The sequence below is a fragment of the Dipodomys ordii genome, unplaced genomic scaffold (assembly GCF_000151885.1).
Source record: "Dipodomys ordii isolate 6190 unplaced genomic scaffold, Dord_2.0 Scaffold33, whole genome shotgun sequence".
NCBI lineage: Eukaryota > Metazoa > Chordata > Mammalia > Rodentia > Heteromyidae > Dipodomys > Dipodomys ordii.
Window position 1 is genome coordinate 2,917,229 of NW_012267249.1, and position 70,281 is coordinate 2,987,509.

Below are 70,281 nucleotides of genomic sequence, written 5' to 3' on the forward strand. Positions count from 1 at the left end.
ACCGCGGCCGACCCTCACCGCTCTCCTGGTCGGGCCGAGCTTCAGGTATCATCCCCTTCCCGACCCTAGCGCCTGGCCTCCCGGTCCTGACCCCACTCCCTCTGCTCTGACCTCCTCCTTCACCGCTTCTATCTAGCTCCCTCCGCGTCCCCAGCCCCTGCGCCTCTCTCCCAGGTACTTGTTCCCTCCACTTGGCAAAGTCTGCGGCCACCGTGTGCGGCTCCCTTTTCCTCTTCCCGACTGTCTCCCTGGGCCGCAGACCCAAAGATGATCTTTTGGGCCTCACACTCTCTGCCACCGTCTTCCCAGCTCTGTAGCTAGGATGGAATCCTGCCTGGACTCCCCTGAGAGTTGCCCCTATCCAGAGACACGCTAAACTCCAGCTCACGACTCTCTTCTGGTTGGAGATGTTTAGGGGTCCTGTTTAGGGGCAGTGTGCTGTTTCCAAATTTACAAGTGTCTTTATTAGTCTTGCCTTTTTACCTCCAACTTTTCGGCAAGCAGAAGCAGTGGGCTGCCTTGCCTGTGTTGCCCAGCTCTGCCCTGCAGGCTGGACCCAGTTTGCCTGCCTTTGCTGGCCGGCTATACCAGGCCTGGCTCTGGACATGGGGAAAAAGAAAGAGGAGAGGGGTATGTCTGGAAACATTGACACTGCCAGCCCCTCCTTTCCCTCACCAGGCTTCTACAACTTTCAAAAACACTGACCCCTCTTGGATGTAAAGAGCGAATTTTGGCAGCTAAGAGCTCAGTCTTGAGGGACAGCCTGGCCAGGCCAGGAACATGAGAGGCCCCGTCGATATCAGTTAAAAGGCTGGGCCTGGTGCTGGGACACTGGGAGATGCCTTGGAGAAACAATGCGTGACTACTACTCCCTTCTTGTCACCATCAGAGGTTGGGGTCCTCTGATATTAGGCTCCCTGGGAGACCACCTTGACTGTCCACCTGACCATCCCCCAGTTCTGACTGGCTGACCCTCTGCCAGGCTGCGTTTCCACCTGTTCATGAGTTAGCCTGTCCATGTGCACCTAACTGTTCTTTCTACCGGCCTGTTTCATTCTTTCATGGGCCTGTCTGATAAGCTGTGTGCCTCTGTGTCCATCTGTCTATCCACCTGTCCATCTAATGGCTAGTCTTCTACCTGTCTTTTGCTGCCTGCTTTTAGTCTGTTTCTCTTTCTGTTGCCTGCTTATTTGCCTCTACCCCAACCAGGCTCATAGAACTTCAGAGGTGAAGGGAGAAAGATAGTACCTGGAAGGGCAGAGGAAGAGAACTCTCTTGGCCATTGAGTGCCTAGGGGTGGCAGCCTTGACTTTGTTCAGACAGACAGCAGACTTGGACATGTACAGGATATGAAGTCTGGCTTTGGGTCCAGGACAACAGTGAGCAGTAGTCCATCTACCAGAGCCCCTTGGAGGCCTGAGATGACCATCTGAATAGTGAAATTCAGTGTTAGGGGTCTAAGGGAGAGGCAAGGGCTGCTCAATGAGAATGGCTGTAAGAGGGCTGGAGGCCCAGCACTTGCTTTGTGTGCTTGAGGCCTTGGCTTCCAGACCCAGCACTGTGCCAAACAAAGAAAAAGAATGATTACATGGCAGCCCCCCTGCTGCCCATGGAGGCTGAGACTTTGACAGGGCATACCTGTGCCCTCCATGAGCTGGGAGGTGATTTTTTTCCCCCCAAGGCATGTCTGGGTCCAGGGAAGGGAAGTCAATCCAGCTGGCTTCCTTATTCCCCAGATCTGGTCTCCTAGTCCCTTAACAGTTAACTGGAGGTGAAGGACCCAATTCCTAACCCCAACCAGCTCCAGTTGCCACCTTCTATGGGATGGCCTCCTCTTCCCCTCTAGGAGCTAAATCTGCTGACACCTTTGCCCCACATCCTGCTCTCTCCGGATGCCAGGAATGCCCTGGCCAGGGGCACGGTTGTCCTGACCACTTGTCACCAGGAACCCAGGGCTAAAGTATTTCTTGGAGCTTTGTGGGAGGAAATGTGGTGTGAAAATGTCCAGATATTTGGGAATCTCAGGAAACTGCTCATCCATCTCAGAGGTCAAGGGAGCCAATGAGCTAAGAGCCCCACCAATTGAGTGCTCTGTGATCATGTGTTGCTAGCTGGGCCTCTCTGAGCCTTGCATCTATAGGTGGCCAAAGTGGGCAGGCCTCCATTGTGAGGTGGCTGGGACCAAGGGGGATGGATCTTATTATTGGAGCTGTTATTGTTGTACCTGTTCTTTTCTTTTCTTTTTTGTCAGTCGTGGGACCTGAACTCTGGGGCTGGGCACTGTCTCTCAGCTCTTCATCTCACAGCTAGCACTCTACCACTTGAGCCACAGCACCACTTCTGACTTTTTCTGCTTATGGGGTGCTGAGGAATGGAACCCAGGGTCTCAGGCATGCAAGGCAAGCGTTCTACCACTGAGCCACCTTCCCAGCCCCTGGACCTGTTCTTTTTTTCTTTTTTGTCAGTCGTGGGACCTGAACTCTGGGGCTGGACACTGTCTCTCAGCTCTTCATCTCACAGCTAGCACTGTACCACTTGAGCCACAGCACCACTTCTGACTTTTTCTGCTTATGTGGTGCTGAGGAATGGAACCCAGGGCCTCATGCATGCTAGGCAAGCGCTCTACCACTGAGCCACCTTCCCAGCCCTGGACCTGTTCTTGAGGAGCTCCAGATGTGGGGCTTCTCAGCCATTCACTACAGCGGCAAGAAGTGCTTCTTGCACTCCATACATCTCCCTCAAAGGCAAATCCAATGAGGGACATCCAGTGTTAGGACCCCCTTCCCAGAGATGTAGCTTGTGCCAGGAGGGCCCCTAAAGAAGGATCTTTAAGAGAAAATCTAGGAGAGTGGTGGGACACTTCTCTCACACCTGTCAGTAGTACCTATGGGCCCTTCACAGAATCGGCATCTTTTCCAGGCACCTAGGACTGCGGGGAGGGGGGGTGGGGGGGGAGGGGGAGGAAGTGGGCAGAGATAATCCCCAAGTCATCCTCTCCTGCCAGCAGCTGCGCCTCTAGGAAATGAGTAGTGCCAACTCCTGGCTTCTCCTTTTGAACTGTAGATCAAGGGGCCCCTCGGTCTCTTCCTGTCTCTTTAGGCCCTTGGTCCTCCTTCCAAGTCCTTTTCTACCCTACCCCACCCCCACCCCTGTGCCCCAGGCCCTGGTGTTTGGCATCCTTCAACCCTTCCCAGATCCTGCCTCTCTGAGTTGTGCTAAGTACCCATCACTACCCATTCTGCTTCCTGAGTCCTTTCAGGGAAGGCTCACCCCCTTGTTGCCCCTTCTTGAAGGCCACACTAGCCTCCCTGGAGGCCCAGGGCTGGAAGAGGGTAGTACAGAGTGAAGCCCTTTGGCTCTCTCTGCTCCCCAAACCACTGTGATATGGCTTGCCTGCTGCTCCCAGCCCCCCACCCCCTTCACTGCCCAGCAGACTTTCTCTATGTGAAGGTTTAAGGCTCTGTAAACATCCTCTCTCAGCCTTGTCCCTGGGGTCAGAAGCTGTGGGAATGAGGAGGAGAGGAGGTGGCAGCCATTCCTGGGGCCTTCAGACTCCTAATCCCAGACCCGTTTCCCCGAGCCTCCTACCCTGATGACCAACTGGGTTGGAAATCATTCAGGCAAAAGGAACCTGGAATGTTCAGTGGTCTCCACCTGGTTGGTCCTCACCATTTGACAGTTCCAGTTGGAGAAAACTAAGGCCCTGGAGACCAAAGTCACGTGGTAAATTGGTGCACGTGGAAAGGACCAGACTGCAAGACTTCTGACTGTCCAGGATCATTCTCTTTGCTCCTTGTGGCCACCCAGCGTGGCCCTGAGAGTTTGATTTGGAATTCCTGACTGCATGCAGCTGTGTGCCAGGCACCATGCTAGTGCTCTTAGACGCTCTCACGTTCTGCAGCAGCCTCCCCAGCCTCCTCTCTGTCTTACAGATAAGGAAACGGAGTCTGACTTAAAACTGTTCTGAGACTGTCAGGGCTGAAGGTCAAATTCAGCCACAGCCGGTACTCCAACCCCAGGCCCCTAGAGCAGCATCCTAGTGTCATTCATCCCCAGCACCCATGAACTTACTTTTTTTGTTTTTTGGTTTTTTTAGTATTTTTTGTTGTTGTTGTTATGGGGCTTGAACTCAGGGCCTGGGCACTATCCCTGAGCTCTTTTCTCAAGACTAGTGCTCTACCACTTTGAGCCACAGTGCCACTTCCGATTTTCTGGTAGTTAAATTGGAGTTAATAGTCTCATGGATTTTACTGCCCCGGCTGGCTTTGAACTATGATCTTCAGATCTCAGCCTCCTGAGTAGCTGGGATTACAGGTGTGACCCACTGACACCCAGCTTGTACTCACCCTTTCTTTGCTTTTCCTGGTGCATGCCCTCCTAAACATCCTTTGAACACACCATGGCCTCATGTACCTACAGTATCCATCCAAGGAGAAGAAACTAATGCACGGCTTCTCCCCCTTTTCCATTTGCTTCCTGGCAATCTTGGCCTAGGGCTCCAGGGCAGACCCGAGCACAGATCCAAGCTGGCTCCCGTCCTCCAGTTTTTTCCCTTACCTATCCATGGGTACAGGCTGACCTGAGACTGTGTGTGTAGAGGACGGTTGCAGGGAGGGAGACCTCCTTGCAGCATTACAACTATGGAAGAGCAGGATGGCTGGCCTTCTACAAGCTTGCACCCCTTTCTTTTCAGCTTTTTGTGGTCTTCCTTGTAGTAATGGCTATATAGAAGGGGGTCCAATTCCTCAAAGCTCACACATAGCCAGGTAGTAACCAAGACCTCTGCCTCCCAGACCAGGCCTTCCCTTCTGCAGCCTTCTTCATCCTAACCATCGGGGAAGACTGAAGTTTGTGTTGGGCTTGGGCAGCTGTCTGAGTGTGACCCACATTCCTTGTCTGCTGTTTTTGAGCCCCCGACCTTTCATTTGTTCTTTGTAAAGAGTGGAAGCGTAGAGAAACCATCTCGTTTCTAAATCGCCTGCCTCCCTCTCCTTCTGCTCGCTCAGCACCCCTTTTCTTCTTCCTTCTTGTGGGTCCCCTTTGGGGTCAGGTTAGACCTCTCATCGTCTGCCTACCCCTCCCCAGTTCTATAGTGAATTCCTTCTACTCATTGAGGAAGCCCTGCTGGAAGTCTGACTTCAATCCCAGGCGAAATATTGGAGCCAGGAGTGCTTCAGGAGGTGATTATCTTGGGCAGATGGCAGCACTTTGAGCGGGTGATTAATTTAAGGTTCTCTGAGCCATCAAAGTTGCTCGAGCTGCCTGGGAACAGGCTGGGGAGGCACCACAGCCTGGGCCTGGCCCGAAGAAGTGGGCAGTGGCCTGAGATTTTTCTCACCCCTCACCCTTTGGCCCATCCACCCCCTCCCCAGCCTCCTCTTTGCATCTAGTGGCTGGGGCTCAGCAGGGAATTCTGTCTGAGTGTCATTCCCAGGAGCAGTACCCCTGTGCTGGAATTGAGGGCCTAGGGTGATTAAGGGGGCTTTGTATATCCTCAGAGCTGTCCTATAGGAAGTGGGGACCACAGGTACATGACTCCCCACCTCCACTGAGCCTCTTGCATTCTCTCACTTTACCCTCACAGCCATTGTGTCTGTGAGTCCATCATCATCCTCATTTCATCCCAGAGGAGAGGGAGGCTGGGGGAGCGGATGGCACCCAGGGCCTTGGGATGTGTATGGACTAGGGTCTTCCTTCACTCTACAGTTGTAGTCAATGAACAGCAATGGGGGGCCAGGCTTGAGGGGCCGGAGTCCTTTCGAGGAGGCTGGCCAGCCTGTAGGCCCACCGGGCTCCATTGTCTCCCACATCCATGGCTCCCAATGTCTGTGTGGACTTAAGTGTGCTGTGTGCCACAGGGAGCAGCTATCTGGCTCTAGGGTTGTGGTGCTCAGAGCGGTAGCTGGGGTCCGTGGGAGGGGAGGGAAATGCCCCTCTCTTCCAAGCAGGTCTCTGGAATGAGGGCAGAGTCCAAATGTGTTTTTACTCTTCCTGAAGGTAGCATCCCCCATTCCATCCTTATCCTGAGCCTCAGCATCCTCCTCTGTAAAATGGGTTGAAGACACTCAGTGTAGCCTACACAGAGAAGAATGGAGGAGGGAGAGGAGCTTCCGTCTTAGGACTTGGGATTTGAAGGGGGGTGGTGCTTATGTTCTAGAAGAGAAGGGAGCCTAGGAGCCCGCTTGCCCAAAGGGAAGTTGCAGGCTGGAGGAGGGTACTGATCGGGGCTCAAGTCTCCATAGAGACTCTCAGGACTCCTGGTTCTCTGGGTAACTGTCGCCAGGGCAAGATCTTTGTGCCCTGGGGACTGGCACCTGGAAGGTGTTGGTAGGAGAGGCAGCCCCAGACAAGAGACTGGGAATCTGTGGGCAGTGCCCAAGGGAGGAAAGAAAAGGAGCAGGGAGATCAGGGATTCCACTCCCTTCTCTCCCACCTAGAGTCTGAGGAACAGTAGGTAGAGCAGGGAGCTGGAGGGAAATCTTGGGGTCCACTCTTCTGGTTTCTCAAACACCTAAGCCAAGTGAATAGGACTGGGGGAAGCTTGCTAAAGGTTAATGGAGCAGAGGAGCTGGAGGTCAAACCGCAGGAGGAACTGCCCGATAAATAGGAGGGAGTCTCTGAAGTACTCTTTTTTTCTTTTGCTATTCCTGGGGCTTGAACTGTCCCCGAGCTTTGGTTGCTCAACACTAGCACTCTACCACTTGTGCTACAGTGCCACTTCTGGCTTTTCCTGTTTATGTGGTACTGAGGAATCTAACACAGCTCCCAGCCCTGAGGTACTCTTTTTAAGACTGTATAACCCCCATCCAGAAAGACTAGACAAAGTTTAATTGTCCTCATCAAGCCCAAGATTGGAATTCTTCTACAGCATGGGAAAAATTGAGGACAACGTTGGAAAGGGGATCAGATGGGGACCTGCTGGGAATTGGGGTCACAGGCTGCATCTTCACCCTTTTGGGGAGCCTCAGGCTTGTCCTGGTCACCGTCTTTGGGTTTATTTTTTGCTGGGCTCTGGCTGTCGGCGGAGGGGAGGGGTGAAGAGTGAGCAGAGGATTAGGTAGCCATGGTGGGAGAAGGATCAGCCTTGTCAGCACAATCTGGATACCTCTGCTCCTGCCTCAAGACTAGCACCCTCCCCGGAGGGACCAGCCCTGGTACAATGGGAAGCTGGTCCCCGGGAACTGCCTCCCCTGCCGATAGGACCAACAGGTCAGATCCAGAACAGGCCTTGCTACCTTTGCCCATCTTGTTACCCAACAGCAGAGCTGGAGCCCACAGAGCTCCAACAGCTCCACAACTTTGTTGTATAGATGGGGAAACTGAGGCCAGGAGAAGGGACCTAATTGCCTGAGGATACAGCTCAGTGGAAGGGAATTGTTGGAAAGGAGTGCGGGAAGAAGGCTGTCTCCCAGGAGCTCCCAACCTCCGGGAAGGGGGAAGCCTCCCCTTCCAGCCTTGGGATTGGTGGCAGCTTGGTGGGAGACACTGGGATGGGGAACAGAGGGTGGAGTCATGGTCCAGCAGGGGACCGAGGTACAACCTGGGGTAGGAGAAGGCTGAGTGCGAACATCAGCCCCTCCCATGCCTTTTATGTTGTGTTTTGTTTTGTTTTTTTTTCCCAGTGATGGAGGTGGAGCCCAGGGTTTTACACGTGCTAGGCAAATGTGTTACCACCAAGCCACACCCTCAGCCTCTCCCCTGGGTTTCTTGTTTTAAAAGTGAGACAAGGTAGCTCAGGATGACCTCCATCTCTCCATCTCAATCCTCCTGGCTTCGCCGCCTCAAGTGCTGCAACTACAGGCATGCGCCACCACGCCACTGCTTTTTATCTTGACACATAGGCTTCCTCCTTGCCCCTTGAGTGCCTTCAGTCCCTCTGCTTCTTCACTCTGCCTTTGAGTATTGGAGTCTTGTTTGGGGTCCTCCTCCCTGTATAGCTTCATGGGTGATCTCCTGTGACGTCAAGGGATACCTCCTTGAGAATGGCCTTTCCCTCTTTCCCCACTTTCATCCCTGACCTCCCTGCGAGGTACCACCTCCCCTGCGCATCTCACTCACAGCTTTTCCCACCACACCCCCCACCCTACTCCCACTGACCAAATCATAAAGCCCTCCTCCCAGGTACTCTCTGCTTCTTTCCCCGGAAATGACCTGCAGAACCCCCAACTGTTCTGTTTATTGCTCCCTGGGCTTTTTTTTTCCCCCCTGCTTTATTTCCCTCCCCTATTCTGTCTACCATGGCCTCTGACTAACTCGTATACATCCTTCAAAGCCCGGTTCTTCAAAGGACCATTGCTTCTTTGACCCACCCTGGGAGTCAGCTGGGGGAGTCATTCAATATCCTCAGAGCTCAGTTTCTCTCACCCTCAGGTACTCTTGGTTCTTCCCAATTGGGTGATGAGATCAGAGTGTGTAGGCTGAGAGCCCTGAGCAGGGCATGGGGTTAGAAATGAGTGAATGTAGATGGGCGAGGAAATAAAGGTGGTCTCGGGGCCTGGTCATGAGGAGGAGAAAGGTTTTGCCAACTGGAGACAAGAAGAGAAAGCACTCAGTCTTGTCTTCAATAAGCCTTGGTGGTTTTTTTCCTTGTGCATGTCCCAGATGGCTGGAACAGCTAGAGTGAAGGCTTGGAGGTGGGGCTCTTGAGTTCTGCTGTCTGCAGTCTGAGATGCCCAGGACCCGAGGGCCAGGCCTTGATCACTGAGCTATAGAGACGGCCTTATCCTAAGGACCGTGTGGAGCTAGAGGCCCAGGAGAGGAACCACTGATCTGTTCCTGAGTCAGCACTGGCAAACCCCAGGCCAGCTGATTCTTCTCATCCCTGTTACATGGCTGACCCTGCTATTGTTCTAGTTCTATAGACAAGAGAAGGGAAATCAGGCACACCAAATTGCACAGCTTATTTGTGGCAGAGGCAGGATTTGAAACTATGATGTTGACTTCCAAGCCCAGATTTTCAAATGGTTTGTTTAACACATCAGCAGACCCAAGGTGGTTTTCCGTGGCCTAAGGCAAAACCCAAGGAAATAAGGACAACTTGGTGACTTTTTCATGAAGCTAAATTTATTCCATTTAAAGGACTGAGATTATGTCCTTTCTTTTATAAAAACGATGGACTGAGAATTTTTTTAAATGCCCTTACTTGGCAAAATAAAAACTTGACAACCTTATGAAGTTCCCAAAGTGTTTTGGGCAGCATCCTACCTCCTCCAGCTGATCGGTGGGGCCAGCAAAGGAGGAGTCTGGGGAGCAGATGGAGAGAGGAATTAGGGGAACAGAGGAGCCTCAGGCCCTGCTCTCCAGGACCAGCCCAGGGCTCTTGCCCAAAATTGGACTGGGCCAGCCAAACTCAGTAGCAGTGTGCTCAGAGTTGCCAGGTTGGATTTGGCTCTTGCCTTTGTTTTCTAGAGACTGTGTGATACCAGGCAGGTGACTGAACCTCTCTGAGGCACCAGCTTCCTTCCACATAGTATATGACAATACCATCTCCAGCTTCCACCTCACAGAGCTCACAAAGTAATCTGCATTTCAAAAATATTTTTATCTTCCCATCCCAGACATTCACTTTCCTTGGGGGGCTGGGCTCCTGTCCTCCCTCACCTGCACTGAGTTGAGCCCTGTGGAAAAGACAGTGAGGAGGCAGGTGGGTCCTATAATAGCAGGTTGGCCTGACTGGCAGTTCTTTCCCTCAGGATCCCCGGATGGCAGCTCAGAGATGTACCAGCTGAGGCCCAGGGAACCATGGGAAAATAATGTCCTCACACGAGCCAGGCACAGAGTCCTCAACATAGCGCTTGGCATAAGATCTTTGGTCTGACTGGTAGCACGTATGTTAAGTGCTTTTCACAGGGAACTGAGTCCCGCAGCAACCCTAAGAGGTAGGGGTTGGTGTTGTCTAGAAGAATACACAGTGATGATGGCCTCAGGCTAAGCACACACCCTTTCCACCCAGGCATAGGTGGCAGCAGGTGCTCAGGGCCTGAGCTCTCTGGGCTCAGTGCACACAGCAAAGTGCCAGCAGAGCCTGCATGTGCAGGGTCCCTGGGCTGTGCTCAGCGACTGCAGGGCTACAGTGGACCTGGGCGCCCACAGTGCACTGCAGGCCAGGCCTTGCTGGACAGTGGCCAGCAGTCATCTCTTGCCCTAAGGCTCAGCTTCCCCAGTGCTCTGGCTCCCAGTAACAATAAAGATACTAATAGTGGGTGTTTATTGAGCATGCATGGCCTGCCGGGTGCTGCTCCGAGAACTTTTCTCTGTGTCATGTGGTCCCCTCCACAGTTCTGTGATGCAGGCCCATGATTTGGATGAGGAGGCTGAGGCACAAAGAGGTTAGATAAGCAACCCGCCTGGATTCAAACCCCAGAGATCTGGCTCTAGAGGCAAGGATCTTTTTTAAGTCCAAGATCCTGCTCTTACCCACTCCACATGGGGACTCGCTGCCTCTCCTTTGGAACGCGTCCCCTGCAGTCCCTCAGGGGAGGTGGGTGCTGGGGACAGAGCAGTGAATCAGACCCTCCCCCAGTCCCCGGGGGGCAGGGCTCCCAGGATAACAGTTATTAAGCAGTGATAAGTGCCATTGTTCCTGGGCTGTACAACTGTGCAGGAGCACAGATTGGCCAAGACCAGCCATCAATGAAGGTTTCTCAGAGGAAGAGGCTTACATTGAGATACTCAAGGCAAGTGAGAGTGAGAGCCAGCGAGGAAAAGAGGAGCAAGAAACAAGGTTCCCCCAGGAGAGGGACTAGCACAGGTGGAGATTCAGAAGGCCCAGGGTGGCATTCTCAAGGGACAGCAAGAAAAGAGTGGGAGCCCTGAAGAGGCAAGAGGTGACCAAAGAAGAGGTTGGGTCTGCTTCGGGGCAGGCTGGGGAGAGCACCAGGCTGATGAGTAGCAACTTCCTGGAGAAGGTGACAGGAACCGCAGGTGGCCATGACAAGTAGGTTCCTGTTTAAAACCTCCTTTCTGGGACTGGCTAGGATAAAAGGGAGAATTCTGACAGGGACCCCTTGAGTGTGCCAGTTCACATGGCCTCCTCATTTTCTGCCTCCTTGCAGGGCCCAAGACTCCTGAGTGCCTGCTCCACAGCTACCCACGAACCCTGCCCAGGTCCTGCCTGCCCCAAGCTGGCCTAGAGCCCTAGGACTTTGCCTGTAGGGAAAATTACACAGTATATGCAAACCTTGGCCTGGGGCAGCATATGCTGAGCTGGGGGTGCTGTGGAAGCAAGGAGGGTGAGGGAAGCCCCAAGTGTGTCTGATCAGGTCCTGAGAATATGAGGTGTATGGTTTTGGGGGGGTATCTCTAGAACAGTGCCTTAGAAGACGACTGGCTGAGATGATGGTGGGGAGTCTGGAGAGGGGAACCCAGGCAGCTCTGCTCTTCTAACAGGACCCAGCTCTTGCATTTTCCTGATGGGAAAACTGAGGCTCCAAACTGGGCAGGGACTACACTCAGATCAGATGGAGTCCAGGCTCAGTCCAAGAGGCTTACTTGTCCACACAGTGATAGAAAACAACCACCTTTCTGTGGAGTCTCACTGAGACTGGCCTGGGCTCAAATGCCTTCTGGGTGGTCCCCAGCAGGTTCCTTAACCTCCTGGAGCCTTAGACTCTGAGTCTGAAATGCTATCTTTTACTGGGAAGGAGGTCCCGTCTCTCACTTGCTGCTCTACAAATCACTTTAAAGTATACCTGGCCCCTTGTAAGCATTCATCTTTCATGCTTAACAAGTCCTACTGAGTTCTCCAGTCAGCCCTGGAGGAGATAGTATTGCATTGAGGCTCAGAGAAGAATGACTTGCCCAAGGTCATTGGGCTGAGATGGGGCTAGAGCCCAAGGCTCTGTCTGCCCAGGACCTCTGATAGACACAGCACATAGAGCCAATCAGCTGGCATCCCAAGAAAGACCCATGAAGTAGGTAGGCAGAGCCGTGGGTGAATGGTAGACTTGGCTGGCCCCCACTGGCTGGTACTCAGCTTGTACGAATCCTGTGTCCCATGCTTGGGGCCTGGTACAGCTGCTACCCTTGGTTTGCCTTGCCAAGACAGGGATTGCCTGTGGCATGAAGGCATTTGCTAGACTTTCCCATGATTGGGTCTCGCCATCTAATGCCCAGTACATGACAGGCATGAGATGGGCCTGGTCTGGGGAGAGGTATTTGTATTCTCTTGTTCTAGGGGCTGCAGCCCTCCCTCTGTCTTGGCCAGGGCCGTGGGAGAGGTTTGTCCCTGCCCCATGCCCAGTGGCCCAAGCTCAGATGCTGGCACACATCCAAATTTCTGCTTGGGGCCTTCTCTTCCCTTCTCATACTCCCCATCCTCCCACCATTTGGGCAGATCTAGGACTTGTGGGGCAAATGGCTGGGCATTTAGGACTGAAAGAGTTTCAGTGCTGGCCAGCCTTTGAGGCTGAAGGACTTGGGAACTGCCTGGGGTTGTGTTTAGGGCAGACAATTGTAGGGCCTATGTTGGGGCAGACAATTGGTTAGGATACAGAGTTGGAGTGTTTGGGGCTAATCCTGGGCCACCCTTTCCTGGAGAAATTTGGCTACAAGTCAGGGAGGCAAATGTGTGGGCCATGCCCCCCCCCTTGCTGGGCAGTAAACACAGCTGTCGCCCGGGAGATAGGCCCAAACATCCCGGCCCCCCACTGTTATTTATACCAGGACTCTCTCTCTCTCTCCTTCTCTGGCCTGGGCTGGCTCTTCAATCCACCCTGAGCTGGGTGATCTGAGTTGAGGGTCCAGCTCCACTGTCAAACCTATGGTGACTGGGCATTACCACCTTGGAGGAACTGTCACATTGGAGACCCTGGGTAGCTCCTGGAAGCTAAAGTCCAGAAGGGAGACAAGAGTGTCAGGGATCATACCCTGGGTTTGCTGTAGTTCGCTGCATGATCGTGGTCACAGCAGCCTGGTAACCTTGGCTTCCCCACGTTTGTCCAGACAAGGGAATGGTTTGTCCAGACTACAGCATTTTGACCTGTTTTAAGCAGAAGATATGGTTGTCAAAAATGAAACCTGACATAGAACCATGGACACGTTACAGAATGGATCAAAACAGTGCTCTTCTCCCGTCTAGAGTGGGGGTCCAGAATTCTGGCCACTCAGCCTATTTGTCCTTGCATACCTGGAGCCTATAGGTGGTCCTCAGTTCTTGCTCTTGAACACATTCCAAGTAATTCTGGATTTCAGAGCCACTGGTATGTGAACCCAAGGAGAGATTTACAATGTAGAAGGAACCTGGCCCAGCTCCACAGGAACCTGCCCATGCTCCCCGTCAGTGAGATAGGCTCAATGTGGGAAGAGAATGGGGGTATACTGTGGGCTGAAGATCAGAGGGCATCAGGGCCTGGCTGTCCTCTCTCTGCCAGATTCCAGCATAGGACTCCAAGGAGCGCCCAAACTTAAATTCAAACATGGTCTTCCAGATCATTATGAAGGTGTATGTGTCAGGATGGATAGAATGTGTTTTATTTCATAGCAGGTTAACTTGATTTAAACCTTACAGTATATAGATTTCCATTTGTACTTTCTCCTCCCCGCCAGCATTAGGTGAATGCTTGCATCGGCCCTCTCTCTCCCTTTTACAGATCCCTCAGGCTTCACAGGACCCAGCAGAAATCACAGGTCACTGAGGCTCAAGTGCTTGGCAACCTGGGTCTTCCTGTTCGCTTCCTGGGCATTCCTGGTCAGTCTGAGCATCCACTTGGGCCAGTCAGACTGGCCCTGCTGTAGAGGAAGGGTCTCCAGGAAGAGGTAGCATGGGAGCAGGCAGAGGAAGGAACAGCCCCCAGCACAGACTGTCAGAAAAGAAAGTGACAAAGGCCAGGGGCTAGAGCAAGTCTTTCCAAAACAGAACAGGGTTCTTGTTGTGGAAGAGGGTTTCAAGGAGAGGAGAGAGCACAAAAGTCTTCATGGTGCAATGGGTGCCAGAGGCTTATGCCCATAATCTAAGGTACTCAGGAGGTTGAGATCTGAGGATCACAATTCCAAGCCAGCCCAGGCAGGAAAGTCTGTGAAGTTCTTCCAGTTAACCATCAAAAGCTGGAAGTGGAGCTGTGGTTCAAGTGGTAGAGTGTTGGCCTTGAGCAAAAAAGCTAAAGGACAGTGTCTAGGCCCCCGAATTCAAGCCTGTAATAGTACCAGCACACACATACACTCACAAAAAGTCTCTAAGGTGGAAATGGACCAGCCACAGGGAAGTAGAGTGTGTCTGATGTTTGGTTTGTGGACAGCCTCTGTCCCTGTCTAAGGAGCTTGGTTTTCATTGCTGAACTGAAGCTGTAATAGGATTGTCAGTGAGGGAGGGGCACTAGACTGGAGTGGGGCTGAGGGCTGGACTACTGGTGGCCAGTGAGGAGGCCAGCTGGGGCAGGAGAATGGGGCTGAGTTCTAGAGAGGTCAGGATTCCTAAACTGGAAAGCTGGGTGGGGGTGGGGGTGGCTAGGAAAAAGGAGTGATCTTTACTCTGCCTTCTGGGACCATGCTGAAGTTCTCCTCTGTCTCTCTACTTGTCTCCTCCTCCAACTACCTTGGGGAGGGGCACCTCATGTTAACCCCTATCCCTAAGGTCAACCCCTTCACACAGGGGAATGACACACTGCTCCTGCTCTTTTTTTTTTTTTTTTTTGGCCAATCCTGGGGCTTGAACTCAGGGTCCAAGCACTGTCCCTGAGCTTCTTTTACTCAAGGCTAGCCCTCTACCACTTGAGCCACAGTGCTACTTCTGGCTTTTTTTGTGTGTATGTGGTACTGATTAATTGAACCCAGGGCTTCATGCATGCGAGACAAGCACTCTACCACTGAGCCACCTTCCAGCCCCCGGTCGTGCTCTTTCATACATTTACTCACTCAGTAAGCACTCAGAACCTCCATCCTTGCCAGTTTGTTTCAGGATGGAGAAAGAACACTGAGCAACCAAAAGTCTCTGTATCCACAGAGCTTGCGTTATGGTGGGAAGAAGGACCTGAAACTCTCTTGTGTCCAGCCCCTGGCTCTGTCTGTGCCTGGGACCTTGGGTGCCTGGAAGCAGGGACCCTGCTCATTACTACTTACTGGCACCTGCCTCTCAGGACATAGAGCAAACAACTAAGACAGGACCATGCTTTCTATACCAGGGACCTGGTTCAAGGGGTCAGGACCCAGTTCTTTGCACTCATTGTTGTGGAACTTTGAGCTCCTTACAAGGACCTTTCCGGTCTCAGTTTCTTTTATCCATCAATCAGGGCCTGCTTTAGGAGGGGAATGCAAAACATGAACCCCATTAGTGGGCAGCTCACTTGGCTATGGTAATAGGTAGTGGAATGACAAGGATTCAGCATCATTAACAGCACAATTAATAGTTACTATTGTGTTGGGCAGCCAGCCAACTTCATGTATTTTCGGTTTCTTCCTCTCATGCCTGCTCTGCTTGGTGGGTGTATGGAAAAGTGTTGTGTGTGTGTGTGTGTGTGTGTCTTTTTCTCCCCATTTTCCAGATGAGGATACTGAGTCCCAGTACAGTGAAATGACTTCATTTCTTAAGGTCACACGGGAAACGATCTGACACTGGGAGCCCTCAAGGATGGTGCTCTGAGGTGCTGCCTGGCACCTGCCCCTCCTGGGCTCTCGGCCCGGGAGTGGAAACCCAGCCCTGGCACCCCTCCCCCACTTCGTCCCCTCGGGAACTGGCACCACCCGGAGCCTGGCACTGGGTCCTGGGACTCTAGCCTGGGTAGTGCCAGGGACTGGATCCGGTCAGGACTCAACTCAGGAGCCTTGGAGCTGTGGGGTATTGGGGTGCCCAGCGCGCCCCCCTCCATCCGGCCTTGTAGGGTGGACGGTCCGGGTGTTTCGTCCTCCCTCTTCGTCCCAGGTCTCGGGGACGCCACGGCACCTTCACACTTTCCGCTTGGCCCGCTGCTCGCCTTTCAGGCCGCCGTGTTTTCAATTGTTAATTTGGAAACGGAAAAAGAAGCCGGTGGGGCGGGGAGGAAACCCGAGACCTCGCCGTCCTCGCCCCTCGCGCGCCTGGGCCTGGCGTCCCCGAAGCCCCGCCCGCGCCCCGCCCACAGCAGTGGCCACGCCCCCTCTGCCGCTCTCACGCCCACGCCCTGACCGCGGGGGGCCGGAAGCTGGACTCCACCTCTGCAGTAGAGAAAGGGTCTCCTGTAACCGACAGGGTTAGAGGACCACTGGAGGGGGGGGGAGGAGTCCCCAGGAGCCCCTCCCTCTTCCCCCGCCTGCTGTCAGCCTCCTTGTCCCGGGGTGAACCCAAGCTTGTCAGCAGACCCCTGCCTCCACAGAGCCTTGATCCCGGAGAGCATTGATCGCGTCAGACAGACTAAGAAACTGAGTCTCGAGAGGAATAGTTGACTGGGCCGAGGTCCCACAGCACAGTGTTGCGTCAAGCCTTGCTCTGACGGTGATCCGTTCAGGGTGTATCTTCCTCAGAAAAAGAGGGAGCATCAGGACCAGATACTGTAGGATTTGTCCCCTTCTCGTGATCTGCACGGGTTCTGTGGTTAATGGGCTATTGCAAGTTCTGTTTTGGTCTAGCCTACCTCCTTTTTTCCGTATCATTCTTCAACTGGGAGAGTTCTGTAGACAGAAGAAAGTCCCATCTAGACTTCCCATGCAAATGAAATGTAAAAGGCCCTCTCCAGAGACTCCACAACATTGAAGTACACCCCCATCCCCGGACTAACAGCTTCAGAAGTTACCCAGGATGTCACTTCCCATTCGGGAAGCCTGAGTGAGACCCCATTCTCAGCGGAACCAGCGAGAAGTAGGTCCCTCCGAGCCCCTTCCTCCACCCTTCTGCAGAGAAGTACACCAAGACTGCTTCCCAACTCTTCGGTAGATTGGCAACAGAGCTGGGGTAGAGGACCTGTCGCCCTAGATTCCCAGCTCTTTTCTATTCCCTAATACTTACTTCTCTCTCAGAGCAACCAGGCAGGCTTCTGCCTTTTAGAGGACTTGGTCTGCTGGGACTGCAAGCTGGGCAACTTGAAGGGCTGTTTCCTAACCCAAGGCTGCAGCCAGCCTTTCTCAGCTTGCAGGGCTCCATTGGGTTTAGTCTGGCTGGTTCTGGGTTTGAGATTCTCACCAGGTGCCTGGCTGTCAGCAGCTGTAACCAGCTACCCTAGGTGTGACCTGTACGTTTGCATGCTGCTTTGCTTATTGGTAGCAAAGGCATTGCAACTCTCCTCCCCCACCCCCCTATGCCCGCAAACCTCCCATTGGGTGGGGTTCTCAATGGCTGAGTGTGCAGAACTCCTTGGCTGGGCTCAGTCTTGGCGCCTGAGCTCCCTTGGGGGCTCTGCCCTCCCCAAAGCTCCTGTTCCACCCTGTCAGCTCTTGGGGCTCTCTGTTCTGGGAGTACTGAAAACCAAGTGGCAGGACTAAGCTCTCCCTCCTTCCCCTCTCCCCCTGGCACAAGTCTGCTGATTCAGAGAACAGAAACCTCCTTAGAGGTGACTCTGACCCCCACCAGGCTCAAGTAGCTAGGGAACTAGGAAATACTCAGAGCCAGTGCCACCCTGGCACATGCAGGAAGGGCAGGAATAGGGCCCTTCTTGGTCCCAGGATAAGATTTTTGGAAGTAAGGGTAGACGCCATAAAAGAGGAGAAATCAAAAGAATAGCTATTATCAACTGCATGAGCCAGGCCCCTCTCTGGGACTCAGTTTTCCTATCTATAAGCCAGAGGATTAATGGATCTCTGAAGGATCTTTCAGTGCTAAAATATAGCCAGTATCTGATCACATCTTGCCACCTCCACTTCCCCTTGAAGCAAGTTGCAGACATATCTTGCAAGGATTATACCATTAGCTTCCCAACTAGAGTTGTGGAAAATTGCCCCCTTCCCCGCCCCCCCCAAGTTGGTCCTCTCCTCTGCAGCCTGGGGATCTTTTGCGCACATAAATGAGATCCTGCTGTTCCTGCTCACAGTTCCTCATCTTGTCTTACCTGGAGTACAAGCCCAAATCCACTGCCGTCAGCAGAGGTCCACTTCTATCTGCACTGTCTCTGCCCTCCTTTCCTCCCAGGCTTTCCTTGTCCACTCTGCTTGGGAACTATTCCTTCCTAGTAGTGGAGTTTGAACTGAGGGTCTCATGTGATACACTGCTGAGCCATGCCTAAAGCCAAGGGACAACTCCTTTCTTGAGTGTTCTGAAACACACTAGGTACCCTCTCAGTTTTTCTTTTTTCTTTCTTTCTGGTCCTGGGGCTTGAACTCAGGGCTTGGGCACTGTCCCTAAACTTCTTTTGCTCAAGGCTAGAGCTCTACCACTTAAACCACAGTGCCACTTTGGCTTTTCCTGTTTTATGTGGTACTGAGGAATCGAACCCAGGGCTTCGTGCATGCTAGGCAAGCACTCTACCACTGAGCCACCTTCCTAGCCCTTTCTTCCAGCTTTCTTGCATAGTTTATTGGAGATAAGAGTCTCACTGACTTTCCTGCCCCAGCTGGCTTCAAATCATGATCTTCAGATCCCAGCCTCCTGATAAAGATGACAGACGTGTGTCCAGCTCACTCAGTTCTTTTGTTCTGGCTTTTCCTTCTCAAAGCTGCTTCCTTGGCCCACTTGTTCCTGCACCAGTATTCCATGTCTCCCTTTCCCAGTTACTTTTTTTTCCTATCAGCATCTGACAACTTGAACCTTTACTCCTTTATTATTGATACCACCCCCTAAGAATGTAAGCAAGCTTCCTGAAGGCAGGGTCTCCTGTATCTTTATTCCTGGCCCACAGTGAGTGCTCAGTAAATGGGTAATGATGATTGAATAAATGAATGAATGAGCACGCCAGGGCCATGGGCTGTGTGGAGTCTTCAGAATCTTTCCTATATCAGGAAAGTTTGAGGTATGGAAGCAAGAGGGGGGCAGTACGGCATTCTGAAGAAGGGGTGATACCAAGTGTGGGGTATGTTCTCTCTCAATAAACACCCAGCATCCATGTGTGCCAGACACAGGGTGTGCAACGTGAAGGGACATGACCTCTGGGTCTTTGGAAGACAGTAACCGAAATTACTCCATCTGGAGGTGAGTAAGTGGAGTTTTGGGAAACTAACAGCAGAAGGTGAAGCCTAACAGAGAAGGCAAAGATAGGGCCAGGAACAAAAGGTAAGGAAGGAAAATAAAAGCTCTGTCGGTTGTGGTGGGGGCAGAATTATGCTAATGGAGTATCCAGTGCCAGCTAGTCACTTGGGAGCAGAGAATAAAGTGGCCTGGTGGGTAGGGTCTTCCTTGTAACCATGCTAAGGAGCTTGGATCTGAGTTTGCAAGTTGATGATTTCATGCTTTATGAAAAAAACAAAGCTCTTCATTCAAACAAAATCTTAGGCCAAACCCAGCATATAGAATTAGGCCACCTGACTGTAGGTGGAGTTGCTTTACGGAACCAGTAGAAGGTTTCCGCTGACCATCGTCTTTCAGTTTCATAAATCACGGCTGCCTATATTCTAGTCCTTAGTTCCCCTTCATTTTGATCATCTTTGTCTTAGGAGGATCACAGCTCCCCACTAGAGAAGTCAGTGCTGCCTGGCCAGCCCCCAAGGAATGGACATCTGTGCTTCTTCCTTCTTCTGTCCCTAGCTTGTGTAGACATTTCCCTCAGCTCACTTAGCTGGCGCGGTAGGTAATGTGGCTGGCCTGGCAGAAGGAAGCAGAGAGGACAATTCAGAGGGTTTGGGGATGATTCAGGTGGGAGAGGATAAGGCTACTTACCATATTAGTCTGTTTTCTGTTACCTGAGATCAAGTATTTTATAAAGTGGAGTTCTTTCTTTTTTTTTTTGTGGCAGAGGAGAGGAACAAACTCAGGGCCTTGCACTTGCTATGCAAGTGCTCTTCCACTTAGCTAAATCCTCATCCCCCCTCGTGTGTGTGTGTGTGTGTGTGTGTGTGTGTGTGTGTGTGTGTGTGTGTGTTTTAAGTTCATAGTTCTAGAGGCTCATAGGCCTGTTACCAGCATTGACTCAGCTTTGGTGAAGGCCTCAATCCTGGCAGCCTGTGAGGGTGAGGATTACTTGGTGAGACCTGAAGCCAAAGACTGGAGCTAAAGCCTTCTGAGATCACACCTGAAATGACCCCCTACTCCCCCAGGCTGTACCTCTTAAAGATCCTGTCACTTCCTAATGGCCCTTCACTAAGGACCAAGCTCCCAACCCACAGAATCTTGGAGGATAAATCACATTCAAACCATAGTACTCATCAAATGTCATGTCTAGAAAACTCTGCCTCTCATGTCCTGTGGGTATCAGGCCATTTGAACTAACTCTAGAAAGACTGGCATGTGGAGGTGTAGAGGAAAGTAGAATGTCACAGAGGTTTTGTATCAAGAGATAAGCACATTTGGGGTTCACAGAATAGAGACCAGGAGATGATCTCCTGCCAACTTATTTTGTATGGCTCCTAGTTCCATCCCAAGAAAGAATCTGATTGGCTCAGCAGAACCTGAAGGCGGATCCTTCTTGCCTCAAACTCCCACCCTGGATTGACCAGTAGCAGATAGAAGAGGGGTATGGAGCCATTCACAGGCTACTACTCTGGGCTGTACAGCTTGTATACCACAAAGGAGCTCCAGTGGCACTAAAATCTAGCCTTTGCTCAGAGGTGGGACAGTCCACAGCAAGGAATGCTGTTTCTTTTTTTGTTGTTTTATTTTTGAGCCAGTACTGGGGCTTGACCTCAGGGCCTAAGTGCTAACTCTTAGCTTGTTCTCTCAAGGCCAGTGCTCTGCCACTTGACCCACAGCTCCACTTCCATATTTTTTGGTGGTTAATTGGAGTTAAGAGTCTCATAGACTTAACTGCCTGAGCTGGCTTCAATCTGCAATCCTCAAATCTGAATCTCCTGAGTAGTTATGATTACAGGCACTCAACCATTGGCCCAGGGTTAAGGGATGCCGTTTCTAGTAGGGCCAGCTAGAGGGGTCAAGCTTTTGCAACTTGTCCAGCTAAAGAAATGTGTTCTCTAATTGTTCCTCCAAGAAGGGATGTTTTTCTCATCATTCGCACTATGTGCTGGCTGCTGTTGTTCCTCTAGGGACATCCTCAGAGAACATAGAACTGAATTGAGGGCCAACTCTGCCTCCCAGCCCTGCAGCTGGAGTTAAGGCTGAAAGGACCTTAGCTGTCGTGAGGTGTCCCCTACCTTCATGTTGAGGGCAGAGAAACTGAAGTTCCATCTAGATCTCATCCCAGCCCTGAGCCCCAACACAGGCCTCTGCCCAGAGAGGCGGCCACACAGCAGCGGCCCTGGTGTGGGGCCCTGGATCACGTGCTCCTGCTGCCTTTGCCATATTTAGAATCGCTGGATCAGGGGAAATTTCTCCTCCCAGCCCCTGAGGATTCTTGGAAAGAGCCTCGCTCTGAAGCCTGCTTACTGCCCCTCCCCTCATCCCCCCTGCAAGAGTAAGTGCCATTCCCCCTAGAGAACCATGGGATCCTCTAGACCAGGCTGTGTGTACCCTTTTGTCAGGAAGTTCCTGTCAAGTCTAGCTGAAGTTCCTTTTTCAATATCAGCTCTGGTTTGTGGTTTAAGAAGTCCCTTTTTAGCCAGGCACTGATGGCTCATGCCTGTAATCCTAGCTACTCAGGAGGCTGAGATCTGAAGGTCACGGTTCAAAGCCAGCCTAGGCAGGAAAGTCCTTGAGACTCTTATCTCCAGTAAACCACCAGAAAACGGGAAGTGGTGCAGTGGCTCAAGTGGTAGAGCGCTAGCTTTGAGCTGAATTGCTGAGGGACAGCGCCCAGGCTCAGAGTTCAAGCCCCATGACCAAAAAAAGAAAAAAAAAAAAAAAGAAGCCCCTTTTCAACAAGCCAGATGTGGTGGCACACACCTGTAGTCTCAGCACTCAGAAGGCTGAGGCAGGCTGATCTTGAGTTTGAGCCCGGTTTAGAAATACATAATCTCTCACCCTAAACAAATAGCCCCCCCAAAGTGCTTTCTTGCCTGCAGGTGGGGGCGGGGTTATGACCTCAGTCCTATAGGACCCGTGGCTGAGTAGGACAGACTGGCCCTAAGGTCCCTGAAAGCTGAGGGAAGATAAGGCCCTGCCTCTGGGGCCCTGGTCTGGAGAGCGAGGAAGGAATCAGACTCTCTCCAGTCCAGTGACAGAAATCAGGCCAGCTGGAGCCAGGGTAGGCTGCAGACACTGGCAAGGCTCAGTCTTGGGGGAGGGGCCCTGGTGAGTGGGAGGCAAGAAGGTCCTAACGGAAGGAAGGGACAGAGCTTTAGTGTACCTATAATCTGACCTTGAGATGGGGGCTTGTATCCCCTTCCCCATATATCCGCTTTCTCATTAGAGAATCATGCCTTAAAACCATAAGAACTAAAAAAAAAAAATCCCCAAAGGCTTGCATTGAGTTCGTGGAATGTTCTAGGGCTTAACCCCCATTCTTGCTGGTAGGGATAATGGCCCTGGGTTCCCATGGGGGCCCTCTCCAGGGCTGCCTCAGATCTGGCACCCTGCCTTGCTCTACCTGAGACAGCTTTGCCTCCTCACAGAACCCTCTGCCCCACTCACCCCATGCAAGAGCTTATCCTCCAGCCCCAGCCCAGTCTCCTACCTACCTCTCTCCTCCATCTCACCTACCTGGTTGATGGCAGTGGGTGGGACTTCCTGTTCAGCATTAGCCCTGGCTGCCCTGGATCCCAGCCTCCCAGTTTCCCTGGGGACTTCATACCATTGCTCACTCCTTTCCCTCCATCCTCAGCTTTCCAGCTCTATACACTCATGCTTTCATCTTGTGTGTATTTTTTTTTATATTGGAGCTTGAACTCAGGGCCTCACACTTGCCAGGCAGGCACCATTCTACCACTTGAAGCACTCCCTCCACCTTTTTTGCTTTAGTTATTTTGGGGATAAGGTCTTATGCCTCTGCCTGGACCAGCCTGGACTGTGATCCTCCTATTTTATACTTCCTGTGTAAATAGGAAGATGGGTGTCATCTTTTATTGATTGAGATGGGGGTCTCACTCACTTTTTCCCCAGGCTGGCCTTGAACCACAACTTTTCCAATTTCTGCCTGCTGAGTGGCTGGGATTATAGGCATGAGCTGCCATATCTGACTTATGACTCATCTGAAAAAGAATACTCCTTTCCAACTCACCTGCCTCTGTCCTTTGTAGTTTCTCGCTTCATTTGGGCCTATTCTGGTCCCTAATCCCTCTAAGGCTTCCCTGGCCAAGGTCCCCGGTGACGAAGCTCACTGGACAGCCTCCGCTGCCCCCATACTTTAGTCACCACCTTCATTTGATGTCTCCACACCGGCACTCCCCACCTACGTCTGTTCTTCCCTAGTGTCCTCTCCCCCACATGTCCACAGTGCATCTCCCATGGTCTCCCATGAGTTCATTCCTGTTGCTTTATCAATTCAGTGTCCTAACCAGAAATAAAGGAGTTTCTTTTTTTTTTCTTTTTTTCTTTCTTTTCTTTTTTTTTTTTGCCCATCTTGAGGCTTGAACTCAAGGCCTGAACTCTGGGCCTGGGTGCTGTCCCTGAGCTTCTTTTGCTCAAGGCTAGCACTCTACCACTTGAGCCACAATACCACTTCCAGATTTTTCTGAGTGGTTTATTGGAGATAGGAGTCTCACAGACTTTCCTGCCCAGGCTGGCTTTGAACTTTGATTCTCAGATCTCAGCTTCCTGAGTATCTAGGATTATAGGCATGAGCCACCAGCGCCCAGCAGGAGTTTCTAATTAATCACCAACTCCTACTTCACATAGCATCCTGAAAGCCATTTACTTCTCTCTGTTCCTGCTGGTACCCTGTCCCCTGTTAGGAAACTGAGTCATGAAGGTATTAGAACAAAGAAAGCGCAGAAAATGCTTCAACAGACTAGATCAACTTTATGAAGAGTTGAATAGAAACACCATGGTGACCTGAGGAGAGTCAAGAGACATAAGGCGGGCGCAGGGGTGGAAGGGACTTAAGTGGGGTCCTGGGTAAAGGTGGTTGGAATACAAAAAGTTTCGGGAGGGAACCTTGCAAGTTTGTGGTTTCAGCCTGAAGTAATTAATGTGGCCTGGTTCCGGGAACCTGTTGTGCAAACCCACTGAGAAGGTCCAGGTTCAGCCAGAGGTGGCCTGCTTTGGGAAATTCTGGCACCTGTTACCTGGGGAGGGTGTGTGTGTAGGGATAGTGGACTTACTCATTTTGGGGATTGCAGATTCCCATCATCCCCTGTCTAGGCCACCATCACCTCTCAGCAGAATTACTGTGGAGCCTCTTCTGTCTTCCTAATCAGTCTATCACTCTAGTTCATGTTCCATACTGCCCCAGTGGTAGCCCTGAAACACAAACAAATGTTATTCTCTGTCTTCAAACTCTTCCATGGCTCCCATTGCCTTTGGGATACTGTTCAAGTGCCTGAAGGTACCACTCAAGGATCTGTCCCTCCAGGTTTCTCCGTTGTCCCCTTCGCTTTAGGCCCCCACCATGCAGAACTGCCAGCCATTCTCGGTTCCTTCCCTACACACCTGCGTCACTGCTGCCTCTGCCTGGGGAATCCCAACTCTGTCTAGACACCTCCTCCAAGAAGTTTCCCTGTGGCTACCGAGAGCTACCTGAGGTGACTGCCTTCGTACGCTGTTACTGTCTTGTCTATTATGTCATTGCTGCGATGTTAATTTCTTGGGACTGTTTATCTCTGGCTTCACACAATAAGCCTGGATGATTGTAGCTAAACGAGGTTTTCTAGGTGGCTGTAGCTCATGAAAGAGGTGACAGCTTCTTTTCTGCTCTGATATTCCCTGCCAGACCCACCCATCACAGCCCTATCTCTCTAGCATCCCAGTATCTGTCCTAGGGACATCCCCTCTGAGCTTCCACTTCTCTGCTGAGACTTTAGTCATCATTGAATCATCCACCTTTATGCTGTGGACAGAGAAACAGAGACCTAGTGATCCAGATGGTCTTGAGTTCAGATTCTGCCTTACCACATTGAAAAAGTGAGGTTGATATAGCTCCTTCTGTTTCATTTCTTTCCTTCTTTCTTTCCTTCCTAACTTTTTTTGGTAGTATTGGGGATTGAACTCAAGACCTTAGGCTTGCTAGATAGGAACTCAATCACCCGAGCCATTCCTCTAGCTTTTTCTTTTAAGTAACAACTTCATTCAGATATATAATTTATAGGCCATAAAGTCCCTTCCTTGCTATGTACATATGCTCTTTTGTGTAGATGTCACACTGAACCCTCTGACCCCTACCTGTATACTCATAGTCCTGGCCTTGCCACCATGGGGGCTCAAGAAGTGGACACATGTGTGTGGAGTACCCAGCCAATGGGAAGTCCTTGGTCAGCAGGAGCAGCTACTGTGATGACTTCAGGTCCCTCAGTGAATTCAGGGTGAAGCCAATATTGGCATAATACCTCCCCAGCATCCCCATCTCCCACTTCCTGAAGGCCATGTCTGGGCAGTAATTTGAACAGGTGTGGATGGGATGATGGCAGTAACTATAGTTGTTTAAAAAGCTCTGAACTGGATAGTAACTGACTCAGTGAGCCAATTAGTCTTAGCTATGATTCCCACACAGAACAGCAGCACTGTTCATTGGAGCACTTTGTAGAAATGCATGTAGCTACTAAGCACTGTAATCTCAGCACTGGGTAGGCTGAGGAGAAAAGGGTGGAGTGGGGGATAAGCACCTTGAGTAACCAGGAAAACAAACCTTTAAGTCTCCTTTGGACTCTGCCCTCATTCCAGAGATCTGCTCAGGAGAGAAGGCATTTTCCCCCTCTCCCAGGGTCTCCCCTCTTTGGAGCACCACAACCCTGGAGCCAGCTCACAGGATCCTTCTGCCTGGCTCCTTTATCCTTAGACCCCAGACATTGACCTTCTATCTGCTGTGTGTGTGTGTGTGAGGGCAAAGACCAAGGCCAAGGTCAGCAGCGCTGAGCCTCAAGTTAGTTTTGGGACATCCCTAGCTTTGCTGTTGAGTCATTGTGTGATCTTGAGCAGGTCTCTGGGTCCTGGAAGATGAGAATCATTCATCAGGAATGCAGGATGTCCTTTCAAATGAGTTGCGCAGTAGAGGGTAACAATACTCCCTGCCAGCCAGGCACCAATGGCTTACACCTATATTCGTAGATACTCCGGAAGTTGAGGACTGAGAATCATGGTTCGGAGCTAGCTCAGGCAAAGAAGTCTGAAAGATTCTGATCTTCAATTAACCAGCAAAAAAAAAAAAAAGCTGGAACTAGAGGTATGCCTCAAGTGGTAAGGTGCTATTCTTGAGGGGGAAAAAAGCTGAATGAAAAAGAAAGAAAAAAATGTTGACACTATTAATTCAAGCTCTGGTACTGGGAAAAACAAACCTAAAAACCTCAACCCTGCTGGGAATGTGGCCTAGTGGTAGAGTGCTTGCCTAGCATGCATGAAGCCTGGGTTCGATTCCTCAGTACCACATACACAGAAAAAAGCCAGAGGTGGCAGTGTAGCTCAAGTGGTAGAGCGCTAGCCTTGAGCTGAAGAGCTCAGGGACAGCGCCCAGGCCCAGAGTTCAAGCCCTACAACTGACCAAGGGGGAAAAAAAAACTTCAACCCCCCTTAAAGTTCATGTTTTCTTAGGAAGGATGCTGGGGACCCCAAATCAGCAATGGATATTCTTAGAGCTCTAAGAACTTCCACAGTGGGTCCTAGTTTGGTGACTTTGATGTTTATTTATGTGAATTCCTGCTGGTCGTTTTCTCAGCCTTTTTAGCCTTGCTGTGAAGTCAGTCGATCAATCAGTCAATGAATCAATCAGGGTGAGGAGAGGAAGAGGAGATGAGGCCCGTATGTTAAAGAGGATGGCTGAGGAAGACCTCTACAAGGAAGTGATATTTGAGCAGTGACCTGGATTAGTAAGGAGCAACAGGTAGAAGAAGCAGCAAAGCAAGATGAAGCCTGGAGATGGAAATATGTTAGATGTGGTTCAGGAATGTTCAGGAAGCCAGAAGGATGGAAGTGAGCTAACAGGGAGTAGGGAGAGGTGGGCTGGAGGCCAGACCTTGCAGGGCCTTGCTGGCTGTGCTCAGGAGCTTGACCTTCACTCTCCATGTGTGATGGAAAGTCAGTGGAGCGTTCCAAGCAGAGTGATATTTTTCAGCTTTACATGGTAGGAAGATCACCCTGGCTGCTTTGAAGAGTAGGTAGTGTGAAGTGAGAGGAAAGGCAGGAAGATCCATCAGGGGCCAGATGATGGGGGCTTGGTTAGGGACAATGAGAACTGGTCCAGGAGAACTGGTCCATTCATGGGTATGTTCTGCAAAATTTTTCTTTCCTTCCTTCCTTTCTTCCTTTTCTTTCTTTCTTCAGAACTCAGGGCCTGGGCACTGTCCCCGAGCTTCTTTTGCTCAGAGCTAGCACTTTACTACTAAGCCACGTTCCCAGTCCCTGCAGATTATTCTATAGAGCAAGATGTGGAGGACAAAGACAAGAAGAGCCACGGGTGGCTTGGTTATCCTTGATGTCTGTAACCAGCTGGTAGGCTAGAGAGGGGACAAGTTCAGTTTGGAAGGCTACCAGACATCCAAGAAGAGATGCTGATAGGCCGATGGACATGTGAGCTGGTCTTCTAGGAAGAGTTGTTACCACCCCTCACACCTGCTAATGGTAAAACCTGTCTGTGTTGTTAAGAAAATTCATTTAAAACAAAAAGAAGGGGCTGGGAAGGTGGCTTAGTGGCAGAGTGCTTGCCTTGCATGCCTGAGGCCCTGGGTTCGATTCCTCAGCACCACATAAGCAAAAAAGGAAAAAGCCGGAAGTGGCGCTGTGGCTCAAGTGGTAGAGCGCTAGCCTTGAGCTGAAGAGCTGAGGGACAGCGCCCAGGCCCAGAGTTCAAGGCCCCAGGACTGGACCCAAAATAAACAAATAAGAAAAAGAAAAAAAGAAAAAGAAAATTCATTTATGTATCAGAGGCATGACTCAGTTGGTAGAGTGTTAGTCAGTGAGCAAAATGTCAAGTACTGAGTTTGAGTCCTGATGTTGGACCTAAAAAGAAAATACATTATATGTATATATATATATATATATATATATATATATATATATGTATATTTATGTATATGGGGAGGCGGCTGGGCGCCAGTGGCTCATGCTAAAAATCCTAGCTACTCAGGAAGCTGAGATCTGAGGATCCCAGTTTGAAGCCAGTTTGGGCAGTAAAATCTGTGAGACTCTAATCTCCAATTAACCACACACACACACACAAAAAGAAATGGAGTTGTGGCTCAAGTGGTTGAGCTTTATCTAGCTTTGAGCAAAAATGCTCAGGGACAGTGACCAGGCCCTGAGTTTAAGCCCTACCACCCACACCCAAAGGGGAAAAACAAAGACACAGGAGTGGGTGAGGAGTGGAACAGATCCTCCACTCCTCAGATTCAGTCCTAAAATACAGTAGTAGCAGCAGCAGCCAGGCCACTGAGGTAGGGCTACGCATGGGGTCGTGGTGTAAAGAGACCTCCTTGAAGCCATTTCATCCAGTGTCCTCCTGTGGGAAGGGCTGTGCTGAGCTTTCATGGTCCTTTTTCCAGGCCCTTGGCAGAAATTCTTCATCGCCTTTGTCAGCTGTCCATAGACCTTAGGCAGCAGTGGGCACATGGATCTCTTTGTTGGGAATTATTTTCCTCAGTATTTTTCTTGCCACATCTATTAGATGCCTGCTTCATAACCAGTTAAGTGAAAACAGCAGATTATAAAACCTCAGGGGCAACATGGCCTCCGTGTTTAAAATGCAGGAGCTTCTTACATATGTACCAAGAGTCATCAGGGTGCAGAATTAAGGGTTTTGACTTTTCTTTTGCTCTTTTGCTTATAATTTCTAATATTTCTTGAATATGGTTTGCTTGGATAATAACAAACCAACATATGTAGTGCCAGTCCTAAGCCAGGGTGCTGTCCCTGAACTTTTTTTTTTTATTAAGTTTTTTTTTTTATTGTGAAAATACCGTACAGAGGGGTTACAATTACATGGGCAAGGTAATGAGTACATTTCTTATCAAGCATTGTTGCCTCCTCCTTCGTTTCCCCTTACCATCCCTGCCCTCCCATCTCCCCCCTCTCCCTCCCCACTCCCTGAGACTTTTTGCTTAAGGCTAGAGCTCAGCCACTTAACTCCACTTCTGGCTTTTTTGGTGGCTAATTGGAGGTATGAGTTTCACAAATGTTTCTTTTCCTCTCTTGATGAAGTTTCTTCCTGTGTGTTGAGGATGAGGGAAGTGTTGGATGAGTTAAGTTCTGAAGTTTCTTCCTGAATGCCTGGTTCTGAGCTACTTGCTAGCCCCCAGCTGCCCAGAGGGGACTTCTTGGTCTCAATGGCCCAGCTCTGCCTGCTCTCCCTCCTCCTCTGTTCCCTTCCATTCCTGATTCCCCTGTCACTGGATCACTGTCTCATGATGAATTCCAAGAGTTCCCACAAAGGCAGTGCAGCCATCCTCACGCTGCAGAGGAGATGCACAGGGGTGGTGGCCCCTCCCTCAGTCAATGACCTTCCTCGAGCCCTGGCTGACCTCTGGGATACTTCTCTCAGACAACCTTGTGAGGGGCTGGGACAGAAATGCCCCTCACAGCCAAGTAACTTCCTCTCTGAGCCACAGCTGTGTCAGGGTGTGATGGAAGAGGGTTGGGAGATGTTCAGGAAATGAAGCAGCTCGGAGCTTGGAGGCTGCTGTTTTTTGTACCCACCTCAGAGCCATGACTCCATGGAACTCTGATGCCAATTCCCATTTCTAAAGTCTTCCCAAATTGTGCTTCCTTCCCTACCAGGGAATCTATCCCGTCCTCCCAGCCATCTAACCACTTCCTTCATGCTGCAATTGTAGATTTTTGCTGGTCTTCAGCTGCCTGGTGCTGTCCGTGTTGTCCACTATCCAGGAGCATCAGGAATTTGCCAACGAGTGTCTCCTCATCTTGGTGAGCACAGGGGTCCTTGCCACTCTTTCTGAGAGAGGCTGTGTGAGGCAGTCCATTGGGACCAAGGGCCAAAGGTAGAGAGAGACTCTCACTTTGTGGGTCACAGAACAGATTGCTGTGCTGTATTTCCTGTGCTGGTGGCTGACCCTCTCTGGGCATCATTTCCAACTTTATAGTTAGTGTAGAAGGCTCTACCTCAGTGTGAGGCCTTAGGATGGGCCACGTATAATGGGGGGGGGATATTAGCAAAGTCTATTATATACATCATGGAAATCACAATAAACCTTCACATTGTATAATTAATAAGTGCTCATAAAAACGTGGAAAAGGCTGAGCATAGGGGCTCACACTCATCCCAGCTCCTTCAGAAGCAGAGACCGAGAGGAGTGCAGTTAGCCCAAGAAAATGTTAGCAAGACCCCCATCTCAACCAATAAAGCTGGTTGAGGTGGTGTGCACATGATACCCCAGCCAAGCAGAAGGCTTCTGACCCAGGCCTGAGCAAAAACTCTAAATATAACAAAAAGGAATGGAGGTACAGCTCAGGTGGAAAAAACATGGGGAAAAAAAAAAGAAATATATGCAACATAAAAAAATTGATAGGCCCAGCAAACAGGATGAATAGGCACCACCCTGTCCCAAGAAAAAAATGTCTCCACCCCTGACTAAACAGAACACCAAAACAGAAGCTCCTTGGAGACAGCCACCTCTTTATGTCACCCAGTCAGAGCTGGGGAGCCTCACATGGCTGTGGGTAAAGGCCAGGTTGAAGAAAAACCCAGGCAGCCAACCGGGTAGAAGGGAGGACAGATGTGCAAGGCATCACTTCCTTTCTGGAATCCTAATCCTTCTAGGAGTAGAACCCCCCAGGAGACCAATCCAAGGGTTGCTGGTTCTCCTAACCCAGTGTTCTGGCTGCGCCAGGTTCTGTCTGCCCTGGGCCCTGGCCCCTGAGAGTGGGGACCAGAGCTCACCCCACCCCGTCCCCACAGGAATTCGTGATGATCGTGGTGTTTGGCCTGGAGTACATCATCCGCGTGTGGTCCGCTGGCTGCTGCTGCCGCTACCGAGGATGGCAGGGCCGCTTCCGCTTTGCCAGGAAACCCTTCTGTGTCATCGGTACAGGGCCTTTCCCACTGGGCCTGGCTCCTGACTCCAAACCCCAGGGTTGGCCCCCTGACCCTCTCCTGGACTCCCCACCCTGACTACTGACAAACTCAGTGGATCCTCCCAATCCACTCCCTCCACTCCACCCCAGGAACCCTCCCCCCAATTCTCCTTCCCCCCCACCCCTGCCCGGTGTCCAGAGGCAGGGGTGCGCCCATGACCTGGTCCCCCCTGCCTTGCAGACTTCATTGTGTTCGTGGCCTCGGTGGCCGTCATCGCCGCGGGCACACAGGGCAACATCTTTGCCACATCTGCGTTGCGCAGCATGCGCTTCCTGCAGATCCTGCGCATGGTGCGCATGGACCGGCGCGGAGGCACCTGGAAGCTGCTTGGCTCCGTGGTCTATGCGCACAGCAAGGTGAGCTCGCTGGGGAGGGGACTGAGTGGAGGAGGGGCGAGGAGGCTGGATGGACAAGCTGGGGCCCCCCCGGGCTACAGGCAGCTGTCTTGGATATCAGAAAGGAGCGGGTTAGGAGAGAGCATAGAACCAGGGCCCACCGCCTGTACAAGAGGTGGAATCAACACCTAGCATGCATGAAGCCCTGGGTTTGCTTCCTCATAAAAAGCAGCAGGTGGTGCTGTGGCTCATGTGGTAGAGTGCTAGCCTTGAGCAAAGGAAGCTCAGGGACAGTGCCCAGGCCCTGAGTTCAAGCCCCAGGACCGGCACAAAAGAAAAAATAAAGTTTTTAAAAAGGAGTTCCACATTAAAAAAAAAAAAAAGAGGTGGAGGCTATGGGTGGGCAGGGACCCCGGCAACCAGGCTGGCTCTGAGCAGGAGGCTTGGACTGAGGGGTCTTGCTCGTGGAAACGTCTAGATTTTCAGGGACTTCTCTCATACTGCCAAATGGGAAGCTGGCAGTTTCTGGGGAGGGCCTGATTGAAGTCTAAAAGTTAGACCAGGAGACATGGCAAGGCAGACATGGGGTGAAGGCCTGAGCCTGGAACCTGATGGGTCGTGGACAGGCTGGGGACCCTGCTGGTATTTCTGTGTGTGTGTGTGTGTGTGTGTGTATTCTGGGCCTTGTGCTGTCACTCTGCTTTGTCACTGGCTCCCTATCACTTGAACCACACATACCAAGTTCTCTTCCAGACCTTGGCCCAGAGGCCATCTTGGGAGGTGCCCACCTCACCAGGGGGCCTGGCTCCTCACACTCCTCAACTTGTCCCCAGGAACTGATCACCGCCTGGTACATTGGGTTCCTGGTGCTCATCTTCGCCTCCTTCCTCGTGTATCTGGCTGAGAAGGATGCCAACTCGGACTTCTCCTCCTACGCTGACTCGCTCTGGTGGGGGACGGTGCGTGAGGGTCTGTAACGGGTTGCCCTTCCCCCTGGGACCCTCCCTGGAAACTTCCTGAGATCTGTCCCTTATGACCTTCCAACTCAGAGTTGGTCTGTTACTATCCTGGACCCCCAGCCCTCCACCCTGCTCTGGTGGACCTGCTGACACTGCCCCTCCCCTCCCCCCCCCACCCCATCTAGCCCCTTAATCAAACCTTGTGACCTATCCTGCTTTTCCCTGACCAGCCTGGTGACAAGTTGTGACCATCCCCTATGAGGGATCAAGGGGAGGGGGGTGAGGGGAAGCCCTCCCCTTGTGATCAATCTCTCACCTACCTGTGTACCCAGTAAACTCTTAGATGTGTCCAGTGCTGTGGGTAACCTGCTTGTATCCCCAGATTACACTGACCACCATCGGCTATGGTGACAAGACACCACATACCTGGCTGGGCAGGGTCCTGGCTGCTGGCTTCGCCTTACTGGGCATCTCCTTCTTTGCCCTGCCTGCTGTGAGTTTCCCTCTGCTGGGTTGGTGAGGAAGGCTGGGCAGACTGGGGTGGGGAGGGGGAGGGGGCCACCATCACAGCCTCTTGTTGTCCCCCTCTCCATGTTCCCCCCACCAATGCAATGTTTTCTTAGGGCATCCTCGGCTCTGGCTTTGCCCTGAAAGTACAGGAGCAACATCGGCAGAAGCACTTTGAAAAGAGGAGGATGCCAGCAGCCAACCTCATCCAGGTACATAACCCCCAGCAGGCCCTGTGGCAGCGAAACCCACCTGCTGAGCCAGCACCCAGACACACAACTAGGACTTCGTTTTGAAGTTCTGAGAGGGATGAGCTGGGATGCTGACTGAGATTTCAGAAATGGTCCCCTGCATCAAATGTCCACTTTGGAGGTTGCTAAAGCTTCTGCATAGCTAACTCTGCCCCCGGCTTTCCGTGGTCTGGGGTAGGGTGGAGTCTGGGAAGAGGCTGGATGAGATGATTCAGGTCTGCCAGCCTCCCGCTTGACAGCTGTCTGTCATCCCAGTCCACTCCCAGCACCTGGATTCATGAATGCTTCAAGCATTTGCACAAACAGAGAGAAAATAGCCCAGAAATAGACTTTTGGGAACTCCAACACTTGGTGGCCATGTGGGAATTAGCCGAGGAGACAGTAAGGAGCAGCCAGAGGAGTAGATGGAAGGCCAGGAGCACATGGCCTCAGTTTCCCTTGGATTGATGGCTGATCTGAGTGGGCATTGGATGAGGCTAGAGCCCTGATTTTCTGTGACCCCCTCTCTAGGCCTTGGACAAGAGACCTCCCTGCAGGAAGTACTTTGAGGGCTGCTGTCACAGCCCACCTCTACTGGCACTCCTTTGATCCTTAAACCCAAGCCTGACTCAACCCCTCTTACTTTCTCTCCCCAGGGTAGACCCTCCTTCCCCTCCCTGCTATCTCCAGCCACCAGCCCAGCCTTTTCTTCTTAACGTCCCTTGGGGCACAATGGCCACTGTCCTTTGGGAGTTAGCTTTTCAAGGGGCATTGTAGGGCCAGGCGGTTGGCACTGTCCATGCCGAGAGACAGCTGGTATTGTGGTACTCATAATTAATGAGACAGCTCTGGCAGCTGCTCCCCAGCCCATGCCAGGGGCCTAGGCAAGCAGGAAGTAAAAATATTTCTGTCTTAGGAAGACGCCTGGTTGGTGAGGTCAGCAATGGCAGCCCCTTGAGGACAAGAGTCACCCAAAGAAGTGGGGGAGGGGCCATCTAGAGCCCAGTTCTGCTTTGTCCTGCCTAGCAGCTACCATACCTCCCTGCCCTGGATGAATCACCCACTCACACTGGCACCTGGAGAGAAAAGGATAGTCCTTCCTTATCTGACTTTTATTCTTCCTACTGCTAAAGCCCTGCAAGTCCACAGATACTGAGGGATTGGAGCGTGATGGTCTTCCCTCTCCTCCTCAGTCTCTAGTATTCCCCAATAGTCTTTGACTGACAGCTGGGAAGGATGGATGGGAGTTTAGCGATAGAGTGCTTGCCTACCAAGTAGGGGGCCTTGGGTTTAATTCCAGGTAACACTCACACACATATGTACAGGCACGGACACACATACACACACACACACACACACACACACACAGACAAGCACATACACACACAGAGTTGTATACACACAGTCACATTCAGATACTAATAAGTTACCCAGTCACATTCACTCTTCAAACAACTACAGAACACTGTAACTGGCCCACTGAGGGCACAGTGATGACTAAGATGTTGCTTATGGGCTAGGAGAAGGACTTTAACCAGATGCCCAGTGAATGGATATTTATTGGATGTGATAAGAGAGTCAATGGAAGTGTATGCTAGGGGCATCTCACATTAAATGCTGACTGTATACCAGGCACCAAGCTTGGCATTGCACAGACATCAGTTCATTTGATCAGCACAACATCCCACTAGGTAAAAAGGGCCCAATCCATTCTGTAGGTGAAAAAACTAAGGTTCTGGCCAGGTATAGTGCTGCATGGCAGTCATCCCAGCAGTTAGAAGGCTGTGACAGAAGGATACAGAGTTCAAGGCCAGCCTAGGCAATAAAATGAGACACTATCTAAACAACCAAAAGTCTGTCAAGGCTTCCTTAGTCTAACCAATGTGTAAGGACAGAGCTGGGACTGGAAATCCACACCCATCTAACAACAAATCCCTCAGCAGTACCCCTTGTGCTCTGAGGGATTTGGCTCTCGTTATGGTCTTCTGTGTCACCTTGGGAAAGTCATACCTCTTTAGGTCTTGGCTGGCCCCTCAGTGGCTATGGAGCCAGTACTGGCTGCTGGCTCTACATAATCCTCCTCTGGCTAAGTCCTAAGTTCCTTCTGGGGTAGAGGACTGGAGGAGGGGTGAGAAACTGATGTCCATTGCGCTGTATCTCCATACCTCTAGGCTGCATGGCGCCTGTATTCCACTGATACCAGCCGGGCCTACTTGACAGCTACCTGGTACTATTATGACAGCATCCTCCCATCCTTCAGGTAGGTCCTACTGGAGTGGGTGTGGGAGGGGGTTGGCAGTAATGTCCCCCTAGCACCAATGGCACCAACTTAGCCCTGGCAAAAGGGAGGGGTGACAGTTCCTAAGGGAGCATCCCAGGTTGGTTTCACAGGCCTCTAGATCACTCAGAGCCTGGGGGACTTTCCCCCCTTTCCTACTGTGCCTGGGAAGAGGCAAGCATAGGACACAGGGTAATGGTATAGCTCTGCCCCTCAGGCTGAGTCCTGGCTCCTGACATGCTGGCAGTGGCATATTCACCCACAGGTGATTCCACAGGACAGGCCCAGCCAGTTCATCTTATCTTAAGTGGGAGCAGTCTTAGCCTGTACCGACCTGGCAGATTCTAGCTGGTTGGAATGGACAGAAACATATGTGTCAAGGCCAGATGCCCCATGTATGACTATATGCCCACTGTTACTCTGCCAGGCAGCAGCCTCAGTGCCTGGAAGTGAGCCTGCTCCACTGGTCCTAGGCCAGGCTAAGGATGTATGGGGTAGCTCCATGCAGGGGGTTATTAATAGCATCTCCAAGGTACATGGAGCCAGGTGCCTGACCAGGCCCTGGGACAGTAATAAAGACTGCAGAGCTGGCTCTGGCTTGGTCCTGCAAGTATGGGGGCACAGAGTATGCGGCTGGGCCTGGCTGCTGTGGTCAGCGATTCTGCGAGCCTTCTTCTCCTCATTAGTTCTCCAAGAGCAGCTGTTGGGTGAGCCCACTGGCTGCGCCTAGCCTCTCCTATTCCTTCCCTTCCCTCCCCACCTCTGGTCTTCCCATGAGAGGAAGAGGAGCAAGGAGCAAGTGCTAGGAAGGGGCTTCCATGCCCCACCTGGTAGAGGCAAATGCACACGTCAGATAGGGCCTCTTTTACAGGAACTGCCCTGAGAACACAGCCCAGGCAGAAGAGTGGGGCAGAGGTTGGAGGGGAGAGGGAACTTGGAATAGGGTGGTCTGGGTCCCCTGAAAGAAGGAACAGAGCCTGGTCTGGAGGTTCTGGGCCTACTTTTGCTTCTTTGGATCTCAGTATTCTCATAGGAAGGTGGGTGGGGGAGGTGTGCCCTCCTGGCGAGGGCACGAAGAAGTGGCCTAGAGAGTTAAGGAGCAGCTATATATAGCTCCAAATCTAGTCTCCAAATGCCACAGGGAGCAGAAGCTGGACTGGTTACCCTACTAGATCTCTGTCTTCGGTCTCTCCTAAAATCCAGAGTTAGACTGGGAACCTAGGGATTTCAGGGTTTTCACTGACCTTCTGGTCGGCACAATTCCACCTCCAGACAGTCAGCTTAATGAGCAGAATCAGCTGGATTTGAGCTCCCACTTACTGCCTCGTGTGAGGTTCTTGAGTGGTGCCATCCTGCACAACCATGCCTGGCATCCAGAAACCAGCATAGAAAAGGAGGAACAAAGCCAGTCTTTCCTACCTTCCCCTTTGCCTATTCTGGCCAGGAGTATTTGATCCACTCTGGAGGGTGGATTAGGACCTGGCAGGAGCTCAGAGCCCAATAGATAAGAGGGGTGGTACTGGGGTTCAAGCTGTGGCTGATGGCGCCCTCTCCTGCAGAGAGCTGGCCCTCTTGTTTGAGCACGTGCAACGGGCCCGCAATGGGGGCCTACGGCCCCTGGAGGTGCGGCGGGCGCCAGTACCCGACGGAGCGCCCTCCCGCTACCCACCCGTTGCCACCTGCCACCGACCAGGCAGCACCTCCTTCTGCCCTGGGGAAAGGTAGGGGCCCCGTGTGGCCGCCACCTCCTCTCGCTTCTCTTGTTCTTTTTTTCCATTCTCTGTTTCGCCCTCTCTTAGATCTGCCTCCAGCCACCATGTGGGTGTCTGACCCTGTTTGGGGGACTCCCAGGCGGTTGTTGGATGGCCAGACAGGTGCAGACTGAAGCCTTCTCTGGAGAGGCTGGACTCATCTTTTTGACTCCAAGGGTCTGAAAGGGAGAGCTGTCCTCACCATCCTTTCCTATCGTCTCCTCCATTCATGCCATTGTCCTCTTCTTTCTCTGTTTCCACGTCTCCCTCACTCTTCCATCCCCGCACCCCCATCCCTCCTGGGAAGCTGGAGAGAGGAGGAGGCCGCTGGCCCCAGGTGCTTACGGCTCAGGTAATTGCGGGCAGCATTCTGCGGTGTGAGGGCAGGGAACCCCCTCCCCTGACATGTTGCTATAGGAGGGCTTGACACTGAATCTGCCTCCCGCTCGGGAGCCAGATGCCAGCTGGAAAGAGAACTCTGTGCCTAAGACTGCTGTAGGACCTCTGTAAGCTCAGCCAACAACTAATGCTCTTGTCCCATGCAACCCTTGACCTCAGCTTTGCTAGTGCATAGCAGAGAGGCCTCCTGGGAGTCTCTTCTTCCACAGCGAGGTACTCTTTCCACCATCCGCAACCGTCTCTTTCCCCTTGACCTGTCTCTTCTGGAGCTTTTGCATCTTGAAAGAAGAGCCAAGAAAGGGCAGTCAGTGTTTGTCCCGTGCATGTTCATTAGGAGGAATTACAAGCATACTGGGTTGGGGGGAAAGCTTCCATAGGGACTTAGCTTGGAGGCCAAGGATTCAGTTCAGTTCATACCTCCTCTTTCAGCTTTGTTGTGTTTCATCGTCACACATCCCTGAACCAGCCCAAGTGAACATTATGACCTTGAACTTTTAGATGTAATTCTGAGCTCCAGGCTCAGAACAAGAAATGAAAGAAGAGCTTGAGCCCCCTCAGTGAGCAGGAGAAGGGCCAGCAGAAGCTTGCCTGCCACCTGATGCTATGTGTGTCTGTAAGAAAAGTCTTCAAGTCACTCTGCTCCTGACAGAAAAGAAGCAGTGTTTAGGCTGACCAGGGGCTCTGGATTCTCTGGGATTTGGGCTGAAAAGGCTTGGAGAATAGGGTGATAGAGATGTTTTGGTGTAAAGAATGTAGGGGACAGCATCTTTTCCCTCTTCTTATGAGGACACTTCTGGGCAAGAGCTGAACAGGAAGTAGATGGAGAGACAGAGCCCCCACCTAGGGCTGGAGCTGGAGGGAGGAGAAGCCTGATTGGCCAGACCAGGCTGGGAGCTTCCTGGAAGAGAAGGCCATGATATGGCTCCACTTGGATTCCCCATCACTGCCTGAAGGCCCTTTAGGGTTCTCCCCATCCCTGCCAAACCACAGTATATAGGCAGAACCTCAAAAGGCTTGGCATTCTGGCAGCTCAAGGTAAGACCTGAGCATGGACTCTCTGAGGCTTCACTTCACCCTTGTCTCCCCTTCCTGAGCAGAGATGCACCGGGAATGGAAGTTATCCTGTAGCCTGGAACCTGTGCCACCTTTCACAGCATTTCCAGGTCCCTGAGTCCCCTGAGGCCCAGGAACAGACTACTGCTCAAGGCCAGGCCATTACTGACACCATCTGTGTCCAAGACTACTACTGAGGGCTTGGCCATTACTATCTTCTGTGTCCATCTTCCCTGGAGTGTCAACATGGCTGGTGTCACGATAATGGTGAAGGAGTGTCCCTTCTTCCCAGGGACTCCTGGGGCTGAGCTGGGACTTTTAATTCAGTTACCAGGCTCAAGGCCAAGTGGCCCTATGGCCCTGTGGTCCATCCCCCTCAAATGCATGTGTGAGTGTATACACACACATCCATACACCCCCACCTGCTGGCCACATTCCCAGTGGAGCTTGAGCATGTCTTCAGGAAGTCGAGCTCCAAGGAGAATTTTTGGGGGCTGGTGATCCCAGGACCAGCATCTTCCTCTTAGGATTTTGTGATCAGTTTCTCAAAAGCATGGCCTCCTGACTACCTGTAGGAACACCTCATGGTTTGTGTGTTTGAAATGCAAATGCCTAGAACTCTCCCTCAGAGTTGACTCTGGAGAAGAGGCCCAGACTCCTGTAGGTTCCACATGTTCTCAGGAGCTCCTTCTGCAGAGCGTGAGAACGTCTGCATTCTGGGGATGGGGCTGGAGGGTAGCGGGTGGGGATCCTTCTCTCTCACCAGCCACAGAAGGCCGGCCCCATCCTGGCAGCTCCCCATGCTCTACCCACCTGCCTCTGTCACTAACCTCTGTTCGTGTCTTGTTCTCAACTTTCCAGCCAGATGTTTAGTAATAAGCGGAGTTTCTTTCGGATCCACGCCAGCTGGAGACCGAGGTACCCCCTAACCTGCTCCTCCTGTTCCCACTCCTCTTTGTCCCCTCACTTCTGGGACTGGAGAGGGGGACAGGATGGGTCAAAGACAAGGTGCATGTGCCTGCTGCCTGTCATCTGCGTTAGCTCTAACGATCCCCTTGCCTTCTGGGGATGCCTTTGCCAGGTCTGGGGCATGGGCACAACGTGCCTGAAGGCACACTCACAGGAGCCTTGGGCATGTGTGCTGGCTCTGCTACAGAACCCTGTGTGATCTTGACCAAAATGCTTCTCTTCTCTGAATATCTGTGGAATGGGCAGATTGAACTAGAGGTTCTCTAAGGGCCCTTCCCCCTCTGACTTGTCCCAGGCCTTGGGTTTAGTTTCCTATCTCCTCACTGCTTATCTGAGAACCTTGCAGATGTCTGCAAAGATGGAGTCTGGACTTCCCTTGCTAACCAGAGACCCAACTTTTCCAGCTGCGTTACAGCTATATTCATGGTGGCTGCCCTGTGCCAGCTCGTGCTTTGTCCGCTGAGGACATGAAGAATAAAACATGGTCTCCCAAGAGATGCAAAGGATAATTGTAATCTTGTGCCATGAACACACAAAATGAGGAAGCAGAGGGGCTGTGGAGCCCTGGTTGGGCACTTGATCCAGAGGCAGCCCCGAAAGGGGTAGCTGCTAGGGAGAGTACCCTGTCCAAGGGAAGCAGGCCAAGGCACGGAGGCAGCCATGAGCCAAGCCATGAGCCAAGTAGCCAGTGCAGGCCGGATTTGAAAGTATGTGTCAGAGCTGGGAGTAGGAGCAGGGCTGGGTCATGAAGAACCAAAGTCTATCCTGGGCTTTATCCTCTTGGCCTTGCATAGTGGCCAGTGGGGACAGAGCCGTTGTCTGTCTGTCTGTCTGGGCTTCAGTCAAGAATAGCCTTTCTTAGAAACATGGGGTTGGATCACTCTCTAGCTACCACTCATTTGTCACATAGCTCTCTGAGCCTCAGTTTTCTCAGATGGAAATGTAGATAATAGACTGGGCTTCCTCTAAAACCCTGCCTGGCTCCTGTAAATGTGGGCCTCGTGCAGTTTAGTATGTTTGCAGTTAATATTTTGCATTTATTTATTTATTATTTATTTTGGGTCTGGTCATGGGGCCTGAACTCTGGGCCTGAGTGCTGTCCCTCAGCTCTTCAGCTCAAGGTTAGCGCTCTACCACTTGAGGCACAGCGCCACTTCCGGCTTTTTTCTTTTGCTTATGTGGTGCTGAGGAATGGAACCCAGGGCCTCAGGCATGCAAGGCAAGCGCTCTACCACTGAGCCACCTTACCAGCCCCAATATTTTACTTTTAAAAAGTTGCTTGGGACCTATAACTGTGGGGAGTGGGGCCACAGTGAAGAGAGAAGCTGAGGAGACTCTGGGTCAGACCTGCCCTTCTGCAGAAATGGCTTGGTGGGCAGGACAGACTGAAGGACCAGGGCAGGGCAGAGGGGTCTGCAGTGAGACTGTTTCCATGGTCCCTAAAGAAGGACCACAATAGAGGCAGGTGACCCTCGATCCCTAGGTTGGCCTTTGACAGGGAGAGGATGGATACTAACAAAATTCCTTGTGGAACTGTGTGAAAGGGACTAGCTGGGTCCAGCAGAGCCGTCAGGGGCAGCCTGTGCTAGAGCTTGCCCTCCCCCAGGCAGTTGCAGCAAGACACACCCCATTCTTCTCCCAGGTACCAGAAGCCCCTTAACCCAGTTTCTTGACCTAGTGTGGTGCACTGACATTTTGAGTGGGATTATTTTTTTTTGTCTTTTTTTTTGGTCGTGGGGCCTGAACTCTGGGCCTGGGCGCTGTCCCTCAGCTATTCAGCTCAAGGCTAGTGCTCTACCACTTGAGCCATAGCACCACTTCCGGCTTTTACTGCTTATGTGGTGCTGAGGAAGCAAGCCCCAGGGCCTCATGCATGCAAGGCAAGCACTCTACCACTGGGCCACCTTCCCAGCCCTGGGATAATAATTTTGCATGGGAGTCTTCACATACATTATGGGATGCTTAGCAGCATTCCTGGCCTCCAGCCATCAGATGCCAGGATCATCCCACACTGTGTAACCCCACCCAAGATGTCTTTAGGGTTTGCTAGACATCCCTTGGTGCTCAGTTAGCTCCCTACTCCCCACTTTGAGCACTTGTCCCCCCAAAAAGAGCACAGTCTCTAAAGTCTGAGATAAGGATCCCAGGCTTATTCTATGCCTCTGGGAGCTCTATGACTTTGGGCTTCATGTCCTCTTTTTCTGCAGATGTGAGATAGGGATGGTAGATTCTGAGTCCCCCACACCAAGAGGCTGGGGCTGGCAGTCAAGACTTGTGTGCTCCAAGGAGAAGGGGACGAGCTCTTTGGTGCCCATTTGTAAGCAAGGTTTCTTTGAGCTTTTCGGTTCCAGAGAGGCTGATGTGAGCCTTTTTCTGGGCCCTACCCAAGGAGCTGGAATCCAGGACCACTCCTGGGAAAAGAGTGTCTTCTTGCATTAAAGAGGAGCCAAGGTCTCTGACTGGCTGGAAAGTTACAGAATTCCACAAACCAGGCCGGAAGCTCCCTCCTTATTACAGAATCAGAGCCCAAAAGGGACCTTTCAAGGCCTCTAGTGCAAGCCTCAGCCCTATCCCTCCCCAAGTCTTGCAAAGTGCAAGCATAGTATTTTTTTTGATCCGGTCGTGGGGCCTGAACTCTGGGCCTGGGTGCTGTCTCTCAGCTCTTCAGCTCAAGGCTAGCGCTCTACCACTTGAGCCACAGCACCACTTCCGGCTGTTTTCTTTTTGCTTATGGGGTGCTGAGGAATCGAACCCACAGCCTCATGCATGCAAGGCAAGAGCTCTACCACTGAGCTACCTTCCCAGCCCTGCAAGCATAGTCTTATTGCACACTTCTTGCTACTGGGAGGTCCTCCTTTCCCAGAATGCCATCGGAGCCGGATGTGCTGGATGCATTGATCCAGAGTTCTGGGTCCTTGGCTGAAGTGCCAAGGCCTTCTTCTCCTTCTCTCCCACATGGAGGAATGGAGGACAGGGTGGGGTTGCACGGATGGATGGGTGGGGGTGCTTGCCGGCATGAGAGCCTGCAGGAATGGCTCTGCATAGGCAAGTTTGGGAAAGCTGCCCTCAAACTTCAGTTGGAATCTTTGGATGTGTTTGAGGGATCCTGGGTCAGCAAAGGGCATGCTAGATTTCAGAAGCCATCCCTCTGCTTTCTTCAGGGCTCCGATCCTTACCTATAACCTCTCCCCTCTGGACAGAGGCCCCTGCCCCCAAGGATGGTCCCACATCCGGGCCGCCTTCCTGAAGGTGCCCCTGGTTTCGAGATCTCCCTCACCTCAGCACCTTGACTCTTCACTACTCTCCCATGCTTCCCACCCAGCACCGAAACCAGAATCTGTCTTCTGTGCAACCCTTGATCCGAAAGTCCCCGAGAACAGAGAACATGGCTTATCTCACCTTTGCCACGCCTCAGGCCTCCTCAAAGACTGACTGTGCTCTTCTGAGCTGAAATCCCAGACATTTTGGGAAGGGACTTCCCCCCCAAACCTGTGACAAACTACAGGGGAGGCAGCAGTGACGCCTCAGGGCATGGAGTAACGGGCATTTGCATAGGTCCTACCCAAATGGCTAGAGTGGTTCTTGAAGCTCTTGGACACAGAGTTACTCTACCAGGTATCGGTTAACCAGGGCCTGTTCAGAGACGACCAAGGCATCCCCTACCTGTCTACCTCCAAAGTTTGGGGATGTGGTAGGGAGCCAGGTACAAGAAGAGAAGTCAGAATGCATACCCAGACATGTTCATGTGTTTGAATGCACACAGATGTACAGGGTAAGCTGGGTGCTTAGGGGGTAGGCTGGGTGAGTGGTCTTGATCACATGGGACATCGGCTCTAGTGAGCAGGGGAAGGGAGGGAAGATGGCAGAATAACAGGCTGCCAAACACAGACTCTTCACCAGGAAAGTGGGTGCTAGGCATGTCCTGGGCATTCATTTGGGCCCAGCAATCAGATTCTGGGGCCTACTGTACAGCGGGCCTTCACCTTGCAAGCGGCCATGGGTACCATCATATGAAAGTCTGTGTGTAATGGAGACCTTATTTTGCAGTGTACTACTTGCACATCTGTACCAGGTCCTAGAGCCCTGACTTGACCAATGCGTGTGTACACACGTGTACACATGCACACACACACACACACCATGTATATCCATACTGTGCATGTGTACACATACCTCCTCAACCCCACCCAGCCAGCTCCTGTGTACAATGAGGACTCAAGGCCTCCTAAATGTGTAGGAGGCCAGGTAAGCTCCGTTCCTCAGCAGCCAGTCTGTGCCCAAAGGGGCTGCCACCTCCACTTTCCACCACTCACCTGAGACTTGGCCCAGATCCTCTGTCCTCCTGTCTGTCTCTGACTTCCTTTTGGACTTCTCTCACACCTTCCACTCTGACATCTGTCTCCTGTGAACCCCTTATCTGTCTGAGAAATGTGGGGTGTAGGGGGGAGGTAGGGTTGGGGATGGGATGTGTTCCACTTGACTCTGATTCAGTTTCTAGTAGGAGTCAGGGTCCCCCTTTACTATGCCCCAATGGCCACCCCAAAGTCCTAAGTCAGCTTTGATCCCCTAGCCCCTTATTCCATCCCTGGCTAACTTGGTTCTCTTCCCAACTGCCCTGCCAGCAGCCGGATGGGTATCAAAGACCGCATCCGTATGGGCAGCTCCCAACGGCGGACAGGTCCTTCCAAGCAGCACCTGGCACCTCCACCAATGCCTACCTCCCCGGGCAGCGAGCAGGTAGGCGAGGCCACCAGCCCCACCAAGGTACAGAAGAGCTGGAGCTTCAATGACCGCACTCGCTTCCGGGCTTCTCTGAGACTCAAGCCCCGCACCTCTGCGGAGGGTGAGCCCTTGGAGGTCTAGGGCCCTGGACCAGCTGAGGGGCGGGGGGAGGGGAGGGCCTAGGTACTGTCTCTTAGCTTTATGTTCCACATTCAAGTCTGTTGCTCTACCACTTGATCCACATCTCCATTTCCAGCTTTTTTTAGTGATAAATTGAGATAAGAAATCTCATGGACTTTCATGGTTGGCTTCAAACTGTGATCTTCAGATCTCAGCCTCTTGAGTAGGATTACAGGTGTGAGCCACAGGTGCCCAGTGGGAGGTTGTTTCTTGATATCTGCATGCAACTTGGATGATGATGTAGGCAGAGGCTGCTTCTTTCTGCACCTGGCAGCCACTTCTGGAAAGTGCCAGGGCTGGACCAGATTCCCTGGAAGATCCCTCCTGGTTGTAAGACATATTCTAGGCTGGGGAAAGAGGATTGTGAGTAGAAAAGATGGAGGATGGAGACAGCCAGTCTCTTTGATTGCCTGTGTTGTGCCAAGATGTCCAGGCTGACAGCTCAAGAGAGCTTTTATCCTGGCAGGTTATAGAACCCCCAAACTAGTCTTTGGGAGGTGCTGACTCATGGAGGCCTGGGAATGGTTGATGCCAGGGGACTTCCCTCTCTCTCTCCCTTCCTTCTGCTGGGGAGGGGGGCAGTGTCATCTCTTTTGCAGTACAGGGCACCAGCCCCACAGGAGCTGTTTCTTATCTTTGCTTTAAGGGCCTTCCCTGGTAGCAGGGAACCAGCTATGTGGGAGGCTGTGGGGGAACTAGCCCCGAGCCTCCTCCCTCCTCACAAGAGAATAAGGACCACATGGATATGTGCAGAGCACCAAAGCCCTTTCCCCAGAGCCCCCGTCTTGCATTTGGGGTGAGGACTAGCAGGCTTTTCTCCAGGGCCGTGTGTATCCTCTCTGCCCAGAACAGAACAGATGTTCCATTCACCTGGCATCAGGCAGATGTTTTCCCTGCCTAACCACAGAGACCTTTGGGCCTGAGTGCCCTGGGGTTTTTGGACCTGGATAGGGCAATGAGGGGCAGTAGCCAGGGAAATAGGAGCCTCGGCTGCTTGGTGCCCCAGGATGGTGCTGGGCCTTTGTCTATCGATCCATGTAATACAGGGTATGATTCCCTCTGCTGCTGACTCTTGGACTATGTAGACCATTCTTGTCTTTTCAGAGGTCCCCTCAGAGGAAGTAGCAGAGGAGAAGAGCTACCAGTGTGAGCTCACGGTGGATGATGTCATGCCTGCGGTGAAGACAGTCATCCGCTCCGTCAGGTGAGGCTGAAAGCTGAGGTGAGCACTCCTTCCACCTGTTGCCTGCTGCTGCTCCCCATCTGGGCTGCCCTCTTGGCCAGGCCTGGCCTGGCTCCCAGTGTGCCAGCTGCTGCCCTCCTGGCGTGCAGGAGAGGTAGGCAGGTGACAGGCAGCTCCTAGCAGAGCTTGCTTCTCTGCATCATGTCCAGAGGGCCTGGCTCCAGGGGCTGGTGGCGTGGCCACTCCATGCTCCCTGTCTTTACACGGGCACCATCCTTCAAGCTCCTCCTGATCTGCTTCTCTGCTTCTCTCTCCTTTCTCCATCTCCCAGTTCATGTCAGGCCCTTTCCTTCTTCTCCTCATTCATGTCAGCACCTGTCTGTCTCTCCTGGGATCTCTGTCTATGCAGCCTTCCCAGCTTCTCTGTGCTCAGTCCCAGGCTCCTTTTCTCTCTGCATCTCATCTCAATTGTCTCTCTCCTTGGGTGTCTTGGTCTCTTTCTCTCCAGACTTCCTATAGAGCAACACTTTTCAAACTACAGGTCGAGATGTTTTGAAATCAACTTAGTGAAACCAAATTAGTGGGGCTATGGTAAGCATTAAAAAAAAAAAAAAAGGACGGGGCTGGGAAGGTGGCTCAGTGGTAGAGTGCTTGCCTTGCATGCATGAGGCCCTGGGTTTGATTCCTCAGCACCACATAAGCAGAAAAAGCTGGAAGTGGGGCTGAGGCTCAAGTGGTAGAGCGCTAGTCTACAGCTGAAAAGCAGAGGGACAGCGCCCAGGCCCAGAGTTCAGGCCCCACAACTGACAAAAAAAAAAAAAAAGCCATGAGAATGCATCTATCATACTGAGGGGAGGGTAAATAATGTTTATGAAATTTGTTTTTCAGTTATGTGTGTGTGCGCATGTATATGTACGTGTGAGCTGGCTTGCGATATAAAATACATTTTTATGGTAGGGTTGGCTTAAAAAGTTTGAAAGCCTCTGCTACATCAGCTGCCATGACAATGGGGACCCATCTGTGTGTGCTATAGCCAGGGCCCGGGTGCATCTAGCCCTAGATACTTGGCCAGGAGTCCTGGCTCTGTCTCCATTTCCAGCCTGCAGCTCTAGCCCCAGAGGCCCCTGAGTTGCAAACCTTGTAGACTCAGTTCCTTTCTTTCCTCGCTCAGACATCTGCTTGTAAGCCTCTTGCCCTTGTGTTTGTTTTGAAATCAGAGTCAGCAGGATCTTTTCCCAGAGTCTGAGATCTTTCCTCACCCCCTTTCCTCTTCCTGCCATGTTCCCTGTGGTCATTATCTAGAACATAGTGCCTGAGCTGCGAGGACTGTTATTTCTTTAGCCACCACAGCACAGACCTTTCACACTCAGCATGCCCTAAACCTATTCCTTCTTCTGGTCCTGCATTGCAGACAGTGACACCACCACTACCCACCCTGTGGCTTCAGTCATCCTGGACCGGGAAGCCTTTCCGTCCCACCTCCTGAATTGCTTGTAGCTGCCCCTTAGCTCTATTCCACTGCTCCTTTGCAGCTCAGCTCTGTCCCCTGAATCTTCCCGTCTATGACCCTGGCTCTGGGCACTCATGCTAAAGCAGAAAGAACCACCACCCCACCCTAGTGCCCACTCTGCCAGACTCTTGAGACTGCAGTCTTCTTCATCTTCCAAATAGCTCATCTGTATCCTCACACTGTTCCCTGCTTGGGGACAGACCCTGGACAATCATGTACCTGTTGCTGCCTCTCAGAACTAACATACCCCCATGCCTGTTTCCAGAAAGCTTCCTTCATCCCCCCACCTCTTGCCCTGGGGCCAGAAAAATGCTGCTCTCAAAGCTTGCCCCCTTAACTCCCAAGCCAAGCCCGTCCCTTCTCGTTACTCCCAGCCCTCTTTCTCCATTATTTGATCACGTATCCTGTCACTCCATAATTGCCTGTGCCCTCTCAGTCTACCACCTTGGACCTAGGCTTCTTGAAGCCAGGATTGGATCTAACCCCCCTTGAGTGTCCAGGGTCTCACAGCAGTGCCAAGTATTTATGGGATGAATGCAATATTTCTTGTGGCCCATCTAGCTGAGGGACACCAGACTCACACCCTACCTTCCCAGGTTACCAAGACTACAGATTCAAGCATATGAAAAAAAAAAGAAACTTTAAAAAAACAAAAAAAAACTTATTGAGCCAGCCACTGGTAGCTCAAACTCAGGAGGCTGAGATCTGATGATTGTGGTTCAAAGTCAGCCCAGGCAGGAAAGTGTCTGTGAGACTCTTATCTACAATTAACCACCAGAAAACTGGAAGTGGAGCTGTGGTTCAAAGTGGTAGAGCAGTAGCCCGGAGCAAAAAAGAACTCAAGGTCCTGAGTTCAAGCCCCATACACACAAAATTATTGTTATTATAGAAGTGACATTACATTTATAATTTACAGGGGTTACAGTTACATAAGTCAGGTAATGATACATTTCTTTTCGGACAGTGTCACCCCTTCCCTCACTCCTAGTTTTTCCCTCATCCCCACCCACAACTTGTATAGTTCATTTTCAACATAGTGTCTAGTGAGTACCACTGGGGGGAAAAAATCAACTTTTGAGGGCAGGACAAAGGGGAGCTTGATGGGGGTGGGGTGGGGCATCCAGCTGAGGTTGCTTGCAGTGGCCTAAGCAGGACTAGAGCTGGACAAGTGGGTAGCAAAGGGGCAAAAGGAACTGAGAATGAATCCCTTACTAGAACTGGGCCCTTCCTCTGAAACTCCCTTTCTCCTCCCGCCCCTCCACACCAGGATTCTGAAGTTCCTGGTAGCCAAGAGGAAATTCAAGGAGACACTGCGACCATACGATGTGAAGGATGTCATTGAGCAGTATTCAGCAGGACATCTGGACATGCTGGGCAGGATCAAGAGCCTACAGACTCGGTGAGTTCACCAGCCCCTCCTACCCTGAATGGGCCAGAGCTGGACCTCCGGGTGTTGGGCAGGGGTTGGGGTGGAGGTGGGGGCTGGGAGCTGGGAGGGTGCGCACCCCCTAGGGGTAGATGCTGGACCAGAGTTTCTGGGCTGAGTAAAGTCACTGCCTCACAGCACGCGGCTATTTTGAGGCTTAAGTAAAACTCAACCATAGGTGCTCTGTGTGGGCCCTATAGAACTGCACTCCTGGGCGGGGGTGGGGGGAGAGGGGGATGGAGGAATCTTTACATCGACTGTTTCCTGGCACTAACGCAATGGGCCTAAAATAATCACCAACCTCCCATCTCCCAAAGGGAAAGGCAGATTGTCCTCCGTGGCCACCTCTTGCCTCTGGAGTCGCACATCTCTTTTCTAGGCTTAGAGTTCCTGTGGAAGGGCTCCTTTTATGGTTCCTTTTTCCTACAGGGTGGACCAGATTGTGGGTCGGGGACCCGGGGACCGGAAGACTCGGGAGAAGAGCGACAAGGGGCCCTCCGAGGCGGAGGCAGTGGATGAAATCAGCATGATGGGACGCGTGGTAAAGGTGGAGAAGCAGGTGAGTGTAGGATGGCGGAGCTAGTCGACTTGGGTAGGCTTCAGGAAGGAAATGAGGGGAGGGGGGTGAGGTTCTCAGAAGCGCGGCCTAGAGGCACAGCTGGCTACTGCTGCGCCCCAGCTGGAAGCCTGTCCCCTTCTGAGCCCGGCCCGCAGGAGGCCAAAAGCCCTCTAACTCTGTCTCTCAGTTGTCTGCCCTGGAGTGTCTCAATTTCAGCTCAACTCCCCGCGCGCCCCGCCATGTCCCCCCCCCCCATTTCCTCCCCTACCCCCATCCCCCTCGGCCCAAGAGCATTACCTAGCTTTCCAGCTTCGGGCAAACTGCTATTGAAAGCCCCTCAGCTCTCCATTAGCCCCGCCCACCACCGAGCCCCGCCCACCACCGAGGCCCACCGCCTATCAGCCCCGCTCTCCGTTCGCTCTGCACCGCCCACCGCCGTCGCCCCGCCCCCGCCCGCCTCCCAGCTGTGCCCTGCCCCCAGGTGCAGTCCATCGAGCACAAGCTGGACCTGCTGCTGGGCTTCTACTCGCGCTGCCTGCGCTCCTCCGGCACCTCAGCCAGCCTGGGCACCATGCAAGTGCCGCTCTTTGATCCCGACATCACCTCCGACTACCACAGCCCCGTGGACCACGAGGACATCTCCGTCTCCGCACAGACGCTCAGCATCTCCCGCTCGGTCAGCACCAACATGGACTGAGGGGCTTCTCCGGGACGGGACGGCACTCGGCCGGCCCCTCGGCCAGGAGGCCACGCCCGCCCTCTGAGGCCTCGGGCCTCCTCTCTTACTTGAACTCGCTCCCTCGCGGGGAGAGAGGCCACACGCAGTATTGAGCTGCCTGGGCGGGCGGCGGATCTGCCGCGGGTGGCAGGCCCCCCAGGAGCATGAGATGCCAGGCCATGTGGAGGGCTATAGCAGCGGCTGCCCCATGGCCTCTGGGCTCCCCAGTACCCTGCCTGCTCCATCAAGGCTTGACCTGGCCTGTCTGGCAGGGCATTGTGCTGAGAGTGGGAGTGGGCCCTGGGCCCTGGGCCCTGATACAGCTTCCAGCTATGCAAGGCGAGGTCTCTGACCTGCCCTTCGGGCAGAGCAGGGAAGCCCTCCTGCCAAGTCCCCACCCCTCTTGGGGATGGGCCCAAGGTGCCCAACAGGTACCCACAAAGCACAGGACCCAGCCACAAGGCAGATGGGCATCACATATGCAAACTATGTTAAATATGCAACTTGGGGACCCCCATGGGGTCCCCTCTGCCTCTCCTCCATTGGGAGATGGGCTCCAGAAGTAGCTGGTCTCAGGCTGCTGGGCCCTGACCCCATCCCTATTCTTTGGCTTATCACTCCATCCTCCCTCAGCATGGGGCCTGGTTCTCCCCTGCCCTCCCATGTTCAGGTATCACCTCACGGAGGCTTCCACTTTCTGCTGGATGTCCACTCCCCTCCTTGGCCCTCCTTTGACACTCAGCACAACTTTCTGTATTCTCCCAAACCTCCCTGACAGTGCTCCAAGATTAGGCACACAAAAATGGCCCTTTAGTTTTCCAGACATAAAGAAAGCCTCACGCCGACTCACACAGCCATCCACACTTGGAGACATGAGCACAGAGCCACCTGCTCTTTCCTGGGCCCCTGTAGTAGATGTGGGTGTGCAGGCCTTGCAGGGAGAGGTCTACTAATAGGTAGGTAGCTTCTCACTCTTTTGGGGCAGGATAGGGAGCTTTATTTACAGTGACCCCAGGTCTCTTCAGGGCTACCCAGACCTTTACCGACTCCTTTTCCTCAAGACGATAGACTCCTCACTGGTCCAGGAACCTTGATTGCTGTCTCTGCCTGCTCCTGAGGGCCTCCTAGGTATCCATACAGCAAAACTCAGGCCCAAGTCTCTGGAGCCTGCACTCTACTTGGTGAGACCCCTGGCTCACCCCCTTTCCTAGTCACTCTAATTCTTAGAACAATAATCCATCTAGAAATGACACCAACTGTGCACCTGATTGGCCCCATCCCACTTCTTCAATTCAATTGACAGCCCTGCATCCTGGCATTCGTGCCCAGCTGCTGCAGGAGCCCAGAACCACTTTCCTTACCCTTTTGTTTATCTTCTGCAAAGCCAATACAGGTGGCAGGAGGGCTAGGGGTAGTGGACCAAACCCAGCCTTCTGCGGGAGGCCAGGCAACAAGAGGCTAAGACCAGGCTGCATCTCATACTGGGGACCTGCATGCACCAGCACCAAAGCTTGGGCTGGAACTTGCTCAGCCTCATGGGGGCCCAACCTCTGCCCTTCCGTGCCCTCTGCATGTACCATCATGCCCTAGATGGAGTCTATCTTGGCTTGCCATACCTGCACTGCACTGTTCCCAGAGAGCCATTCCTCTACCTTGCTCAGAGACAGAACTGCAGAGAGGGGCAGGAGAATAGGACTATTACCCTGTGACCAAAGGAGATATGGGAGAAGCATCCCTTCCTTCCATGATCCAGGTTCCCCCTCCTATCCCGGTTCTCGGATATGCAAGTACCTCACTTTGTTAACTTATTAACTTATTGGTTTCATTAAAGTTTTCAGCAGGAGATGGTTGGTCTTTGTTTTATTCAGTGTGTATGGGATGAGGCTCCTGGTTTGGGGATGGGGACAGTTGACCTCTGTTGTCAACAATAAGAACTCACCCCCAAGTCTAGGGAGAAAGATTTGGTTTCATGAACAACTAGACTAGGTGCTTAAACATGTGAGGAATCTCCCAGGCCAGTCAATCTATTATGATGACCAGTAAACATGGTACCATTTTTTTCTAAGAGTTTGGCCAATCAGGAAAACAGAAAAAATGTTAAGTTTTACAACAAAGAGAGTTTACTATGGGGAGTGGATATCCCTGTTGTAAGAACAAATGGAACCAGAAATAGCCAAGAGAAAGTGGTTGTGGGAGCAGTGACCCCTTCTTGGGCTGTAGGAAGAGGCCAGGGGATATCAGAACCCACAACCTTAAGGTTGGAGGTGTAGCCCAGAGGTGGAGCACTTGCCTCATATGCCCAAGGCTCTTGGTCTAATAACCAGAACCACACACACAAAAAGTACTCACAAGCTTGCTGAGGGGGTTCCCCATAGTGCTGACACGGAGGTCTGAAGAGGAGGGACTCTGACTGGTCTTGTACTAGATTTAGTGCAGCTCCTCTGGGAGGGCAGAAAAAAGCTGAATGGTGGAATCATCTGGGCCACCTGGCTGTTGCTGATAAGGCTGGGAGACAATGGTATAAGGAAGTCTCCAGGCCCTCTGGTCTCTCTTCTTCTTATCAAAGCCATAGTATCACAGGATGCTTGGAACTTAAAACGGCTTTTGGACATTCGGTTCCATACACATCAACCCACAGATTTTCCATATTATAATAGAAACTCTCATCTAATAAGATGAAACTATGCATCATACAAATGAGGACACTATTCCTCCCCCCAAATGAAAATAACACAAAGCCCCATAGTCCAATAATGGTGTCCATCTCCAGGATTAGTCCCCAATCCATATTTTGATGATGTTAATTGTTCTTTAATTCAGTCACAATCCTACCTGTAAATAAGCTCAAATTAGGAATCACTTACATTTTTTGTGTGCCAGTCCCAGGGCTTGAACTCAGGGCCTGGGTGCTGTCCCTCAACTTTTTTTTTTCCTCAAGGCTAGTGTTCTACTACTTGAGCCACAGCTTTACTTCCAGCTTTTTGGTGGTTAATTGGAGATAAGAGTCTCATGGACTTTCCTGCCTAGGCTGGCTTCAAACCATGATCTTCAAATCTCAGCCTCCTGAGTAGCTAGGATTATAGGCATGAGCCACTAGCATCCAGCCATCACTTAAGATCGTTATAGGAAACAATAAAAGAAGGAGTTGGTAGTATGCCTCAAGTGGTAGAGTACCTGTCAATGAGTTCAACTTCCAGTCTCAAACAAAAAGTAATATGAGAAAAGGAGGAGGGAAAAAATATATACATGATACACAAGCAAGGAAGAAAATATGCATAGCTGGGGCTGGGAAGGTGGCTCAGTGGTAGAGTGCTTGCCTTGCATGTATGAGGCCCTGGGTTCGATTCCTCAGCACCACATTAGCAGAAAAAGCTGGAAGTGATGCTGTGGCTCAAGTGGTAGAGCGCTAACCTTGAGCTGAAGAGCTGAGGGGCAGCGCCCAGGCCCAGAGTTCAGGCCCACAACAGACAAAAAAAAAAAAGAAAAAAAATATGCATAGCTGCAGTAGACCTTTTTGTGTTAATTGGTCACATGCCATGGTTTGTGTGTATAATTTTCTTTATTCCTTTGCCCTCAGCCAATACCTCATTGGTTAGGCTCTGAGTGAAGTGACCCAAACGATTATTCCCAAAAGTCTGACTCCTTAGTGGTTCACAGCATTTCATTAATTTTTACTATTGTGCATGGAATTATACTTAGTTTTCATGAGGAAATTGGTCTATGCTTAAGCCATTGCAGACACCAAAATCTGTAGGTACTCAAGTCCTTGTGCAAAAAGGTATATTATGCATATCTTCCTACACATCTACTTTCCTTATACAATGGTGATGTATTACTATATGCTATTTTCTTAACAGATTTTTGCTGTATTGTTTAAACAAGACAAGATCCGTATGTGTCCAGTAAAATGCTATCTATCTGTCTATCATCTATCTATAATAGCCAGTGCATATATAAGCTGCATTTAAATTGGAATTATATTTCAACCCACAGTAGGTTGAATCTGTACATGCAGAGCCCACAGATATGGAAGACAGGATTGACTGTACTAAGTTGGGCTATGGCACATCCCCTGTACTGTAGACATAGTCCACCTTTGCCCTTGTTGTACAGCAACAACTTAGCTGCTTAATAATGAGGAATGACCATGCACCCTTGACTGTTGATTTAATGGCAATGAGAAGCTAAAACTGAAATGGAAACTCTGTTATCTCCCTTCCCTTTGACATGAAGACCTTCAAACTAGTAGAACCAGTGTCTCAGAGCAGAGGCAAAAGTTTTGTTTTGTTTTATTTTGGTCATGGGGCTTGAACTCTGGGCCTGGGCGCTGTCCCTCAGCTCTTCAGCTCAAGGCAAGTGCCCTACCGCTTGAACCACAGTGCCACTTCTGGTTTTCTAGTGGTATATTGGAGATAAGAGTCTCATGGACTTTCCTGACTGCGTTGGCTTTGAACCCGGATCCTGATCTCAGCCTCCTGAGTAGCTAGGATTACAGGCGTGAGCCACTGGTGCCTGGCAAGGCAAAAGTTTTTGTGAGTAATAACAGCTTTAATAATGGCCATCAAAGAGACCATGTCCTAATCTTTGGAACTTGTAAATGTCAACTTATAAAGACAAAGGGTCTTTGAAGAGTTGATTAAGTTTAGAATCTTGGTCTGGGGAGATCTAGATTGTAGAATGGGCTTTAAATCCCAATAAGTTAAGTTTAGGGCCTTACACATGCTAGGCAATCGTTCTTCTACTGAGCTACAGCTCAGTTCCACAAATGCCTTAATTAATTAATTTATTTATTTATTTATTCGTCAGTCATGGGGCTTGAACTGAGCTCTTCAGCTCAAGGCTAGTGCTCTACCACTTGAGCCATAGTGCCACTTCTGGTTTTCTAGTGGTTAATTAGGGATAAGCCTGTCCCAGGCTGGCTTTCAACTGCGATCCTCAGATCTCAGCCTCCTGAATAGCTAGGATTACAGGCATGAGCCACCAGTGCCTGGCTCACAAATGCCTTTTTAAAGAGAGAAATAGAGGGAAACTGCACACACAGGAGAGAAAGCAATGTGACCAGAAGCAAGGATGGATGTGATGCAGCCATAAGCAAAAGAATGCTAGCAGCCACCAGAAGCTGGAAGAGTCAAAAAAGTAGATCTTCCCCTGGAGCTCTGGTGAGAATGTAGCTCCCCAGATACCTTGGCAAAATCCCAGTACAACCTACATTGAACTTCTGGCTTCCAGAACTGTTAAGAGGATATTTTTTATTGTTTTAAACCACCAAGTTGAAAGTCATTTATTACAATAGCCATAGATCATCAATAAATCTTTGTAAGAGAGCTCACTCTCATGATCTCCCTTGGATTCCTGAAACTTTATATTCTAGCTCGGTGAATGAAAATAAACCATGCCCCCTCTATGATTAGAAATGTCCAAGATTATTAACCTAGCATTAGGTGACTAGTAGGCCCTGTGGAGAGGTGACACATCAGGCATTATGCATTTGTATCTGCTGATCAAAGGTGAGATAATCAGCAGTGGCACCTGCCAGCACCCTGATGAGATTCAGCAGCCCATGCTGTAGAATCTGTAGACTTCCTTCTGGCCACCATGTCCACATTGTACATGCGTATACTGAGAGGGCATTGAAGGGACAGGAGGAAAGTTAGCTGATGTCTACAGAGTATGCCATCTTGTCTATCTGATTACCAAGAGCCTCCTCTGCCTTTTAGTAAGCTTTTATTTGGAATATAAGTATCTTCACATTTTGTTCCATTTTCAAAGATCGTTCCACTTTTTTTTTATTGCCAGTCTCCCATTGCTTTCTGAGTCCTGGGCCATTCAGCCAAATTATTAGCCACTGCCCATAAAGCAGTATAGATCCATGTCTTGTCATCTTGCAATCGAGACAAAATAATGAACAATCCAATGCACTGGATGGTGAGTAGGATTTTGTCCAGCCATGAAGTAGAGAGTTGGTGTTGGCAGTGAGTGCTTCATCAAGAAGGCACAGCATCTATAAAGACATGTACAGAGACACCAGAACTCCCTGTGACTAGGCTCAGAGTCTAAGGGAGAAAGTGGTCCAAGATGGGAGTTTAGGATTAGGTGATCCTGGCACTGGGCAAGTGGAGGTAGGAAGATCTTTAAGTTTAAGGCCAGACTGAGTTACATAGCAACACTCACTCAAAAAAACTAAGAGCTGGGGATGCAGCTCGGTGGTAGAGCAATTGCCTAGCATGTGCAAAAGCTCTGGGTTCAATCCCCAACAAAGCCCCCTCTCCCCTGCAATTTCTTTTGCAAGAGTTCATAGATCATTCCAAATAAATGGGACTTTTCACAGTAAAAGACGTGGAGATCCAATCACAGCTTCAGATTTGGGACTGATACTGGGATAGCTTGGTGTTTTAGAAAGTTTCCTGCCTAAGATAGCAGATGGGTTTGAGGGAGCAAGCCTGGGTGCAGGAAGATGGGGGAAACTGGTTAGGAGATTGCTGTCCTTATCTGAGCAACCTGAACAAGTCCCATGGCATTTCCCTAATTGAGTAAATGTCTATTGAGCACCTGCTGTATGCCGAGGCCTGGCTCAGCACAATACCCAGGATGAATAGGTGCGGGAGAATGAATTACTGCCCTAAGGTCATCCAGTCCCAGGGGGAGACAGATGCACAATTAACTAATGCGCAAGTTACTGTTTGTCTGGCTCAGCAAGGAGTTTGCAGGTGGCTTTGGGAGTCCCTGAACTATATCAGATGTGGCAGACAGGATTTTTAGCTTGGCATGTCATTTATCTATTGCTACGTAACAACTCACCTTGAAATTGGGTGGCTTCAAAACAATAACCGCTTTATTTATTCTTAATTCTGGGCATCAGCAGTTTGGGCTGAGCTTGGCTGAGCAGTTCTGTGGTTAGATTCATCTGACGGAGCCTGGAGAGTTGCTATGGTCTGCCTCCCTATCCAAAAGTTCATGTGCTAGAAGCTTGATCCCCACTGGCAATGTTGAAGGGGTAGAAGAGTCAAGAGGTGGGACTTAGTTCAAAAGTAATTAGGTCACCACCCCCAGAAGGGATTAATGAAAGTTTTGTAGAACTGGATTAGTTCCCTCAAAATCTAATTATGATTAATTGGGTTGTTATAAGGGAACAGGACATCCCCCCTTAATCCTTTCACATGAGGATCTCGTCATTCTCATACACGTTCCCACTATCATGATGCCATCCCCAGAGAGACCCTCATTAAAGCTGAGGAGATAGATGCTAGTGCTATGCTCTTGCACCTCCAGAACTATGAGCGAAATAAACCTCTTTTCTTTATAAAGTATCCACTTTGCTACTGCAATATAGAATGGACTAAGACATGTCCTAAGATGGTTTGTTATGTCTCTAGTCTTCGGTGCACTCTCGTTGGTCCACAGGCACGATGGCTTATCCCTGTTCCATATGGCTTCTCAGCTTCCGGTAGATTAGACTGGCCTTCTTCAATGGCCAGAAGGCACAAGCAAAAGTCTCTCCAGGCCCAGAATCAGCAGCTATATCGCCTAGCCTTGGACTAGAGTGTTGCCTAGGCTTGGCTCACCTGCATGGTTGTTCTGAATGTGTGGCCATTTTTACCTTCTTGCAGCTCAAGCAAGCTGTGTTATATATTCCTCAAGTTAGATACATATTTCATGTGTGTTTGACAAGTCCAGTTGTTAAAACGAGGTCTTTGCTTGCCCTCTGAGAAGCCAAAGGGCACATCTTCCCTTGCCACCAACTCTGTGGACGTCAGGATTGTGACAGCTGCCACCTTGGTGCATTAGTCAGCCTGGGCTGCCATAAGGAATATCGCAGACTGGGCAGCCACACAACAGACATTTGTTTCCTCACACTTCCAGAGGCTGGATGGCTATGCAAGGCATCGGCAGAGTTGTTTTCATTCTCAGACCTTTCTCTTTGCCTTTAGATGACCACCATCGTCCAGTGTCTTCATGATTGTCTCCATGCTCCTAGGTGTCTGGCCTCTCTAAGTTCTTCTTATAAAGACATCGGCCATACTGGATTAGAGCAATGAGCCGAAGGTGTGTATTGACTATCACACCACCGTTTTAACTTAACTACCACTTTGAAAGCCCTGTCTCCAAATATTGTCACATTTTGAAATTATGAATGTCAAAAGGCCAAGGTTCACTCCATAACAGTGGTGTTGAACTCACCCTCTGCTCAAGGCTGAGGATTGTTCTGGGACTTGCTCCATTCCAATGGGGCAGAGGTGGACCTGTGCAGACATGGAACAGCTCTTTGGAAACCCTATTTGTTTAGCCCCAGAACCTTTGCTATCACATACCCCAGTATTTCTAATATGGTCAATGCAATCACAAAGCAGAGATCTGCCAGAGGCAGCTTCAGTGCCCACCCTCTGTCCACATTTGAACACATGCCCAGAGTTTTGCTGTAGCCAAAATAAATCAGATCTGTCTCCAGGATGCATTCTGGAGTAATTTATAGCCATTTGTATTCCGAAAAATAGGAAAGTGTGTTTGTCTGAACGTCTTCCTCACTCATGCCATGGCTACCCTTGCCTGTCCTAGCATAGTTTCCTGAGAAGATTCTGGAAGAACCAAGAGTGTGTATTAGGGGTTGCACTCAGAATATTCAACATCTGGAAGGCCCAGAACAGATGGGGAGGGTCAAGGGGAGAAGTCTATCTCCTACCCAACAGCAGTGGAAGTGCTGACCCTCAGGAACTCTGGAGGTCAGTCAGGCCTCAGACAGTTGGGCCACATTGAGGGATGGATGGGGGATGGGTAGCTTTGTCTCTGGGCTTGACTTTGAGTGATGTGGCCCAGGGTAATTCCAGTGAGTGACTGAGCCGTGAGCAGCTGTAGCAGTCATTCCAACAACTGAGGAACGGGTAGGTGGGATTTAAGTGAAGCATCCCATTATCCACTCCACCACCAGGTTGACCTTGGGTTTGTCCCTGGCATTTATTCTGGCTAATCAAAGAAGAGAAGAGGACCTTGTGCTTGTGCGTAAGAGGCAAGCTGAGTGCTGCCAGATCTCATGGTGACTCCCTCTCCAGCAGAGACAGCTCTGTGCTTGATGGTAGCCTTGTGCAGCAGGCCTGACTTGTTCATCAGTCCAGCCTGACCCAGTCAGCACCAACTGGAGACTTGGGGATGTGAAATGACAGTTGTTTTGTAGGTCACTGAGATTTCAGGTTGGTTTGTTTTACAGCATTATCACAAGACCTGACTAATACAGTTCATAAGATGGATTTTATTGGAAGCAATGAGGTGGAAGACTTTACATCAGGAGAATTTTCTTAAATCCTCTTTGGTTTTATCCCAAATGGTTTCTGTGGACACTAGATATTCCCTCTTCTTGTTCATTCTTTTCTACAACCCCAAATAACTTCTAAATGGATGGGGGATCCAGAAGATTTTTCTGGGAGAGGTGGGCAGTTTGTTGGGAGCAGACATGTTTGGGAAAGGATCTTGATGTTCAAGACCCAGGCTGTCTGCTTGCTTAGTCCTGGGGTGAGTCTGCTTTTACTTCTCCCTTACTCCTGTCAGCGTTTCCTTTAGCTCCTCTCTCAGACATCACCCTTTCCCCAGGCACAACTTTAGCTCTAGGTGGGAAAAGAGTGTCAACTTCTCATGGGTGGGCATCACCAATCCTGGGCACAGAGATAGTTGACAAATGCTGGCTGAACTACCACCTCCCACCTCCTAAGACTCCTCCCAGACCCTGTTATGTGTCCCCATGGCCACAAGAGGTCAGTAAGGACCTTGGTTTGGTGTTACTGAACATGCCCTGAGCCTGGAAACAGGGTGGCCTTCACATGCCACCTCCCCATACCCACCCCCCACCAAGGCCCTTCAGTTAGCCTCATTATGTCTAGGACAGGAGAGGTGTTGGTGATGAGGGCAGAGATGAGAAGTGGGGACCTGAACATTTGCCTCAGAGGGCATGGAACTGTTTTCTGTCCTTTGTTCCCTTAATTGTATAGTTGTTTGTTCATCTCTCCTATGTACCAAGTACTGTCCTGGGTGCCAAAGCCACAGGGCTCTCCCAAACCACCAATGTCCCTCTTTCATGGAGTGGACAGAAGACTAGTGTCTAGGCAGACAATAAACAACAATAAAACCTAAGATAATTTCAGAGGGTGATAAGTGCTGGGAAGACTATAAAATGGAAAGGAGGTCACAACAGAGGGGTGGGCTTGTGGGGCAAGTGGGGAGAGTGATCAGAAAAACTCAAGGGAGGGCAAAAAAGGGCCCCCTGGGCCTCCAGGATTGACCGGGGCTAGCAGCCTCATTTTGCAAATGGGGAAATTGAGGCCCAGAAAGTTCAAGTCAGAGCCCAGAGCTGTTCCAAGGTCTTTTGACTCACAAGCCTGTCCTGGAATGGTCCTTAATCTTTGTCCAGTGTCATCTTGCTAGGAGGAAGCATGTGAGGGTGTGATCTGAGAATGTGGAAGTTAACAGAGACTCTGTGTGTGTGTGTGTGTGTGTGTGTGTGTGTAAACCCTCCAGAAAGCCTCAGTTCAAAAACAACACAAAAAAACTACACAGTAATATTACACATCAATTTATCACACATCAAATTATTTCCTCCTCAAAATTATGCATCAATTTATTACACATCAAATACTTCTGACCCCAATATTACACATCAAGTCATTCCCCAAATTTTAGATTCGGTGCCTCCGCTTTGTCTGTTGGAGGGTGTGACCCCTGAAAAAGTCATTTCCCCTCCTTTCTTCTAGATTTTTAAATTATCTTTAAGTAGTTGTACAAAGGGGCTCCGATTCAACGTATCAGCTTATAAATACAATGCATCTATTATCTCCCCCCCATCTCTCCCAACCCCACAAATCCCCTTAAGTGACCTGATCATTTCTCTCTCTCTTCAGTTTTCCTGTCTGCAAAATTAGAACCCAACTTTCCTGATCAAAGTCACTGCTCTGTGGTTCCTTTAGAGACCACCTATGTGGTTAGACTCTGGGCTAAATCCTTCCTGCTTTGAGCCTACCTTCCCTGCTTACCCCAGCCCCAAGTCTGTCTACAGGAAGGTCACACATGACCATATTGTCTAGAGACTTCCAATGACCTGTGACATAGGCTTGGATGTGTTGAGGTTTCCTCTGCCAGACAGGAAGCAGGCCCTATGAGTGAGAGGATTATGTAAGGTCACCCAATCAGGAAGTGACAGAGCCAGGATTTGGGCAGAAACTTCTATTGTTTCAACTACTCAAGCTCCTAAAATGTTGGTGTTTGGGAGAACTCATCATTTCTGGGAGAATTCATGCCCGTGCCACACGTGGAGTCTAGATAGCTTCACTTGGCGTAGTACTGCCCCCTGTAGAACAAGGGGAGTATTGTATCCTACTTCAAGCCATTGGACCAAAGGGAGGGCTAGGACTTTTCAAATGCTTTTAGGTCCAGTGAAATAAGGAGGGTGGAGGTGTCAGTCAATAGTAGAGTGCATGTTTGTGCTCAGCATGGGTTTGATTCCTAGCATTACCAGAGAACCTCTAAGCAAACAAAAACAGTTAAGAAACCTCAGACGTGGGTCATTTGATGCGTGCAAGCATTGCAGTCTTAAAAAAACAACTTGGTTTGTTCATCTTCCTGTTCCCCACTTACACATGGCAGCCTGACTCCCACCTCTCTACTTCTCTAAAATCTTTCTAGCACCCATTTTAATTTCCTGGTTGCCAGATTGAAGGGCCTCTTTTCAGCTTAGGTGCTGCTGCCCACATGCTGGGAAACAACTCCTTGGCCTTCGTGGTCCTCCTCTGCTGCTTCTCCTACCTCCTTCGCTGCTCCTTCGCCATCTCTGGACTTTCCTTTTCTCCCAAGTAAGTCTGTGTTTTCCCAGGTTGGACCCTTGGCCACTTTATTTGATACTTTCTCTCTCTCTTTCTTTCTTTTTCTCCTTCTCTCTTTCTTTCTTTTTTTTCCTTCTTATGACAACCATGGCTGTGCTAATAACCCCAAAACACACTTATTGCCAGTCTAGACCTCTGCTTTCAGCCATGGTTGATCCAACACAACCCCTTTGCTCTCAGCCTTGCTCTTTCCCTTTCTCCTAGATTTCACTGCAAGGAAGAGCCACTCTGTCCCCTGAGCCACCCTCTTGCAATCATTCTTAGGCTCTCTTTCCCATAGCCTCTAGTGAGAATGCAGGATCCATTTTCATCTTCTTCCTTAGTACCAAAATCCCCAAAATTCTACTTAGACACCTGACCACAAAGAATAAAGGCTGCATTGCTTTTTTTTTTTTTTTTTGGCAGCACTAGGAACTGAACTCAGAATGTTGGAGTTGCCAGGCAGGTGCTCTACTGCTTGAGTCATGTCTCCAGCCTCCTTTTATGCTGGTTATTTTCAAGGCAAGGTCTCACTTTATGCTATGGCTGGCTGGGCTGTGGTTCTCCTCCTTGAGCTTTCCATGTAGCTGCGGATGACAGGAATGTGCCACTGTACCCAGCCTTTGTGCTTCCCTTGTAGCTGGGATAACAGATGTGTCTGCATCCAGTCATTGATTTAAGATGGAGTTTCACAGACTTTTACGTTTGGGCTGCCCTTGAACCACATTTCTTTAACTTCTGCCTTCTAAGTAGCTAGGATTACAGACTTGAGTTACCATGCCTGGCTTAAATGCTGCTTCTGAGACGTGTGTGTGTGTGTGTGTGTGTGTGTGTGTGTGTGTGTGTGTGTGATTAGGAGATTAGGAGGTCTGGCAACTCCTAGAGAGTGCCTTTCTCCTTTACTTCTGGCTGGATGTTGATATGGTAGTTGGAGCAGCCTTTTGAGGTCTAAATGGAGGAATCTAGATGTTGATATGATAGATACAGCACTACTCCTTGAGTATCTACCTAGTTCCTTGCATTCAAGAAATCACATTCAGAGTCACACACGTAATCTTTCAAGACATTCTCCTATCTACCCTACCTTGTTCCCTCTTTCCCTAAGTCTGTCAATGTTACGTAAAGCAGTATGACAACCTTCCTGGGGCTCCCATTTCTCCGTGTCCCTCTCAAATGTATGCCAACTGTGGGAGAGTGACCTTTCCCTTAACTTCCTCCCCCAGAAATTAAAAATGTCTTTCCCCATGAGTAGGGAGCTAGTGGCTCATACTGGTAATCCTAGCTACTCAGGAGGCTGTGATCTGAGGATCATGGGTCAAAACAAGACAGACAGGGAAAAGCATGAAATTCTTATCTCCAGTTAATCACAAAAAAAGACAGAAGTGGAGCTGTGGCTCAAATGGTAGAGTGCTAGCCTTGAGCAAAAAAAAAAAAAAAAAGCTCAAGGACAGTGCCCATGCCCTGAGTTCAAGACTCAGAACTGACACAAAAACAAAACCAAACCTCTTTTCCCACCCTATTTATATTCTCTGTGGCTCCACATTGCCAAGAGAGCATTGACTTCAAGCTCCTCAGCCTGACATTCAAGGGTCATTCCTCTTTGACCTTTGCTGACTCCAAATATATCCCTTTGCCTCTAACCATGTACCCTACACACTACTACTCTAGACTTGACCTTCCCTCATCAAGCCAATTCTTTCATGCCACTTAGCTTTTGCACATGCTGTCACCTTCCTGCTCTCATGTGCTGAGTTCATAGAGAGTCTCCTTACAGATAAAGAAACAAAGAAATAAAACAAAGAGAGCTACCCAAGGTGAGCATTTACAGGATGACTGATACCAAGTGTATGAAATTCCAACAGGTCATTTCATGCAGAACTCCAGACTCTGATATCTTGCCTACTTCACCACGAATCCTTGGGCATAATAGACTTGAATTCTAATTTCAACTAAGCCACTTAGTATTACCACTTTCTGTGCTGGAGTCTGCTAGTGGTCTAATGTCATGCTTCACTTCTTCCATAAGGCCTTTTTTACTGGTCAACCTATGGTTTTGTCAGGTAGAAACCATATTTCCCAGCCTCCCTTGTAGGTATGCGATCATATGATTAGAATTGGTCATGTGATATGTGTTGCTGCTCCTTAAAATATTAGATGTGCTTACTCTCTTGTTCTCTTTTTCCTGAGAGCCAGATATAGAGATGTCTGTGACCCCACTTCTTCTACTCTGTAGACAAAGATAAAAGAGAACTGGGGCTGGGAAGGTAGCTCAGTGGTAGAGTGCTTGCCTAGCATCCATGAAGCCCTGGGTTTGAATTCTCAGTACCACATAAACAGAAAAAGCCAGAAGTGGTGCCTGTGGCTCAAGTGGTAGAGCACTAGCCTTGAGCACAGAGGCTCAGGGACAAAGCCCAAGCCCCAAGTTCAAGCCCCAGGACTGGCAAAAAGAAAACCAACAAAATAAAACAAACAAGCAAGAATAAAAACCAAGAGAACTGGACTCAGTGATTCTGCAATCCCAGCAACAAGAAACAGAGACATGAAGATTTTGGCAAGTTTGAGGCCAGCCTGCTCTACAAGGAAATCCTGTCTCAAAAATTTTGTAAAACAAGGTAACAATGAAATGAGCCATAAAAGGCTGACTTGGGCTTTGAGAAACCACTTTGGCTCATGAGGTTAGAAAGTAATGAATAGCAGAGCAGGAAGGACAGAATCTGGGTATGAATGATGGGATGGAACTCAAAATAAACTTGTTGCATTGTTGGTGGTCATGGGGGCTTGAACTCAAGGCTTGGGTGCTGTTTCTGAGCTTTTTTGCTCAAGGCTATGATTCTACCACTTGAAGCCACAACTCCACTTCCAGTTTTCTGGTGGTTAATTGGAGATAAGAGTCTTATGGACTTTCCTTTCCTTGCCTGGGCTGGCTTTGAACCGGGATCCTTAGATCTCAGCCTCTTGAGTAGTTAGAATTGCAAGCATGAACTATCAGCGCCTGGCAAAAATAAATATTTTCTACTCTTTAAGCCACTTAATTTTTTTCTTACTCTTTTTGTTATAACAGCTGCACTAACAATTATTTCTCACTATGTTCATAGTGCTATCTTAAGTAAACGTTTTAACTTAGCAGAGTACTAGCTGTGCACCAGTGGGCAAGTTGCTTCATCTCCATGAACTTCAGTTTCCTTAGCTTTGTAAAGCCTGGAATAAGAATTTATTGAATTATATTACTGAGAGTTGGGTCAGGACTAAATGACCCAACAAGCAGATGGCACACGTTTAGGACACTGAATGCAAATCCGAAAGATTTTCATATGGAGAAGAAAAGGAGGGAAAGGAGAAGGTAAAACACTGTTATTTGAAACTAGTCATGGAAAAATAAAGAATTGAAGGCTTCTTTTATATTGCCTCTAGAAGACTAGGCACTCTTGCTTCATAGTATGTAAATGAGAGAGATGTAAATCCCATAAAAGAAATCTGGGGAGATGTTTTTCTGTGGGAAGGGGACAGAATCCTGGAGAGGCATAGACAGCCTATAGACATAGCTGCCTTCCACTGTCCTTTTGGTGAAGGGCCATTTGCATGAGACAGGCTTTAAAGTTACCCTTCCTGTCCCTGGGCTTCTCCTCTCGTGTAAACAGCTGCTGTTTACCCAGAACCTAGCATACAAAGGTGGAAACAGCTGTCACTAGCTGGAAACTTACCACATACTGGGCACTGTGCTGTGCACACCAGCCACTGTTGGGGTATATGTATTTGAAAGTATTTTATACTAAGAAGAAAAGGAAAAGACGAAGTGTAGAGTGACAAAGTGGCTTTTCCAAATGTTGGAATCAGAATTTAAATGTGGATCTATATGACACAAAAACCTGGGTTTGTCTCAGCCCTGGCCTGCTAATGCATCCTTGTTCCCTGAGCACAAAATCTGAGCAGAAGCACGAAGGTACAGATATCTATGGAGATCTATGGAGTGAACCAGGATCTCCATTCCCATCCTTCACTTCAGGAAGTACTTGAGGCAGGAATGATGATGAGTTAAGGTCATCCCCAGACTCTTACAGTCTGCTGGGGGAAAACCCACCGTCAGCTCTGACATGTGATGACATAAGACTTTTGTGGGTGGAAAAAGTAGATGCATAGGCCATTCAGAAGGGCACAAAGAACTCATGTATCAGAAGCCTGAGGTGGCTGGAGTTGAGGATGGGAAGGTCCTGGAGGTGGCTGAGACAAAGCTTTCTCCCCCTGCCTCTGTGGCCGTTTCTGAGTAGTTCATGGGGACAGGCATGGAAAGTCTAGTTCACCCTCACAAGAAGCCTGTGGTGTCTCCATTTGACAGGTGAGGAGACTGAGCTCAGAATAGCTTCCTTCATTTGTTTCATCTGTCAGGGTATACTTTGTGCCTTGGCCAGGTCTCTTCATGTCACCCCCAGACTGATCCCTTTTCACCCTCTCCACATTATCATACCTGTACTGGGTCTTGAACTCAGGGTCTGGGCACTATCCCTTAGCTTTTCCACTCAAGGCTCTAACCACTTGAGCCACAGTTCCATTTGTGGCTTTTTGGTAGTTAATTGGAGATGAGTCTCACGGACTTGTCCAGCCTGGCTTCAAATTGTGATCCTTAGAGCTCAGCCTCATGAGTAACACTCAGCCTCTCCTTACCTTTTATCACTGCAAACTCTCAGCCTTCCAGACCCTGATTTTCTTAACAGTGCCTGTCGAAGCCATCTATTATGTGACTCTGTTGCATGCTTGCTTCAGGCTGGCTAGACCTCAAGCCCCAAAGTGTATGCAGAGCTCCTTGGCCCAGACTGGGTGCCAAGTGGAGACAGTAGCTGTCTATCCCCATCCCCAACCCATCCTAACCAGGCAGCACTGCACCAGGCACAAGTCACTCTCAGTAACCAATCTCATTTGATTCCTTGCATACAACCTTGTGTTAGGCTTATTCTTCTCATTGTATGGGAAAAGAAACTGAGCCCCCAGGAGGGTCCATGACTTCCTCTGCATTTCATGACCACAGAGCAGTAGATGAAGGCTGAGATTTTGCTCTTGTTCTGTTTAGACTCAGGTCAGACTAAGCCTGGAGAAACAAAGGGCCCTAAGTAGACAGTATGTGCCTTCAAGTCATTCAGTGTCCTGCCCATGTTTTCTGTTCTCTGGGATGACCTAGCCCTTTACAGGGTAAGTGATGATTAAAGGAGAGGCCAGAAGAGAAAGGGCACTTAGTGGGTCCTTCTTGGTTTTGCATCACCACTAATCCTGACCCAGCACTTCTAATAGCAATGTGGCGTGAAGAGTTAGGCAAGCATGGATCGACGAGTTCAAGAGGATTACTTAGTAATCTGCTAAACCACTTAAGCTGCCTGGGAAAAGGCTACCCCATCCTGCCCATTAATTTATTCCACAAATGACTGTGAGCACTTAGCTGAGCTGGAAAGATGACGGGGATGCCAGTGCTCAGTTATTGAGAATATGCCATGGCCCATTAGCACAAGGTTGAAATACCTGGATCATCCTTACTTCTGGTTCTTTAACAGGGAAGGTGGTAGTGTGGGACAAAGGTGAGGCAAATGTGACACCTGGAACACTTAATATGACTCTGAGGACATTGCTTCACCCTAGGCCCCACCCCTAGGAATTATGGGAAATTGTGCTGTGCTACCCAGAGCCTCCTTTCATACATTTGTTACTCTAGCTGCTGGAGGTGCTATTGGCAACAGCCTTCCCCTGGCAGCTCCTCTAAGACAGGGCTGAGCTGGGGAGGGCAGCTCTTCTTATGCTCATGCCACTTCCCTGGACAGCCCTTAATTGATGATCGACAGGCGGGGGAGCATGAAAAATTATACATTAACTCTGAAGGGCCCAACTACCTTCCATGCTCCCTGTGAGGCTGGTCTGGCCCCAGCCCTTGCTTCTTTGGCTTCCTCCCCTCCTTCTGGAGTGCAGATAGTGTTGGCACTCCCAAAAAATCTCTACAAGCTGAACTCCATGTCAGTTTGCTTCCTGCAGAATCAAATCTGCAACAGTGTTACTCCTGAAGAGGCCTCTTACCAACTGGTTAAAATGCAGCCTTCTTAAAGACTCTAAGACAAAAGTGTTCCCAAAAGCCAGGAGTCAGAGATAATAGCACTAGCTACAAATCCCACTATTCTAGACTATACCTCTATTAGCTCACTTAATCTCTGTAGCAACTCTGTGGTGGTGATACTACTACATCCAGTTTTACAACTAGGTTCCAAGATGTTCTACTTTTCTTTAGAGAAAAACAAGGGCTTGAACATAAAGTTTAGCCAACCGATAATTCAAAAGACTGGCAGTCTGTGGAAACTTGCATATGAATGAGAACAAAAAGAAAGCTAAAGTATGTCTTATCTGTCATAATTCAGATCCTGATTGATATTACTTATTTTTGGGCCGACTTGGGGTTTGAACTCAGAGCCTTGTGTTCTTGCTTGGCTTTCTTGCTCAAGACTGGTGTTCTACCACTTAAACTTCCATTTTCAGCTTTTTGCTGGTTAGTTAAGAGATTGAAGAGTCTTACAGATTTGCAGGCTGCCTTTGAATCACCATCCTTACATCTCAGTCTCCTGAGTAGCAAGGATTACAGGTGTGAGCCACTGGCACCCAGGCTAGTTCCTGACCTTTAAAGACTGACTCTTCTCTGGATCCTATGTTGAAAATGAACTATATAACTTGTGGGTGGGGATGGGAGGGAAAACCTGGGAGAGAGTGAGGGAAGGGGTGACATTGTCCAAAAAGAAATGTACTCTTTACCTAATTTACGTAACTGTAACCCCTCTGGACATCACCTTTATAGCAACAATAAATTCTTTTTTAAAGAGAAAATAGCAATAAATAAGACAAGGCATTAAGAGTAATATATGCTGAATGTGATACCAGAACAAAATCTAAATAAGATGTGTGTGTTAATGATGATGGTGATAATAATAAACAACAACAACAATAATAGTACAACAACAATGATAGACTGGCAGTTGACACCAAAGACCCATGAAGGACAGTGAAATCCATAGGATTAAGGGATAGCAGGTAGGTAGGCATGGGGAACAGGTGAGAAACACCTGTTGGACTCAGGAACTGGTGTGCTGCCTGAGGAACCAAGACTCAGGGGGGTAACAGAGCTTGTTTGAGGCCAGGCTCCTAAGAGAACTTCTGGGACAGGGTGCTGAGGCTGTGAGGCCATAAGCCCACTGCTTTCCCTCTGTGTCTTCTCTTCTAATGCAGCAAGTAGGGTCAGAATCCTCTAGTGTCAGGGATTTGAGGATCCCAGTGGTGAATTTCCCCAGGTGTTATGCTGCTCCAGCCTCAGCTGTCCACCTGTCAGCTGACAGCAGACTCTCCTCCAGGGATGGCAGCTGGACTTCCTCCTCAGGCTCTACTTTACCTCTGGGAAGGGGCAGGAGCTGGACTTGCATTGTAATTCCTTCCAAATGAGAAGAATTGGAGAGTTTATCAACTGCATATCAATTCTACCCCTGACTTGTCCCTCACTCATGATGAGACTTATTGCCTTATAAAGTAGTAGGACAGGAATATCATCCTCACTGTACAGGTAGGGAAACTGAGGTCAAGAAAGAGGGGAATCAGGCAATGTGAAAGCCCAGGGCCAAGCCTCCCTATCTTCATTCAGTCCTTTGTTTCTGTCTATGGCCTGGGTCTGGGTGAAGCTAGAGAGAATCCTCATTTGAGATCAGGCCCGCCCTTAACCAAAAGGCCCTCTTCCTTTGTCTCTATCCTGTCCTGGAGGCCTAAGGTCTCAGAGGAGCTCTTTATTCACTTGCCAAATACTTTCTCACACCCACTCCTTGCCCATCCTCCCGGCTTCAGAGCTGGTGCCCACAAAGTATGCTCTGGGAAAACTCACAGGTGGCTGAAGAGTCATGAGAACAAGTGACTTGGCACTAGAGCAGCGTTCAACATTCAGGGACAGAAAGTGTAGCCCTTGAGTTCCTCTCCAGTCTCTGGATTCCATCTCCTACAGACTTCCCTAATGCCTGGTCTTAGCATTGCCTGTAGGCTCCTCCTTGCCTTCAGTCTCTCCTCTACCTCCTTCCCAGGTCTTTCCAGAGTGAACCACAGTGGGCAGGCAGGAACTCACATTGGAGATCAGGACTGAAGCCAAATCCTGGAGTCCTGGGCCAGCCCCACATCTCTCACATGTGAAATGATGACTGTGTTGACCTCAACGTTGTACAGCTATCACCTTTCCACTCTGTAGATTCCCTGCACTGGGAGGCTTCCCTGCTGCTAGTGTCTTCTGCAAGCCCTAAAAACATATTCATCCCCTCACAACATCACATGTCACCGCCTCTCAAGAGCCTGAACTGATGCCCCATCCTAAGCGGCTGAAACTTCCTCCTTCTGGGCTTGGCAGCTTGGCTGTTCCACCTGGTTTCTGCATCTCCTCACTTCTTCCTAGTACCATGATAAATTATTTCCAGGCCTGTCACTCACCGACACCCACCCCAGACACCGATTCCACATGAGCATTTGCTAGCTTGGTATGAAGCCTGGGAAAAAACTTAATGCCACCTATTTCTAGTATACTCATTTCTATCATTTATTGAGGACTGCCTAGGAATCTGCATGGTGTCA

At 50.3% G+C, this 70,281-nt stretch overlaps 1 protein-coding gene across 1 annotated transcript; it reads left to right on the plus strand.

Annotated features, from left to right (window-relative positions):
- Nucleotides 1–18,974: 18,974 nt before the first annotated feature.
- Kcnq4 (potassium channel, voltage gated KQT-like subfamily Q, member 4) lies at nucleotides 18,975–50,246 on the plus strand. The gene is made up of 14 exons (XM_013016768.1): nucleotides 18,975–19,024; nucleotides 29,791–29,881; nucleotides 30,873–30,999; nucleotides 31,230–31,405; nucleotides 32,218–32,343; nucleotides 32,726–32,836; nucleotides 32,967–33,062; nucleotides 35,252–35,340; nucleotides 36,918–37,079; nucleotides 44,153–44,373; nucleotides 45,537–45,636; nucleotides 48,393–48,524; nucleotides 48,981–49,110; nucleotides 49,592–50,246. Exons 1-14 carry the CDS (start codon nucleotides 18,975–18,977, stop codon nucleotides 49,805–49,807), a joined length of 1,827 nt encoding a protein of 608 aa, XP_012872222.1. The 3' UTR covers nucleotides 49,808–50,246.
- The last annotated feature ends 20,035 nt before the right edge of the window (nucleotides 50,247–70,281 follow it).

What these genes read in the sequence shown, in the direction of transcription:
- Kcnq4 (XM_013016768.1), top strand. Translation starts at nt 18,975, where the DNA reads ATGACCTCTGGGTCTTTGGAAGACAGTAACCGAAATTACTCCATCTGG. An exon ending in AGCATCCTCCCATCCTTCAG is followed by an intron (nt 35,341 to 36,917) that starts GTAGGTCCTACT and finishes CCTCTCCTGCAG; the next exon opens with AGAGCTGGCCCTCTTGTTTG. An exon ending in TCCTTCTGCCCTGGGGAAAG is followed by an intron (nt 37,080 to 44,152) that starts GTAGGGGCCCCG and finishes CTGCCCTGCCAG; the next exon opens with CAGCCGGATGGGTATCAAAG.